General features: G+C 39.6%; 1 protein-coding gene across 1 annotated transcript; it reads right to left on the bottom strand.

Moving 5' to 3' along the window:
- Positions 1 to 23,432: 23,432 nt before the first annotated feature.
- On the bottom strand, positions 23,433 to 50,287 carry NUF2 (NUF2 component of NDC80 kinetochore complex). The gene is made up of 13 exons (XM_044916301.1): positions 50,165 to 50,287; positions 48,898 to 48,972; positions 47,799 to 47,875; positions 47,037 to 47,098; positions 42,451 to 42,548; positions 41,194 to 41,267; positions 39,757 to 39,853; positions 38,267 to 38,329; positions 35,571 to 35,708; positions 33,492 to 33,632; positions 32,178 to 32,353; positions 31,144 to 31,279; positions 23,433 to 23,827 (listed from the first exon to the last, which is right to left on the bottom strand). The coding sequence occupies exons 1-13, from the start codon at positions 50,285 to 50,287 to the stop codon at positions 23,693 to 23,695; spliced, it is 1,395 nt and encodes a 464-aa protein (XP_044772236.1). The 3' UTR covers positions 23,433 to 23,692.
- Between the last annotated feature and the right edge of the window lie 21,802 nt (positions 50,288 to 72,089).

Genomic DNA, 72,089 nt, shown 5'->3' with positions numbered 1-72,089 from the left:
ATTAAATTAAAACCAAAAAGTTAGAAAGGATTCATAACCCCAAAATCTGTTTGAAAGGACTATTTTTAAAAACTCAGCTTCCTGAAATCCTATTTAATGGGAAAAGAAGGAGAAAGTAAAAATATGAAAATCAGAAAACGAAAAAAAGACAAGAGATTTTGAAAATTAGGAAAGAACACAATCTGTGCCCTGTGGAGCCTTATTTGAAAACCTAGAGAAAACACATAATTTACTAATAAAATGTAAATGAATAAAAAAAGACCTGTGAAGAAATAATTTGAATAGTACCAGATGTCACAGAAGAATTTGGAAAATGATTAAATTCTATCCTTTATATTCAGTATTGTTTAAGGTATTTTAAACAATAAAAAAAATGGGAAGCTCTGTAATTTATTTTAAGGAGAGAGTATAACTTTAATACTAAAATCTGAAAAAATATTACAGAAATTAAGACCTGCATACATTGTTGTAACTTTTGGAATTTTGTGAAGAAATAACCCCATGAGCTTCCAGTCAGGAAAAAAAACAAACAACAAAAAACTATAACAACAACCAAAAAACATAAATACATAAAGCCAACAAACTGTTGACTACAGAGCGTGGGTGGGGGAAAGAACTTGGCATATTCGCAGAACAAATCAAGTCTGACAGAACAAATAAACCTATCTGGTTGGTAGGAACCAGATTGTAGGAGTTCACAGGCTTTGCTAAGGGTCTGGGATTTGGTCTAAAAGCAATGGGAAACCATTGGAGAGTATTAAGCAGGACTCCTCAGAGCCCTTAAAATACTAATACAAATTGTAATTCTCTAAGAAGATGCATTTCTTCAATTTATTTGATTACAAAAACTACTTTTTGTACAGTATCTCAATAGGGCTATTATTCTATAGAACATATTTTGGGAAATGCTACAATAGGGGAAAAAGTTATTAAGGAAAACATCTAAGTAGAAAAATAAGAAGGAAGCATATAAAAATAAAATAAGACTTTATAGATCAGTTGGGTCCATAAATATATATGGATTAAGTTTTATCATTAAAGGAAAAAATCCATATATTGGTTCCAACCCCCAAATCCAGTGTTGTTCTGTCTATAAAGATTAATCTAATACAGCTCCCAGAGGATACAGCCTCTCCACTCCTAATTATTTACCCAAAAGGAATGAGAACATATGTCCACACAACCACTTGTACATGAAAGTTCATAGCAACTTTATCTGTAATAGCAAAAACTGGAAATAACCCAGATGTCCATTAGGAGGTGAATCAATAAGCAAACTGTGATGTATCCATACAATAGAATATCACATAGCAATAAATAGGAATTAACTACTGACATATACAGAAACTTGGATGAATCTCAAAAATCAGTGTGCTGAATGAAAGAAGCTAAACACAAAACAGTATATACTGCATGATTTCATTAATAGAAAATTCTAGAAGATGCAAAATAATTTACAGTGTCAAAATAGAGATCAGTGGTTGCCTGGGGCTAGAGCAGAAGAGATGGAGGGCAAAGAGGCACAAGGAAGCTCTAGGGAAGGATAAAATGTCCCGTATCATGACTGGGATTGTGGTTTCTTGAGTACACACATTTGCCAAAATTCATCTAACTGTGTGCTTTAAGTGGGAACAGTTTATTTTATGTAAAGTTTATCTCATTAAAACTATTAAAAATTGAAGAGAAAAAAAAGATAACTCTAAAGCAGGGAGCGTAACTGTTTGGTTGCCACTGTGAACCTGGTACTTCATATATGCCCAGCACATGGTAGATGCTCAGTAAATAAGGAAACAATTGGTTAACACATATAGTGCATTTGTTTTAATGGATATATAGAAATTTATATCTTACAGAAGGAGAACACATATTTGTGCAGTTGGCCACAAAGAAAGTAGACTCCAAGACTCTCTTAAGAACAATGCCATGAAACTAGGAAATAACAAAAAGACACAGGCAAAGCTGTAACAATTTGAAAAAAGTTTGAACACTTATTTCAAAGAGGAAATAAATGAGAAAAAAGAAGGGGAACGAAAAGATACAAATTCAGAAGCAAGAAAGGTTTACAATTACTAAAATCCTTTTAAAAATATATAAATGATGTAATCTAACAATTTGAAAAATGTACCTGAAATGGACATATTTCCAGAAAAAACTAAATTATCAAAACAGTCCAGATGAGATAGGAATTTGAATAGACCAGTATTAGGAGAGGATATTGTGTACACTGTCAAAGATTAGAAAAGGTACAAGCAAGCACAAAATAGAACTTATAGCCCAATATCACTTACAAATTTAGATACAAAAATTCCACCTAAAACATTAAGAGTCATATAATGCATTAAAAATTATTCATGATCAAGTGGAGTTTGTTCCAAGGTTAAGTGGGAGGAAAGGTAATAAATGATATTAGTTATGTTATTTTTGTTAAGTGCATTAAAAAAAAGCTATTGTTCAGTGGCTTTTCACCTTAAATATGTTCGTGTTATTTAAAAGAGAAAAAACATTGAACAATGATTGTAAAAAAAAATATCTAATTCATAACAAAAATTCTAATTAAAATAGGATAGGATGAAAATTTATAAAAACAGTAAGAAGCATGAAACAGAAGTTCATAACAAATGTAAAATTATATGATGAGCCAGTGGATGTATTTCTCTAAAGCCAGAAATGAAAGAAATGCCTGCAGCCATCACCAGTATTCTGGAATTAATAGCTAATGAAATAAAATAAAAAAGATATATATTTTTTCAAGAGATTCAACTGAAATAAAAATAACTATTAGAACTACTGAAGAATTCAGCAAGTGGCTGGATACAAGATTAACATTAAATGACTTTCTCTGATACTAACAAATCAGCTGGAAACTGTAATTGAAAAAGATACCCTGTGCTTACACATCAGCAGAAAAAGTATAAAGTATCCAGAAATAAATACATAAGGAAATGTGTAGGATTAATGAAGAACAGAAGATTGTATCATATTTTTGTAATTCTGACATTTATGCTTAGTTCTTTTGGCATTTACTTTTATCCAAGGTACAAGGAAGGAATTTAGCTTCTATAGGTAAGTAGCCTCTGATATCTACACTGTCCATTTCCCATCATTTTGAAACATCATAGTGATCATCTAATACATTCATATATATTTGACCCTTTTTTCTAGGCTACTTATGCTATGCCACCAAGTTGATCTATTTACATATTTTTGAAACCTGATAATATAAATACTTTGAAGAGAAAATAATATTTGCTAGAGGATTCCAATCTACTGGTTAATAACCCCTCTTGTAAAACATAAATGAAAAATTACTGGATTGTCATTAAACAGACTTCAGAATTCTGGAGCCAGGTGGTTTTCCATTTGAGAAATCCTGTGTGCATTATTCTAAGAAAGTGGATTCTTTCACTGTCAGCATGCCCCCCCCCACTTCATCTTTGAAACCGTTATTAAATATAATGAGAAGTTGATCTTAACAGAAAGTTCCCACCTTCTCTGTTCACTGACCTAGTTTGGAGCCCAGCAAGTTGTTGCTCAGCTTTTAAAAAAAAGTGGTGATTCTCTCCGGGGGGGTTTAAAATACTGGCCAGGTGCTGCACATTCATACAAAGGCATGGCTCAGCATTTCCAGGTGATTCCAACCCTTCCCTAGGCTGAAGCTAGCAGTTCTGTCAGTCTGTCCCCAAGGTAGCTAGGGATCCCACCAGGAAAGAAAAGAGTCTTGCTTATTTAATTTTGATTTGCTTTAAAAAGCAAATACACACAAATTTTAGTACATGCCTATGAGGACTCATTTGTTAACCTGGTAACTATTTCATTGTGTAAATATATGTGGGCATTATCCTTCCTGTTCCCAAGGAGATTTAACTGTACCCACAGACAAAAACACAGGCGGATCAGAAAGACTCCCTTTTATGAATCTGATCAGAACTTTTTCTGTTTTGACCAAGGATTTCCAAAACCTTCCACAGAAATAACGGGTATAATCTGGCCTTCTGAAAAGTTACAAAGGTCAAAATTGGACCAACTTAGGGTGAATTTAAAAGCAGGGGAATCACATACAATTTTTAAATGGGCATGGTAAAATGAATCACCAGTTTAATGTATCATTATGTTAGCTTGATGTTCTCTGAAACATAGCTTTGGACCTTATTTTCTAAGTGACCAACGGATCAAGAAACTTGGACATAGGTCTTGTCTTCAGTAACTAAATTTAGTTTTTTTTTCCAGAACAATTTTTCAAGGAATAGTTGAATTGATCATTAACAGTTTTTGAGGCGTGGGGAAAGGAACCATCACTGTACTTTTGGCCAAATTCCTGTCATATGGAAGAGGGTTCAAAAGTATTGTGAATGACTTTCTACTTCAGGGGTTCAAGATCATAGGCTTTTGGGGGATGATGAAACCCGGTGATATTTATTTTCAATCATGATTATAGACCATGGATCTGGCATCAGTTGCTCCCTCATTCTGGGAAAACAAATTGACAAAGTAAAATAATCTAATGTAATGAGCCTGCTTACTGTATAACATCTGGTTGGGAAAGGGGGTATTCTAATATATGTAACAGCCCATCAGACAAAAATTTTGGCCATCAGGTTATCAGTGTTAATGTGAGAGCAAAGAATTGAGATTGACAAGTGTTTATGGGATGTATATCATGTCCAGGAACCATGTTAGGTGCAGGAGGTATAAGGCTATGATGCAACCATAAGAAGTTTTACAGTCAAGTGGGAAAGACAGATGAACCTGTAAAGAAAGAATCTCTATAATGTGGTAACAAACAAGTTAGGACAAAACAAAATAAAACAAAACAAAACAAGAAACACCTTGCAAAACTGTGATGAACAAAGTGAAGGAGTAGTATCCAAGGATAAAAACCAGACTCTAGAACCTGGGCCTCCTCTGTATAAACTTGAATTTCTCCAGGCCTCAGTTTTCCCATCTGTAAAAAGGGGAATACTACAATTTGCCTTGAAAGACTTTTTTTGTGAGGATTTAGATGAGATATTTTATGTGTAATGTTAGCTTCTTAGTAGTCATTAAATAAATAGTAGCTATTGCAATATATGCTGTTAATATAGGGGACATGCAAATCAATGCCCAGCTACCAAAAAAAACGAAAAACAAAAAACATGCAGGAAGAGCCCACTCACAAAAGAACAAAGTCAAATAGCTAATAAAAAAAAATATCATTCCAACTTCCCACATAAAAAAATAAAAAAGAATGAGATGCATTTCTTGACCACCAAATTGACAATTTATTTCAAAGTAACACTTGACTGCGGCAAGATTGGGGTAAAATAAGCTGTTTGGGGCAGCGCCAGTGACTTTGCACAGAGCTGTAATCTTTCTGCAAAGGAATTGGTCAATATGTATCCAAGGCCTTCAAAATGTTCATATGGCTTTTAGCCTGGTACTTCTACCTCTACTTTAAAGATGTCCATTATGCTGCTTTCTATTATAAAGATTTTTAAAAACAATCTAGATATAAAAAATAGGGAAATAGTAAGATTTCATTCTACATCCATAGAGTAGATTATCATATAGTGATAAACATAATGCTTGGCCAGAAATTTTCTATTATGATTATGATTAAAATGTTAAGGGGGAAGAAAGCTATAAATTTATTGTAATCGTGTAATCTCTACCATGTATATGTATCAGTAAGCTAATGCTGCATAACAAACAGCTCCTCAAAATTTAGTGACTTAAAATAACCATTTATTTAGCTCATAATTTTGCAGGCAATTCAGGCTGGGCTCACCTGGGCAATTCTTCTCATCTGGGTTAGCTGGTCAGTTGGGATCTGGCCGGTGTAGGACGGCCTCCACTGGCATAATTCATCCATTCTCCAAATGTCTTTTATTCTTCACCAGGCCAGCCTGGGGTTGTTCTCATGGTGTATTGAGGTTCCAAGAAAGAAAAGGGAAGGGTACAAGGCTCAGAACTGGCACATTATCACGTCTGCCATAGCCCACTTTCCATATAAGGTCACAAGTTCAACCCAGACAAAAGGGAGGGAAAGTCGACCCCCCCTCCTGATGGAAGGAGCCACAAAGACATATTGCAAATGACCAGAATACAGACAGAGGTGGAGAACTGAGGAAATGTTTTATAATTAACCTATCACCAAAAACATAGAAAAAGTTTTGAAAAGTAATACTAACAATATATTAACATTGTATTTCTGAGTGGTGGAATGACTGGTGATTTTTAGTTTTTTACAATTTTCCCTTTTCTGAAAGCAAACTTTGCTTTTAGAAGCAGATAGAAATTAATATGAGAAATGTATTATCTAGTGTACATGCCTCTAGCGCTGTAGACACATCAAAGCAAGTGTGGGATCACAGCCTCGGGTGGAGGTCAGAGCAGGCTTCTAGAGGGAGTGGCATTTGAGCTGGAGGTTGATGGAAGTATAAAGAGGATTTGGCCAAGCAAAGGAGGGAGGGACTTTGAAGGCAAGAGAATGGGTCAAGAAAAAAACCCTTCACGGGTGGGGGGAAAGAGTACCGAAATGAGCAGGGGTATCAGGTGGGAAGGTGGTACACGGAGGGGGCTTATTTTTTACTGTCTGGACACAAGCTATGAACATTTAAACCCAGTCCTTATAAACTCAGAGCTGGATCATTTTGAAAGGCAGTCCTCTTTTAAGGTTTCAAAAATATTAAATTATAGTCATGGGGACACTGGTGCTGAGGAAGAGAGTTTGCTTTCAGCTGAGATCAAAACTCCCAAAGAACAAGGGTGCAGAAGTAAAAAGGACGACAATCTATTTTCTCAGCAGTGCTGACCAACCCCCCAACCCCCTTCCCCTTTTGAAGTGTAGGGAATCTGGGCAACTGCCTGCTAAGGAAGCTTTTTAAAGCAGGATTAATCAGCACCTGCTGATTAAATTTTGGGCTATAAAATTGCAATATAGCTGTCACAGTTCTAGTGACAGTAGTCTATGTTATGTGTTTTCCAATGACGTGCTTAATTAAAATGAATGCTTAGATATTTAAATTCCTAGAGCCAATCAATCAGCTCGTTGTTTATGACTTCTCAAGGGACCCCCCTCATGGTCCCAGTGTAATGTGGGCTATGGCCCCGCCACTGAGAGACTTCACCTGTTCCGAAAATCGAGTTCACAGCCTCATCAGTGCCTGACTTACCAAAGGAGAAAAAAAATGCAACAAAACACAGCAAACTGCCACAGTAGCAGAGATAGGAATGGAAGGTCATGTGTGGAAATCCAGTCGCCACCTTGACAGACGCGACCTCACGCAGGAGGCTGTCAATTCTTTTCCCTTCTTAAGAAGCCCAAGGAATGTAATGTGTGTGTGTTGCCTGTGACAGCTTTTACCTTAGTAAAAGCTCAGGGAAGTTTCTTTACTTCCCTAACTTTCCGTAGCTTTCTGTGATGGTGAGTAGAGACAACCGGGAGAAACGTTATTCTTCTTGTAATGATGAATGAATTTTAATTAGGATTGCTACATTTAGCAAATAAAAACTACAGGATGCCCAATTACATTTGAATTTCAGATACACTACAAATATAAATGTAAGACATACTTATACTAAAAAAATTACTTGTAGTGTATCTGAAATTCAAATGTAATTGGGCATCCTGTATTTCATGTGCCAACCCCGATGTTAAGTGTTTGCTGGGAGGGCAAAGGCCCTTCTTCAGAGAAACAGCGGGACTCTGAATGGGCACAGGAGAACCCAGACGGGAGGCCAGGTGTCTGAGTCAGCACAACTATGGTGGAACTCCTGGTCTCCCCGAGCCGCCGCTGGATTCTCTTTCCTCACAATACCTTGGTGCGCTTTGGTCGGGGAAGTCATTTTGTGGATTTCATTATCTTCCAAATGGCTCCACCGAATTTTATGTAGCTTACCCAGAGAGAAATAAGCTTCTTTAAGCACAATTACCTAATTTGCTGTGTTGAGAGCCAAAAGTTTGACTGTTGGAGTCACTGTAGCAGCTACCCAGTCCAAATGTGCAAGGATATTGGAGTTTAGGAAAAAATGAAGACTTTATAAAAACCCTAAAGTATGAACTGCAAATGAACGTATTCACTTGGAGGGATCTGACCATCCGAGGAAGGACTCCCTGTACATCAGCTAGAGCAGCTATAAAATAGGACTTGGACACTCCTCTTCAATTCCTTCCTCATTAAGAAATTAGAAAAATGGGGCACCTTGGTGGCTCAGTCGGTTAAGCGTCTGCCTTCGGCTCAGGTCATGATCCCAGGGTCCTGGGATAGAGCCCCGCATCGGGCTCTCTGCTCAGCGGGAGCCTGCTTCTCCCTCTCCCTGCCACTTCCCCGACTTGTATTGTCTCTCTCTCTTTGTGTCAAATAAATAAAATCTTTAAAAAAAAGAAATTAGAAAAAAAATGCCCTTCAGCTTGATGTGGCCAAGAAAAAAAACAACAACATAGAAAACCCTCTGTTTTAGAGACAGCCAAATTCCTCTCCCATGTAGCCCTAATTTAGGAGATTCCGCCATATTATTATTATATTACCCTCTGTCCTCACCCCCACACTGGTCTCTCCGGAGTGATGCTTCCAAATAGCAAGGTCCTCATGGCGCTGTGAAGATTTTTCTTAGTATCTGTCTGCAGTTGGGCATTGTTTGTTCTCAGCTCCAAGTCCTGAGTGTTTTCCAAGAGTACTGCAAAGGATGTTTGCTCCTTCCAATACACTCTGCCAAACGTGCGCTAATTACTTACCACCCTAGGAATAGTTTCTCTGTGTGCTTGGTGCTGCAGCTCAGCGTTCTGCCCCATGGGATCACCTGCATGCTGCGGTGACAGAGGATGTTTGTCCCCCGTCTTGGGAGAAAGTGCCGTTGCTATTTGGGGTCCGATCTGAAAATAAATGCCCCACAGGGCAGAGACATTGATTTTGTTCATGCATTCTTCCACAAATTATTCCTGAGCACCGATTATGTGCCAGGCACTACACAAGGCTGTGGGAATAGAAATGAAAAAAAAAAAAATTCCCCCTATAGTCTAATGCAGAAAGCAGATATTTATTAATAATTTCAATAATGTTGAGTGTTTTGATAGGAGAAGTATGGTATATGTGAGGATGCCACAGGGGGCTTCATCTCAGGTTTTTTTCTCTTTTTTTTGTCTTGTGCAACTGGGTAGCTGGTGGTACCATTTGCTAAAAAGGGGAGAAGAAAATGATGAATTATATTTTGGATGTGTTGGAATGGGGCCCCTATAGTACATCTAAATGGGGCTGCTCAGAGGAAAGGCACATGCATGGGTCTGGGCTCAGAAGAAAGGTCTGTGTTGGACATGTAACTATCATGGAAGAGCAGACAACAAAGCTGAGGGAGAGAGTAGACCACAGATGGAGGACCTCAGACAGAGCCCTGAGGAGGGCCAGCTTCAGGCGCTCAGGGGCATGACGGTTTTCCATGTTCGATATTAAGCATGCTGGACATCCTTGAACCATGTCTCCTAGAAGTTGCTGAAAGGCCTGGCACAGCTCAGGATGATTTTCATTTTGCAAAATTTATTATATATCTAGCATGATAAAGGTCCTTTGTGAAGCACGGTGAAACACATGAAATATACCTCTTGATGAGAATTGCGTATAGGAGGCCAGGGACCTGACGAGGATGCCATGGGGGCCAAGGATGTGGAGTGACTCCCCCCACCCCCGTATTGGTAATAACAACAATAATGAGTCATGGAGTGTCTATACTCCAGACACGGTGCTGGATGTTGGAGATCAAACAGTGAATGAGCCCAAAAGCTCACAGATGGGGGTGGAATTTCTCATGTAGGAAAGTAATAGCAAACCACTGTGACACGCAAAGAGACAGGAAAGGATTTTGTGGGACATAGAAGAGGGAGGGGGTAGTAGTGGTCTGGAACACCAAGGAGAGGAGATGATGCACTTGAGCCGTGGTTGCGGCCAAATGCCTAATGCTAGCACGGAGACAGGTCGTACCAAGTAATGGTAATAACCCTTATTAGGACTCACAAAGATAAAGCCTTTAAAACTCTTGATGGTTCATAAAATGCTTGTGAGCTGGTGGGTATTTTTAACCTATTTTCAAACATTACAAAAATAAAAGCCTTCTATGGCAAAATAATTGAATTAAACATCATTCTTACCTGGTCCACATCAGGAGACTGATTGGGAATTAAAGTAGGAAAGCCAGAGGCTGCTATCAGGAACTGTTGGCAATTTACTTCTTGTGTGTGGGCTACACATGGGATATCACACTTCTCTGACCCTAAGTTCCTTCTTTGGTAATCTGGGGTGGGGAGGGGTGTATGATACACTCTCCACATGATGAGGATGGATATCATGATGTCCCCAAATCAGACCACGCACTCAGGAGATGGCCCAGGATGTCCTAAGTCTTCTAGCTAGACCTGGTAACACTGATAGATACTTCCAGATGTATCTTCAGGACAGGCATCACATTTGAAGGACCTGGGTGTTGCATCCTGAGATATCCCTTGATCCATTCAATTAGCAACATTATCTGTGCCACCCGTGAGTAAACTTACTGAATAGAAAGTATACTTACTGTAGAAGATAGAATGACCAAAACCACAGTACTGGGGGAGCAAGTCAGAATCTCCACCTGACTAATGTGGGTTAAGAAAAACAATATACAGAACAGGACCCGAATTGCCTGAAGTTGGGATTAATTAGCAGAGATGATCCAGAATCGGGTGATAAGTTTGAAACTGCTCCAGAGTAAGAGCTGTTTCTAATCCTAACAATGTAATAGTATTTAGAGTTCATAACAATTTTGGCTGAAACCATCGTTTTAATGCTCAATATGTCCTCCACATTAATTTTTCAGTCTAGACTTCCCAAATAAATCAGAGCATTTGTTGATTAACTTCACATTAATTTTTAGTTATTTTTGCTGTGTTGATGTCCTGCTCAAGTCAATGGTTTTAGTCACAAAGACTAGGCATAGGGAAGGAGATAATGCCAGTTTTTGTTTTTGTTTTTTGTTTTTTTTTGAGCACACTGAAAGGGTGACAAGGACCAGCCAGTGGGTCGAGGTGCCTGGCAGTGAGCCAAGGGGAAGAATTTGAGACCAAAAGTTGTGGCGTTAGGTGACAAGCAGGCATTTGGGACCCAAGGGCTGGACCCTGCTCTCAAAGCCCTATCCAAGCGTCCATCACAGCAACTGCCCTGGTCCAGACGGGAATCTTTTTGATTTTTAGGCTGAAGGTGCTCGGATCCAATGGTTCTGTCCTGGGGAGTGAACGTGGGGTGCAGAGGTGTCTAGGTAGTCTTCCTCACTCTCCAGCCCGTCAGGAAGATCTTCAGGGAGCAGTGGAAATCATGCAGGAAGATTTCATTTCCCCTGAGCACTGGGCTGATTTTCTCCTCCAGCTGCCTTCTCACGAGCCAGGAATTCAGATAAACGGTGGTGTACTTCCTTTTTATTATTATTGTTATGTTAATCTCCATACATTACATCATTAGTTTTTGATGTAGTGTTCCATGATTTATTGTTTGTGCATAACACCTAGTGCTCCATGCAGAACGTGCCCTCTTTAATACCCATCACCAGGCTGGGGTGCCTGGGTAGCTCAGTCGTTAAGCGTCTGCCTTCAGCTCAGGTCATGATCCCAGGGTCCTGGGATCGAGCCCTGCATCGGGCTCCCTGCTCTGCGGGGAGCCTGCTTCTCCCTATCCCGTTCCCCCTGCTTGTGTTCCTGCTCTTGCTGTCTCTCTGTCAAATAAGTAAATTAAAAATCTTTTAAAAAAAAATACCCATCACCAGGCTAACCCATCCTCCCACCCCCCTCCCCTCTAGAACCCTGTAACAGGTCAATAATGTAAACCTCCAACAGCCGCACGGAACATTGTATCCAGTGTAAAAATGAAACTGAGCATTTCACAACACTCTGTTCTCCTTTAAGAAAGGTATTTATCTTTCAGAAATATGTAATGTTGCTACATTGTGAATAATAGTGGACCTCCATGTACCATCCTCTAACTGAAGAAAGAAAGCATTAGCAATCCAACCGAAGACTTTACTCTAGCCCTCCGGGAGGACAAGGCGCCTCACCATTCTCCAGTAACCACTAACCTGAAAGTGATTGAAATTTAAAATGGAAAGAGGGGCACCTGCCCCTGGGAGGCTTGGACGTGGTCGGAGAACTTCCAAGGCAGCTGTAGCTCTGGGACATGGTTTTCCAGGAGCCCAGGCCCCCTGAAGGCTGATGGGATTCCCTCCCACCACCGCACAAATCCCTGTTGCCAAGGAATGCCAAGGAACTTTAAAACTCTGCAGCAAGCAAGTAGGGTTTAGTACATTTTTAAAAAAATTCAAATTCATTACCATAAAAATAAGCCTCTTCTCTGTCACAGCTTGCAATTCTCTCTGACATTCAATTGACTGATCAGCAGACCTGTGCTTTATAGTAGGAGACTTTCTGCATTCTTCTTTGATCTGATTTCCCCCTATTTAATAGACAATTATAGGCTCTTTAAATCCCAAAGGTTCAGAGACAGCAAATAATTACTAGTAGCAATTTTAGAATAAAGTCAATCTAAATGAGTTCAGTTAAATTATGCAATACTAAGTAGTGGCGTTTTTTATTTTAAATAAGGACAGCAAATCCAAACCCCAAACAATCGTTATACTGCCTCAAATTCCTCCTGACAGCTGCCTGTTAAACTTCTGACCTGTTTGTAAAAATCTGCACACCATCTACCAAAAGGATATACACATGATTGCAAACTTCTGTTCTAAGGACATTAAATAAATTATTTCTTTAAGATCATACGGCAAATCTATAATTAATTAAACCCACCATGATATTACGGCAAAATAATTTAGCTTTTCTAAAAAGGTAAATGTAATTTGCCGATCCGGTATTTGGAAGAAAGCTTTGCCCAAAATCAATTCCTTTAGTTTCTAGAGAATAGAAACTGGAGGCAATCTCATTTTAATTATATCTCTTTATTGCTAACAAAGGAATGATTTATGCAATTAAATTAACTGGCTAGAAAATTATTCTCAGCTGGGCTGTCCTAATTCTTTGCTTTCTGAATTGCAGGCTCTCACACTTTCCTACGTAGATTAATTTTCCTGATATGCAAACAATGCTTCTGTGTTCATCTTGTCCTTTTTTTTTTTTTAATTCAAAAGTACCCTTTTCTTCTTGCCAACGACATGAGTAATATTTGTTGAACTGCTGGGCTTTGACTAGTATTTTTTTTAATGTTAAAAATATGAAAAAGATCTTTTCTTTCCAATCTCATTATTACAGAACAGAGCGAGGTTTGAGGGTTTCTTATCTGCGGTCCTGGAACCGCAGCAAAGACACGGAAAAATTGCAGAAATGTCAAAGGCTGCAAAATCCGAAAGTGGTTTCAGCAGCCCCAGAAGCTGTAAATTAGCAAATGCTTTCAGGACCATCGTTCTTCATTGCTTCCCTCTGTCCCTTGGCCCCCAGCCCCCATCCTTGGCCCCCTCTCTCTGCCCCAATTATTTCCTAAAGTGCAACCAGGTAAATAACGTGCTATACTATCAGCAGCCCCTAAGTCCACGCTTATGGAGTGACCTTCGTGCACAGCACTGACTGTGGTGCGGGGTGGGGGGGTGGGGGGGAAGGCAGGGGAGGGTGATGACAAAGGAATTCAAAGACACTTTCTCTGTTCCTAAGTGGTTGGTGACCCTGGAGGCAATTTTTGGTAGGAATTTTTTTTAAATAATATCCATTTCTGTATTGATGGGTTAAAGATAGAATGATGGTATCATCATGGGCCTACATTAATTTAGATTATTTTTATTTTATTTTTTTAAAGATTTTATTTATTTGAGAGAGAGAGAGAGAGAGAGAGCACAAGCGGAGGGAGGGCCAGAGGGAAAGGGAGACGCAGACTCCCTGCTGAGCTGGGAGCCTCCTGCAGGGGCTCCATCCCAGGACCCTGAGATTGTGACCTGAGCCAAAGGCAGATGCTTAACCCACTGAGCCACCCAGGCACCCCTAGGTTATTTTAAAATATTCTGTATATTTTGTTATTGAACTTTTAAAATAGGATGAGGTAAGGAGTTGTGACATATATAGGCTGGTAATGTTAGGAAAATGACAGAAGAGATTAGGTGCACTTTTTCTTTTGAAGCCGTAAGTATGTCATTATCACATGCTTCCCACTACATCACCTTTATCTGCTGAACCAAGGGTTACAACCTTCCTCTGTAAAGGGCCACATAATGGAGTTCAAGCTTGTCTTGCTCGCTGCATAATAGGCCAATAAGTTAAGAGGCAAGGTCAAGTTGGGGTAAGGACAGTGACCTTACTGGGAAAGCCAGCAAACCGGGAAGATGGTAGACCATTGTCCCAAAGATCATCTCCTCTGGGCATGAAATTTGAGCTTCTCCTATGTCAGGAAAAGGGGGACGCAGGAGGGGGTTGGTGTCAAAAGGTGACTGATCTCTGTGGATACCTGAGGAAGGTTGTGATTTCTTTGTCCTTGGTCAGTTGATCTTTGCATATGGGAATATGGTCATGTCGTTCCCATAAATCTTAGACATACTTAGTCATTTCTGCACCCACTTCCTTAACTCCTCAAGCAAGGTAGTTGTGGGTAAAAAGTCGTTTTTGCAAATCTCAGCTGTAACATGCCAATGTGCAGCCTAAACTTCCACTTAGGAAGTTTCTAAGCTCTAGGTCACAGCAGCAAGGGAAATAGAAGCAATATGGAGTCAGACATGCTAAGTTTCTCCCTGGTACACCCAGACATTAAGTATTTTTGGGCCTGTGGGCCATGTGGTCTCTGTCCCCACTACTGAATTCTGCCATTGTAAGAAGAAGGCAGCCGTAGACAATCTATAAGCAGTAAGTGTGACTGTGCTCTAATATAACTTTATTTCCAAAAGCAGGGAGCGGTCTGGTCTGGCTCATGCGCTGTGGTTTACCAACCCCTGGACTACTTCCTAATTGCTGCTTTTCACTTTGTCTGAGGGCAGAGCCCTATCCATTTCAAAACCCCAAATCAAAAGTATTTACTAGGCCCCAACCCGTACAAGGCACAATGAATGACAGTTGGCCTTCAAGAACTCCACAATCTGGTGGATGAAGTATTTTTAATGGATTTAATGGGTGTAATGGATTAAAAAATTACAATTCAGTGGAATAAGTACTACAGTGCAAGTTTTTAAAAATCCTATGGGGGAAAAGAAAATGAAAAGACAAGCCACAAATGGAATAAGACATTTGTAAACTGACAAAGGCTGGTACCCAGAATTAAAAATACATATATTCTTGAAAGCAGTAAGGGAAAAAAAATAGGTATCCAAACATTCACCCCAATGACCAACATTAAGACTTCTGATTATACCTAGTGTGAAAAAGGTAGGAAATCTTTAGAAGGCACAAATGTCACTGGCACTAAGATAAAATGGCAAGCCACTTTGGAGAGTCCATCATTCTACCCCTTGATATATATCCCAGAAATGTCACTATGTGGATAGAAAGGTAAACAAATTTTCATAGTGCATAGCACATCTATAATAGCAAAAAAAAAAAAAAAAAAAAAAAGGAAATGCTCTAAATGTCCTTTTATGGGAGTATGTGATATAACCATGCAGTGAAATGCTACACAGAAGTAAAAATGAAACAAGAGATATCCATATAAATATAGACATAGCTCACAAATAAAATGCTGATTTGGTCCAAGAATACTTGAGTACCCACTATGTGTTGGGCACATAGTTCTAGGTGCTATGGATATACCAGTGAACAAAACAAAGCCATCACTTGTAATTTGTTCCCAGTAAGTAAAAAAAAAGCAAGTTGCAGAAGAACATATAAAGCATGCCATTCAGCATTATGCCCACGTATTGTTAGTGATGCTTCATATAAGCAGTAAAAGTATAAAGAAATTCATGGAAATAATAAACTACAATTTCAGGATAATGGTTACTTGAGAGCAGTGAGGGAGTTGGTCATCGTGGGGCTATGGAAAGGGCTTTAATTGCATTCGTGTTTTCTCTTTTAAGTTAGGGGATGGTACAGGGATGTTTATTAATATTTGCCATGTAGTAGCCTTGTATATTTCTGAAATATAATACCTTTCTTTTAGGAAAACAGTAATGTCTTCACATTCAATCATTACATAAAGATTTCAATTATTAAGTATTACAACCAAATATTTTAAACACTAAAGAGTCTGCTTGATATTCTGAATATCCAGAATAGATTCAACTAGCTCTTGAGAAATTAACATTATAGAGTTTTCATTACATTCAAACTAGTGATGTGGTTTGGTAGCATTATCAATTAAAACATAGCCTGTTGTTTCAGGGTTTCTGGGCTAGGATCCCATGTCAGATGTTTATAATTCCTTAGTAGAAATTCCCTTGTAACCAGGGGAAAAAAAAAAAAAAAAAGATGGCAGCCTTCAGGGAAGTAGAAAATGAGGAGTAATTTTATCTGCAAGAGTCAGGGAAAACTTCTCAGTGGGTACTCCAAATCTGACCTGGATTCCTAGCCCTGTTCCATTTATAGCAGTGCTGCCTACCCATGCATGCCAATGATCTACTTCAAAGACTTCGAGGGGACATTTCTCCTAGGGTTGATGGAGGCAGAACTGACTTCGTGGGCCTGTTTTACTCTGAAATCACATTTGGAAAGTAAGTCAACTATTTGGGACATGCTTGGTAACTGTCAAATCACTGGGACTAGGGTAGGATGGGCTGGTCTTGAGTTTCAAAGAAAACTTGAAGTGAACCAAGATGCATATGGGGCATGGGGTTGGTGGCAATCCCAGAGGGCCACAATAGAAACAGAAGTTGGAAAAGAGCTGTATTTGTATTTCTTATAAGGGAACCCCAAGTAGGGAGCCAAACCATGCTTCCCAGAATCTACAGATCTAACTCTCTGGAATCACATCTGGCTGTAGAGCTCATCCTGCAGGCTCCAAAATTCTGGAAATGTGGCTAATAGGTATCTGATTGTTTTTGTTAAAAGTTAAAAAAGTCAGATCCTATATGGAAGAAAATATTTTTTTCAAATAACTAACTAAATATTTAATATTTTTATATTTTTAGTTGCAGATATAGAGAAATCATAGTTGCACAGAGTCCTAGAACACCACCAACTTTCTTGGTACATCGCTGCATGGTTAAAAGTCACAGCACGAGGGAGAAGCTCTAACTAAAACTCCAATGTTTACATTTTTTTCCCCTTTCCATTTGCTTAACAAAAGAGGGGAGCTGGGATGTGTTGCCAGGGCTGGGGGGACTCTAGAAAAGAGGAGCTTTCTTCCTTGAACGCCTAGATCCCACAGATGGACAGGTGTGAAGGAGTGCAGTGTACCCCCAGGCGTATGCTTTGTAGGGTGGGAGGGCACATGGGGCTCTGACCTGGCTTCCCCACCCACCTTTCTGGGCAGTTGGAAAAAGAATCTTCACTCATAGGAACTTTGGCAGTTTCCCTTCCCCTGAACATAAAACTTAAGCAAAAAAAAGTCACCCCTCTCTGCGTTGGCAGAGGATGGGCTAGCTCTCTCCAGGAGAATCTGGGGCCTGCTGACCTAATGTGTTACACAGCCATGGATTACTAATACAAGGATTGGAGCAAAAGGAAGACTGGCAACATTTGGATGGAAAGAAAGTCTTTAAGAGTTGACAATGTCAGGGCGCCTGGGTGGCTCAGTCGGTTAAGTGTCTGACTCTTGATTTTGGCTCAGGTTATGATCTCAGGGTCATGAGATCGAGCCCCACTTCAGGCTCCATGCTCAGTGCAGAGTCTGCTTGAGATTCTCTCTCTCCTTCTGCCCTTCTTCCGACTCCTGCTCTCTTCCTCTCTCTGAAATAAATAAATAAAATCTTAAAAAAAAAAAAAAAAGAGTTGACAATGTCCATGGATACTTCTGGAGAGCAGAAATTATGCTTTCACTTGTTTCTATGCAGTCCAATTGGACCTGGAATAAGGTGGACTCTTGGTAGATGTCGCTTGAATTATTGAGTGAAGGTTGGGGGGCTAAATTTTGTGAAAGTAAAGAGAGTCCAACCACAGACAGGAGCATGGGGTGACTAGGGCTTCAGGGATAAGACATGTCTAGGCAGACTAACCATTCTGGCTTGCCCAGGACACAGGGGTTTCCTGAAGGTGGAACATGAGTGCTAAAATTACAACAGTGAGAGCCCCATTAGAGGAACCTTCCAGGGAAAGCAGGGAATTCATGGAAAACCTAATGAGGAGCAGTCTATTATCCCCTTGAAGACAGTGAAGTTTCTTCACCAAATATTATTTCACTTCCTTTATGTGCTACGTTCTAACGATGAAAACATGAATTCTGGCCTCTGGAGGAGAACTGATATAAAGTTGCCTTGGTGACAATGGACAGCTTTGCCCTCCTGGAAAAATGCAGCTGATTTCTGAGAACTTTTAGGAAGATATTAACGTTCCCATAGCATTTTTTTTCCTTCAAATCTCGTCGAAAGGATGGCTTTAAGCATCTCAGTAGTTTCTGAATCCTCTCTCTCCTCTGCCTGGCGACAGACCCCATAGCCATAAATGAACGTTGGTGTGGGTAGTGGGTAGTCAGAGTCCCGAGTACAGCAGGACTTATTTTTCTGCTCCGATTTTATTTCTTTCAAACTGTAAAAGCTGACCTCGCACGGCTACAGCTAGTTTTATCACCTCAACTTCTTGAGCTTTACCAGTAACAATAGCCACTTACAAAGAGTGCTAAGTAGTTCACATTTATTATCTGATTTACTCCTCACAGCAACTTAAAGACACTATAATCCCTGATTCACACTTGAGAAACCGAAGGCTCAGGGCCATTCCAGGATGCGCGCCAGTTTGCTCGGCTGGTCAGTTGTAAACATGGATTTCGAAGGTCTTTCCTAAACCTGCGTCCTGAACCACTGTGCGAAATGCCTCGTCTTCGTGATGGCCCGGCCGCTGCACCAAGCATTCCACGTACGTCATCTCAGCCTCGAAGGGCAAAGAACCCGGCAGTATGAAGACGGAACCAATGATGAGAGGCTGTTAATTTCATATTCCAAGTGCGGTCTGTGGTCCAGCCACACCAGTATCACCTATGAGCTTTTTAGAAATGCAGGTTATCGGGTCTCACCCAGACGGACCGAGTGAGTATCTTCATTTTAACAAGAGCTCTCAGTGACTTGAACACATAGGAGATCTGTAAAAACCCTAACCCGGCTATGGGTGGATTCCCCTACAGCAGTGGTTCTCTAACTGGGATCCTGAACCAGCAACATCAGCTTCCCCTGGGAACTTGACTGAAAGGCACATTCCAGAGCCCCACCCCAGCCCTTCTGAATCAGAAACTCTGGAGCGGTAAGCTGGTGGAGCGTCCAGGTGATTCAAGTGCGGTCTGAGACCTGCTAATGCCTTCCTTACCGCTGCTCAACCTGGAAAGAAGAGCCAGCAGCGACACCCTGTGGAGCCAAGGGAAGTTTGCACCTTTTCTATGAATGTACCTGCTGCTTTTCCCTGGTAAGGTCAAACTGTCGTGATCTTTGTGCTTTGCACTAAAAATACAAAGCTAATGTCTTTCCCCATGAACTGTTTACTTTGAGGTCTTGTGCCCATTGTGATCAAGCAGACTAGATCCTTTAATTCAGCGAACATTTACTCATTCATCACCAAGTAAGTGTAAAAGATTGCAGTCGAAGTAGTGCAGAAGGTAGAAAGCATATCAGATTGGTCCCCGGAGCAGTGTAGTAACAGTTATATTTATAACAGCACCTGCTACCCCTGGAATATTTACTATGTGGCAGGATCTTTGCTAATTGTTTTCCCAAACTCCCTCAGTCCTTACAAGCTAGAGATGTAGTTACTATTGCCATTTTATAATAAAGAAAGTAATGTGAGGGCTGATTCTGATGCCAAGGCTCTTAATCACGTAGCAGCACTTCTTAAAGTGATCCCTGAGGATCAGTGTTGTAAGAGTCACTTAGTGTGCTTGTTTCAAGTGTAGGTTCCCAGAGACCCACCACATCAAGGCATGTGTGACAGGCACCCCAGGCAAATGTTACACTCCCACAGTCTGAGGACTGCTGCGCTACACTGAACTCCCTCCATCGCAACATTGTCCTTCAAAGAGGACAATGGACTGTTCCCGAAATGGTGAGGTGAGCAGCAAAGATTCGTAGAGCAGTGGGGAAGAGATGACCAAAGGGGACCTCCAAAGGGAGATCTATGAGGTGGCAGTATGAATGGATTAGAGGAGGATGCAGTGGTAGAGACTGATTTTATCATCTTATCAGAAAAAACTTGTCCCCCAGAGTCCTCAATGCCAGTCCTCGAGCTTCTTTTCCTTCCTAAGTGACTTGCTAATAGTTGTATGGGGTTTCTCAAATTCTTATCTCGGGAAAATTCAGTTTTAAGAGTTGCATGAAATCTGAGCTGGAAATCCAGCACCAAGCACTAAGAGGATGATTTAGATAAAATAATCTTAAAAAGATAATAAAATAGGGTCAGAAATCGGAGCTTTGTGTTGAGTCATCCTTGTAAGCAGACTTTTAAATAATTTTAAGTTACTGTTTAGAACCTATTTTGACTCTAAATAGATTGTCTCCGGGTTCCTTCTGACGCTTTTTTCGAGTTGTAACTATCACTTTAAATTTTTCAGCTTTCCAATCTTAAAATCAAGTTACTCCGGCATTGGTCATGCAAGCTATGTTATGCCCCCTGGTGGCAATATGGGTAGGAAGATGAGAAGCCAGTCTCAATCAAAGGGAGAGAGCCAACTTAATTGAAGTCGGTGGCGGGCCCTGAATTTGAAATGGAATTTCATATAAAACTTTTCTGGTCTTACTAAAAATAGGAAACATCCCGTTAAGCTAAAATCAGATGTATTAACTTCAGCCTGCAAGGTACGTATTTCAATTTCCCTTGCTTTGTCATAAAATGGATTAGCTCCTTGAAATATGCCAGTTAAATTTGAAATTAAATATTTGCTCTACATATAGCTAAGTAGCTGGACTCATAAAAGATGCCTAGAGTCTAAATATGGGCAGAATTTCCTTCGAGATCAGGCCTCAGCCTATCACATAAACATACTGCTCTTTCCTTCCTTCAGAGCAGTCGTTGTTCTGTTAATACATTTTAAAATGCTACACAGCCCAAGGAAGTCAAGTATATTCAAGGAGGCTTTGGGAAAAAATTTCAGATTTTGTAATGTAGTCTTCAGTTGAAACAGCCATAGGTTTTAATGTGGATTATACTCGGGGCTTCTTGAAGGTGGATTTTTTATCTGTCTGGGAAGGGAGAGTGAAGCTAGCAAACTAGTGGTTTGGTGTGAAAAAAATGCATGGAAGATACAAGTTTCTTGCTGGATTTAGATAAACCTGACCTCAATGGACAAATTATTCGGTCACGGGAGAGAAAAACGGCAGCTCCTTAAGGAAACAGAGTAAGTGACTACCAGGTGCCTGGCTCTATGCTATCCTAGAAGTATGGGAGAGAGAGAGAGAGAGAGAGAGAGAGAAAACAACAGAGAGAGACACACACAGCCTCAAGAAACAGTAAGTCTAGCAAGTGAAGATGTGTGAAAAATTAGTGATATAAATGAATGAAAATTGTAACAGACATAAAGGAAAACCTGACAAAGTTTAAAAGGGCATTTCAGCTGTAGTTTGGATTGAGACTTGAAAAATGAGTATTTTCCAGTTGAACATACAAAGGAAAAACAGAAACTAAAGGAGGAAACAGGTGTAAACGCATGCAGGTGTGATGTGCCCGGGATCGCTCCAGGATAAAGCTCTGACGAGAAGCAGCAAGAGACAAGGCAGGAATCTGGATTAAGATGGGTCTTAAAACTCAGGCACAGTTACTTTGTCCTTGAGAGGTTCCATGAGGTTCTCAGTTCATGAAGCCCTTTCTGTTTAGGAAATTCTTCCACTGTGCCCCTTGGCCAAAAAAAAAAAACAATGAACACTTAACAGGTCCATTATTAAGTAGTTAGATTAAAACAACTTCTTGGGCCTTTTTGTCCTAACAATGTGTGTTTAGGAAGAATAACACAAAAACTGAAAGTATTTTTATTCTACTCTTAAATAACCAATTATTAATTGGATGTGTGTACCTACTGGGCAGTGCCCAAGTTCTCAAACTTTGCAGTCAGATTGGACATCACCACCCTCATTTCTTATTCCATAAGAATGTGATGCTTATTATCACAGCAAAGGCCAGAAACCCATTTCATCAAGATGTTATCATTGAAAGGAACTTTGAAACTGAGCTACCTTGGGCTAGCAGTTTGCAGTGGTGTCGAATAGAAAGTCACCATCTCTATGCTTCCCTTGCAAATTTCAACTATTCCATGGTTCCCCTGTGAGGTCACCATCACACCCCAGCAGCAGTTTGAAAATCCAAAAAAACTGCAAATCAATGACATAATCTAACTTGCAAGTTTAGAATGCCCTGATGCCTTTGGGGGTAGGGGTGGGTAGAGACCAGGAGCCTGGTGAGGTGGTCATCACAAGCTTCTCAGGTAGGAAAGGACAATGCAAACTGCAGCACGGGGGAAGACATGAGAAGAAGCAAAGTTGGGTACATTGATCCTCTGTTCTTGCTAACTAAATGTTATAAAAAAGGAGTGAGGTGCACAAGAGGGAAAACGGAGGGGTTCCAACTATGTGTAGTTAGCGATACCATTTAGGAGAACATGTGTTAAGTATTTTGATAATCTTATTTGAATCTCATTGGTTCCCCTTGCAATCCTGTCTTTTATTTCATGCACGAAAAACATTATTTTGAGTGGGTCCATTAGGCTCGGCCAGAATGCCAAAAGGTTAAAAACATCTACTGACTATTGGACATGCAAGTGTGAAATTCAGGAGAAATAAGCAAAATGTAATTAAATGTACATAATGCAGTAAAAGTTGCATGGATGTCTCGATTGTGATTGGAGCTGTGGGTGTAGATACAAGTTTTCAAACAGGAGTAAGAGGCTGAGGATCAAGGGCAGAAGCCCACACTCAAACTTTCTTTCAAATGATTACATTAGAAAGTGTGGTATAGGGGGAACATTCCAGGCTCCAGCACCATACAGAGCACAGCCCAAATTCTGGCTCAGCTGTTTAATCTCAGGACCCTCATGGTTACTTCACCCATAAAGCAGTAATAAAAATATGCACCCAGGGGCGCCTGGGTGGCTTAGTTGTTAAGTGTCTGCCTTCAGCTCAGGTCGTGATCCCACGGTCCTGGGATCGAGCCCCGCATTGGGCTCCCTGCTCAGCAGGGAGTCTGCTTCTCCTTCTGCCTCTCCCTCTGCTCCCTCTCTCACTGTGTCTCTCTCTGTCAAATAAATAAATAAAATCTTAAAAAAAAAAAAAAAATGCATCCAGAGTTGCCCAAGTGAGGATCAAATGAGATCCCAACCACAATGATCAGAAATACTACACCCCCGGATGTCCACAAACAAAGCACCAACAGCCGGGAAAACAATAGAAAAATTACATCTTTCAAATGCACCTATTTTGGTTTTATTCCAACTACTTTCAAGGGGCAGAGACATGAATCACTACACAAGTTATTTGAATTATAAGTTAATAAACGTTTACGTTAAATGCATTATCTTACAAAGTAACAACCTATGAGAGGATATAGAACATTATGTGTTGCTTCTGATACTTCTGTTGACTTCAATTTAACTGTTCTCTTTCCAAAGGTAAAATGAAGGCAGTGAGCTGTTTACAGGAAGCCAAGTGACTGTGTCCATCAGGTCGACGTTCTGAACATCCTCTTCTTCAGTTCACCTGTCTTCTGCTCTAACTGAGCACCAGCGTCCTCTGTGGCCTTTTCAATGCCTTCATGGTATTTCTCCAAAGCAGCTTTCAAACTCAGAAATATTTCCTAAGCGGAAAATGAAATGGAGTAAGAATTATCCCGTGCATCAACCTAAACTGATAAGAGTTACAAGAATTCTAACCATCTCGTTAATATTTATTAATAACATTTTAAAGCCTAAATGATCTCATGCGCACACCCATGCACACACACATGGACCTACTCGTTTTAAAAAATTCCTTCTTTAGGCGGAACAGACACATCAAAGAGGTCTGCTGCTTAGAAAGAACAGAGCAGAGAGACATGTAACAAAGACTTGGATTTGAAGATATGAAGAATGTATTTGTAATTGTTAAGGAAAAGCTTTTACTTTGGAGCTTTTCATCTCCAGGCAAGTCCCTGGGTTACTCGGGACAACTAGACCCTCTGTGTCTGGCTCCAATCACCAATGAAAGATAGGTCAACAGATTTTTTTTTTTTTAAAGATTTTTTACTTATTTATCTGAGAGAGAGAATGGGAGACAGCGTGAGAGGGGAAGGGTCAGAGGGAGAAGCAGACCCCCCACTGAGCAGGGAGCCCGATGTGGGACTCGATCCCGGGACTCCAGAATCATGACCTGAGCCGAAGGCAGTTGCTTAACCAACTGAGCCACCCAGGCGCCCAGGTCAACAGATTTCATAAGTCATCTGTACGACTGAAAAATACACATGTTAGAGACACTTTAATAAACTTATCAGGTAATTCTACTATAAGCAATAATAAGTTTTCATATAAACCTATGTGGATGTGCTAAGAATTAAGAAAAAAATGAGAGAACAATGTTTATAGATGGGATAAAATAATAAAAGAAGCCAGTTGGCCTGCAAACACTCACACTCATCCAGTGCAATTTTGATCCTTGTATTATTCATTTTTCTTGAACAAAACAATTCTCAAATCCAGACACAAGAAGTGGTATTCTAAGTTGATGGTTTTTCATCACTGAAATAAAACAGCAGTTCTCTTCCAGTGGGAGGAAGAAGTAGTAAATGGGTACAGATGTTCTCAATTTTAATCATCCCTGCCATTAAATTTTTCTTAAACCTATAGTTTGGTACTACTTACCTTAGTTTAAATTTTAGTGTAGATACTATCTGATTTTGAACAAACTATACGGATTATAATTTAATATATTACAATTCATAGTGTTTCATAAAAGAATGAAACTATTTCCAGACTCTGTCATCTATGCAAATTTGAGAACTATTGCTCAAGATTCAGTGAATATAAACAGATGCTTAAGGCTAAACACTTTCCAAAAATCCAAACACAGATATTTATTAAATCCTAATACAAAAATAGAAGAGTCTATTTAGATTTCTAAGATCTAATTGGGCATCAAATTACTACAACTATGATGGAATACGAATCATTAAGAAAATAAACATTTTTGAAAGCTTTATTTCTTCAATCTTAGAGGAAAAACAAGGTGAAATTAGTTGCTAGCTTGTGTAAACACCATTAAAAAAAAAAAAAAACTCAGCACATTCAGCAGCTATAGATCAATTTAACTTCCTAGTTCCATAGGAGTGTATATTTATTCTTACTAAAAAGGAAGCTGAATAAATTTGGTAGAAAGACAGTACTCATAAGAAACTATTAAGACTAAGTGTGGTTAAATAAAGATACACAATCTAAATATCTGAACCAACCACTTCAACACACCTAAAGAAACCATTTCCTTCCAAGAACAAAGATACTCTCATGGAGGAACCAAACCCCGCAGGTTGAGCCACGATATATGACATGTTAAAGCCCATTCCAGGGGTGCCTGGGTGGCTCGGGGTGGGGGTTGAGCATCCGACTCTTGATCTCAGCTCAGGTCTTGATCTCAGGGTCATGAGTTCGAGCCCCATGTTGGGCTCCACGCCGGATATGGAGCCTACTTAAAAAAAAAAAAAAAAAAAAAAAGCCCACTCCAGGGCACATCAACAGAAGGCAGCAAGCACACATTTGAAGTAACAAGGCAACCCTCAGAGGATGTTAATGGCAACAAGCACAGCCCTCACAAATGCTATTTCAGTTTCCAATTAAATTCTGTATCCAAGTGGAACTTTAGATTATTTAGATTTATTATATTATATTATAAACTTTAGATTATTAATCCACATCTAATCCACAAAATAACTTTAGATTATTAATCCACATCTAATCCACAAAATAAGTACATCTTACAGTGATGACTTCACTAAGGTGAAATATTTTTAAATTCAGTCTGGTTCTGTGGTGTCTCTGTGGTAACCACCAGGTGCCTGTGGCTAGAAAACTGACATTTAAATACCTCCGGGCTCCTCAGCTGCTGCCCAGACACAGGGACCCAGTGGCTACTGTACGGAACAGGACAGAAGAGCATCCCCATCACTGCAGAAAGTTCTACTGGCCGGCACTGGTCCAGGGAACTGTCTCACTTTTACATCAGATAAATTGCAGAGGACAGTTGACCCTTGAGCAACATGGGTTTGAACTGCACGGGTCCACTTATACACAGATTTTTATACAGTATGGGATTATAAATGTATTTTCTCTTCCTCATGATTTTCTTCCTAACATTTTCTTTTCTCTGGCCTACATAATGTAAGAATACAGTACACAATATATATAGCATACAGAACACGTGTTAATTGGCTGTTTATCTTACCAGTAGGCTATTAGTCAACAGCAGGCTATTAGTAGTTAAGGTTTTAGCAAGTAAGAAGTTACATGTGGATTTTCAACTGCATGCAGTTGGCACCCTGAGTCCCTGGGTTGTTCAAGGTTCAATTGTATATAATATACATGGGGTTTCACAGCCAATCATTACCCAACAAGTACATATTTAATTGTAACACATAACCAACAAGTACATTTCATCAACAAAATACATTATTGAGTACCTTGTAGAAGTAGCACTGTGCATAAGTACACTAGAAAATGCAGATGTGCTTTCTACCCTGAAGGAACATATAATCCAGACCAGACTGGACACCAAGCGCTTACAGGATGGCTAAGTTTTATACTATATTTTAAATATTTTAAATTTTAAATATTATTTCATTATAATTAATTTAAATGTAAATATAAATAGCCATATGTTGCCAGTAGCTACCCCACTGGACAGCACAAATCCAGATTATCTAGAATCAACTAAAAGCATTATAGTAGTATTTGAGAGAGAGAGATCGAAGATATGTCACAGGAATCAGAGACTATACTTTCTAGTAAATTGTAAATAACTGAAATGATTAGCTGAGAGAGAGAGATCGAAGATATGTCACAGGAATCAGAGACTATACTTTCTAGTAAATTGTAAATAACTGAAATGATTAGCTTAGATCTAAAGCTTTAAAAGCTCTAGAAGGCAGGAATCATGTCTTCCTTATTCACTACTGACTCCAAGTCAGGTGGCGCCCCTGGCGCCCAGAAGATGCACAGGCCATAGGTGAACAAGGGACTGAGTGAATGCACCACAGGGAAACCGGGAGCTTCCGTTTTAAGCAGGAAAGTATAGCAACAGGGATAGTTTAGCAGGATAAATTTGGCAGTACTTAGTATTCAGGGTAGATCTGATGCAGAGAATCTCAAGTCAAGGAAGAAATTTAGCAGGTTTTTGCCACAATCCATGAGCATTACAAAATTAGGTGACAGAAGCAGAACAGAAAGGGGTTGTGATGAACAGTATCAATGACATTTAAAAAAATCTGAACACTAACCAGGTGCTTGTCTGGATGTCAGGATTATCTACAGAAAGTCCAAAATTTCAACTCCTTGCGATGGAAAAATGATGATGCCATCAAAGCATAAGAAGAAATTTGTGAAGAAATGGAGTAAAAGGGAAAGAGAGAGAGGCAGAGGGGAAGGAGAGAGACAGTGAGGAGGAGAGATGCTGGAAGCTGCTAGAAATCATTCTATAAATGTTATTCTTGTTGTGATGAGCGAGCCCACTGAAAACATCCGGAGGCAGCTCCACTAAGGAGCAGGGATGGGGTGACTGGACAGAACAGGACACCGGTTTAGAAACCGATCTAAATAAAGGTGTTAACTGAAAGCAGCAGAGATAAGGATCTCTGGGAAAGAATATTTAATGAAAAAAGGGATGTGAAGATCATTACGATCTCAGAGAAACTGCACCCAGAACAAATGGGCAACTGTAGCCTGTCTTTTCCTTCTCATGGAGGGTGATTATGAAGGAAGCTAAAAGGAGCTCTTTGGAAAAATGCATCATGATTCGCCATAGGATTTAGACTCTCCCATGCTGCTCAGGACACATGGGTATCACAATGCAGACTGGGAAAAGCTACAACTTAGCAACTTCAACAACTGTATCCAAAGTTCTGCTCAGTGGCTCTATGCCACTCTGAAGGAAGAAATATCTACTGTAGCAAAGGGCCCAATTCTACTCAACATTTTTATTTTGGAGAATATGCATGTTGATCAAATGTGCAGGTGGTGCTAAGCCATGAAATAAATGTGAATGATACAAAGATTTAAAATGACCTTGATACTTTGACATCTGCATAGAAGTAAATAGATGGAAGCCTTAACGAAATACTAGTAAAATTCTGACTTAAAAGTCCCATGAAATGGTTGCATTCATGTACGGGGAAGCAATTTAACTAGGCAGAACTACATGCGGAACGGATAGGGGTCATTTAATTGATCAGCAGCTCCATATGAGCTAAGGGCGAGATGCTGCTGCTAAAAATCCAAGCCAGTATTACACTTCAGTAACAGAAGCATTGTGCTTTGGGACTGGTCCCAGCATTATCTGGAAGGCTATGTTTAGTCCTGGGTCCTACATGTTACACAGAATAATGACAAACAGGAAACAGAGGGGAGAAGACAGTAAACAGGATAGTAATGAATCTGAAAATTAAGCTATATAAAGAATGGCTGGAAAACTGGGGCTCATTAACCCAGATGAGAAGGCTGGAGGAACCCATGATCATTATCCTCAAATGTCTGAAGTGATATTAAGCAGAGGATGATACAGATTTGTTCCAGAGAGATCTTGGTTCACTTGAGTACAGAAATTATATTTTAAATTCGAATTAACATTTTAACCACTAAAGCGGTCCTAGCAGAACAGCCTGGGTGGTTGAGCTCGATGATATTGAAAACAATGAAGCAGAACCTATCAATGGTTCTGAAAAGTCACAGTAAAAAATTCCAGTTCATGAACCCCGTTGCTGATGATTCTAATTCAGGACATTTGGGGGGGGGGGTTGTTTGTTCATTTTTGAATTCTAATACGCAGCTGGTTTTAAGAAACACCATGCCAGATGACCATCCAAGTTTACAAATATTGATAAAAAACTACTACATATAAGGTGCCATTCCAGGCATGCTTTGACAGGACATACTAAGGTAGAAAATACATGATTGCTACTGTTGAGAAACAACATGTTCTTGGCGAGACAGACACTAAACACAGTGACGTGAGGCCGGAAGGGGCACCTTTACGACTGATGGGCTGGAAGTGCTGAGGCACATAGTAGCTGGTTCGCTAACTGGGCCTGACCATGTGATAACAAATAAATATTCACTGATTGGGGCGCCTGGGTGGCTCAGTCGTTGGGCGTCTGCCTTTGGCTCAGGTCATGGTCCCAGGGTCCTGGGATCGAGCCCCGCATCGGGCTCCCTGCTCCACAGGAAGCCTGTTTCTCCCTCTCCCACTCCCCCTGCTTGTGTTCCCTCTCTCGCTGTCTCTGTCAAAAAATAAAATCTTAAAAAAATATATATATATTCACTGATTGATCGCCCTGATTAAGAAGTAGGATTAAATATCTCCTACGATCTTTCTAACCTGCATTCTAGAGAGAAACAGAGAGCTGGGCGTTGGTGAATATCTTGTTCAGGGGCAGGAGAAAGAGAAGCAGTTGAAATGTGGAAAGAAAGGGAAGAACACAGAAAGTCAGGACAGCAGACTGGGCCGACCACAGTAGGGAAGATGGCCATTCTCTTTTCTTTTCCTTCGTTCCGACCGTCCTTCCTTCCTCCCTTCCCAGCAACCTTGAGACAGCACTTGGAGTACGTCTACGCATGCTTCCATGTGCACGGGTAGCGATGCCATCTTTCAAGAGGATACAGGTTCCTGAGAACGGGTGAGGGGATTGTCTGCAGTGGCTTTTAGTTTTAGGACTCCTTGCAAATTGGATGTGGGTGGTGGAAGGTAGAGACAGCAAGTATTTAAATATTTCTCAGGTATCAGAGTTTTAGGAAACCTGGATCCAATATGTCAATAAAGTGAAGGTGAAAAAGAATGAGGGGAAAAAAGAAAGAGGCCATGGGATTTTACACGATAAAAAGTTGTTTTTAGTGATTTCTAGTAGAGCATTTTGGGGCAATCTGGAAGATACAGGTCAAATTTCAAAAGTTAAGAGAAAATGAGGTATAATACATGTATCAGGAGTAAACGACTTCTTGGAGACACTGGCAGTTAAGAAAAGGACAGAAAGAGGTAAACAGTTAATGTGTGGCGCTGTACTGACATTTTGGAAGGACAAAAATGTAGACGATGTCTGTCCTCATTAAACTTAGAACTGTTTATGAAACGATAAAATAAATACACTGAAACAAGCCAAGAATAGAAGCAGCAAGTAACGTTAGGCAATTATGATCAAGATATCATGAAAATTCTCATCACATAGGGACCACCCTCAGCTATTCTGTTTCAGGTAATAGCTCAAACACATTTAACACTGATGGTGAGAAATATTTTTTTTTTAATATTTTATTTATTTATTTGTCAGAGAGAGGGAACACAAGCAGGGAGAGTGGGAGAGGGAGAAGCAGGCTCTGATCCCAGGACCCTGGATCATGACCTGAGCCGAAGGCAGACACTTAACCGACTGAGCCACTCAGGAACCCCTAGAAATACTTCTGAGACCCTTTTATAAGGACGGAAAAATGCAGAAACTTTTTAAAGGACATTACTTAAAATCACTATCCAAGTTCATCTATCAAAAAAGTTCAGAATGAGCACTGGGTATTATATAGGACTGCTGAATCACTGACCTCTACCTCTGAAACCAGTAATACATTATACATTAATTGAATTTAAGTTAAAAAATAAATTAATTTAAAAAAAAATTTCAGAACCTTTATGGAGCATGCACTCTTAAAGCAGAGCACGAATGCTCGGCTAGGTCAGGGGAAAGGACATGGGGGGAAAAAATGTACGAAGGAGGCATAAATCCAAACAAACAGTGGTAATGGAAAAGGGGCCGTAAATGGAATCAGAACCAAGGAACTGGGGATCAATCTCTACTTCAGAGAGCCAGCAATATCCTGAACGTGAGGGTGGCAGAGTCGCCACAGTGAGCTGGTGAGACCATTAAAAAGGCACCTGTGGGCACCCACTCACCTGAGACTTCAGCCTCTCCCTCTCAGTGGCATCTTTCAGTTGCTGAATTCCGAATTTGATTTTCTGGATTTCTTGATTAATTGTGGTTACTCGCTCGTAGACAGCTCCTCTTTTTTCCTGAACTTTATTGCAATCTCTAAAGGAAAACAGCTAAATTTTAATTCCGCTCAAGCATCTGAAAAGGAAAACATGAAACTCTAATTTTGATTCCAAAGAGATCACGTATATTTGACAAACCTAAACCGCTTCTCGGGACATACAAGCAAAGAGCTGCAAACCCCAGAGGGTGCTGGAGCCGAGGGCTGTTATTTACGCCAGAGACTAAGGTGACTGCCCCAGCTGTGCTCACATACGTACTACTGGGAGGAACGTGACTCGGGACAACTTTTCTGCAAGGCAGTTTGGCAGCAAATGCAAAATCCGCCTGTTCTGCCCTTTGTCTTCATCCGCATGAGGAAGAACAAAGGAAATTTTCACCACGTGCAGACTGAAACAAGGACATCTCATAGACGTATCTGGGGGTGTATTCTAAAAATATATTCTGAGAACTGACAGGAAGAAGGCTCTACCACGGGAACACCCCAGCATGCTGGCTAACGGCCATAAAACCCTTAGTGAAATATTACTTCTTATCTGGATTTTAAAAATAAATAAATAAATAGGACCTCTTCTCAAAACATGGATGCTACAATGCCGGAGCCCAGCTGGACCATAAGATGGACCAGGTGACTCATCTGATGTAGCCCTAGCCCACTCCTCTGAGTGCACTGAAATGGGCAGGGGCACCGAACCCTTTTGGAGAATCCTGCAAAGGATGTGGAAGCGTGATATCTGGAAAGGGAAAAAACTAGGACCTAAAACAGCTCTAAATCTAGACCCAGCATTATAAAATTCATAATTAATTCATCTTTTTTTATTCACCCAAAGGTGGAATACCCTGTTGAAATTATAGGAGTTTCGGGATCTTAGGGGGAAAAATGGACTAGCTTTTCCCAATTATTTTCTAACACATTAAACTGAAAACAAGTTCGTACTCAATCACTGTGCGTTTGTACTGCTTGACATCCTCGTGCTTCTTATTTATTTTGAATTGCGCCGTGGCGAGTTTTTCCTTCTTCACAATCATTAGTCTTTTGAAGGAATTTTCTTCCGTCTTCAATTTCTTCAACTCTGACTCATCACTCTCAATTTGGTCCTCCAAGTTCAGGCTCTATAGTCGACAGGAAGTACTTAAAGTCGAGTCAACCAATTAGGATTTATAAACAAAACAAACATCTATTTCCTGGGATGAGCTATAAGAAGATACAATTTGAAGATGAGATAAAACTGTTTCAGGCCTAAAGCTGAGCAGAAGGCGGCAAAGTGTTGGGAGGGGACCACAGCAAGGCACTGGGGACGCTGGGAAGGAACAGGACCCTGGGCAGGGCTACATGAAGGGGGTTTGGGTCTGTATTAAAGTAGGAGGAATAAAGAGAAAAGGGGAAACCCTAGAACCATTAAAAGCAGTGAACCTCAACCTTCTTTTGCTGACTCTGGATGGCAGACAAGGGAGTGTATGGTTGGGATAGAATACCTCAGGTCACCTCGCCTTCTAACCCCTACTTCCCTCAAAAAAAAGAAATCCTTTATCAAATGCAGTGTTAGTGATCCTGGGGACAGCGTGTCTTACTATGATCAAGTTAAGAAGTAAAAAAGGATTTTCAAGCTTCTAGCCTGGGAAAATTAATGTTGGCATTCACTCTCCATCTTCAGGGCAGGCACTAAGGGCATAAACTTAAATCGCAGGTACGATGTGAGACCGTAAGTTGGGACTTTGGGCTTACTGGTGAGATCATTTCCAACTGTTAGAACAGGTTTAAAATTCCATTACTTTCCTCCAAAATATACACAGCAACGTGCCATGTTAATTAATCATTTCATCTGAAGGCTAACAGAGGTCTTACCACTGCTGTGTTTAAGAAGAAAACTGTTGTATTGCTCAGCGAACACTGCCACATCTATTATACTCTAGAATGATCCTGCCTTTCTTTAGGAAAAATAGTAACACAAAGTAAAAGCAAAGCCAAGGAGGGGGCGCCTGGGTGGCTCAGTTGGTTGGGCCACTGCCTTCGGCTCAGGTCGTGATCCTGGAGTCCCGGGATCGGGTCCCGCATCGGGCTCCCTGCTCGGCGGGGAGTCTGCTTCTCCCTCTGACCTTCCTCCCTCTCATGCTCTCTGTCTCTCATTCTCTCTTTCTCAAAAAAAAAAAAAAAAATTTTAAAAAAAAAAAAAAAAAAAAAAAAGCAAAGCCAAGGAACTATAGTAAACTATTCCATAATAAAAACATTAAAATTCCACACAATACAAACCTCTTTTAAGATGCTGGTTAATTTTTCCCTGTTATCTGCCAGGTCCTGTATTTTCTTCTGATATAACTGTACCTCCAGCTGACATGAAGGCAAGCAGTCAACGGAGTCTCTATAGATTTCATACTTTTCCATCACTTCTTGCTTTCAAAGAAAGAAAACATAAAAACCAGTTTGATAGTCTCCTTTATGAAACTGCAGTACTGTCAATTTGTTTGCTCTTAAATAATTTCTGCACTTAATACTGAAAGCTTAAGAGCAGAGAACAATTAAGTTTCTAGGTCAGTAAGAAAGCGCTGTTACTGACATGTGTCTAAGTACATATAATTATGCTTCTTAATTGCCAAATATCCTTACACAAAGGAAAACTGCCACAATTTTACTAAATCACTCACTGAAGTACCTTCCAAAGGTTATTCATGATGATTTGAAAAGAGTTTGCGTCTGCTAATATTCAAACTGCTCCTAATTACTCCTGGGCAAATTGTATTACCAATTATGATCTTCCTATTCATCTGTATAATAACTATTTCTACAGCTGATTCTTTTTAAAAGATTAATTCCTCTTCTAAAATTAGAAAATGAACATGTAACAATACGGACTTACTTTTCTTCTCCCCACTAGCCTATCCCTCCAACCACCTTAACCAATTGGATTTTGTCTTCAGTGAAATGCTTAATCATATCATTACTCATTTTTGTTGTCTTTTTTCTTACCAATCTGTAACCACTCTGCATCTTTGCATGTTATGGATATAAGCCCTTTACCTCTCATATGCATTATAAACATGATCCATAGGTCTCCTTTTCTCTAACTTAATTAAAAAAAAAAAAAAATCTATCCCGGTTCAAGATTATACAAATGTTCTCCTAAAATTTCTAAAATTGTTGAAGTTTTAGTCCACATAGAATTTATTTTTGTAAATGGTGCAAGGTATAGACCCAGCTCCCTTTTCTTCTATGTGAACAACCAACTGAACCAGAACTGTTTTTTATTAAATAAACCACACTTTTCTCATAAATACTCAGATCTAGTTTTTGGCTCTCATTTCTGTTCTCGTAATCATTGTCTATTCCCAGGTGATAATTCTTAATTATCAGGAATGACTAGAATAGCAAATTCAGAGGTAAACCAGAAACGTTCTGTTAATTGATGGTTTAAAAGCTCTGCCCCACAAAGGATGCTAACTTGTCTGCCCCCTTCTACTTCTGTCACACCGTGCCTCCATCCATCTCCCACAACAACCCATCATCTTGTTAAACATAAATTACATCATGTTCCAACATCCCCCTTTAAACTAATCAGTGGTGTACCCTTGCCCCTAAAGTAAAATCCAGCTCCCTGATTTTCCTATGGTCACCTCATGCCACTCCCCTTCTTATGCATGAGGCTTTGTTCCTGGAACATACCTCGCTTCCTTCTACCTCAAAGAATTTGCATATGCTGTTCCCTCTGCCTCCAATGGTCTTCCATGTACAAATTTAGTAGGATAACCACGGTTTATTCTTCAGATGTCAGCATCAATTTCTACTTCCTTCCCCTCTCCACCCCAGATTTCCAAAATTTAAATTAGGCTACCCTCATTATTTCAAAGAACCCTATACTATTTTTTGTTTGTCTTTTTGGTGTTTCTTAAAAAAATATTTTTAGAGCAGTGTTAGGTTCACAGCAGAACTGCGCAGAAGGTACAGGGATTTCCCATGTACTTCCTACCCCAACATGTGCACACCCTATACGTATTCATAATATATAACCTGTAATTATATCACTGATTATAAACTTAATACTTTTCTCCATCATATAAAGTAAGTCTCAGGAGGACAGAGAATTTCTGTTCTGCTCACACAGGGTAAAGTCTCAAAACTTTGTTGCATCATTGAACAAATGTCTTGAAATTATACTTCTTTTCCCTACACCTACTTTAGAGGAGAGCAACATATCAGAGACAAGGGCAAAAAGCTTAAGAGGAAAAGAAGTGTAGATAAACTGGAAATCACAAAATGAACCCACAATTAAACAAAAGTTGCTAAAAAGAAAAAAATATATAGAAAAGCATTAAAATAAAAAAAAAGGAAATTCACCCTGGAATTTTTAAGTTTCTGGACTGTATCTTTCATTTTTTCTTTATAATTCTTTAGCTTCTCTGGAGAATCCACAATTTTTGTTTTCAAACTCTCTTGTACTTCTTTCAAAGAAACTACTGACAATTTTAGTTCATTCTGTTGAGAAAACATATTTATATATTAGATACAGTAATAAAATTGTTAACTTACCATTACAATAATGGAAAAGAACAAAGAAATTGGGTCTGGGCTCTTTGTAGTGGGGGAACAATTAAATTATGATCACCTGCTTATTTGCTCCCTTTTGTCTATGGGCCAAAGACCAAGCCCCTAAAAGCAGGACATTCAAGGTCCTTCACTGTGTACTTCTCCTGTCCTTGCAAGGTCCCCTGCTGCCAGTGCCCCACCATACCTACAGCCTGCTAATACCAGTCCTAGGTTTGAACATATGCAAGTGATGTCTCTTTGATCAGTACGGTCCTCCTGAATACCATCATCCCACCCCTATACCGCCTCTGAGTTTCATTAATCCTTGGAAATCCTGCTCCCACTTCCCCTGCATTCCTTCTATAAACAGTACAATCATTGTACATGCAATGCTATAATTATGTACTTAATCTGTGTGGCTGAATTTGACTGAGCAGCTTGGGGTTGTGAGAAGTTATCTTTGTTCTCCCAGAACACAGACAAAGCCATAGCACTGAGCAGGCGCTCAATACATGCCTGCTGAATTAAAACAAATTTCCTTCCTCTCCTGAATTTCAAACCATTTGTGGAATTGAGGTGAAGGGCATCGGAGATTTTTGTGAAAACTTTTCTGCAAGTCTAAAATTATATAAAGATAAAAAATATTCATATGAACACCCTCCCCAAGTATTAGTTGATAAATTATGTTTACATTGTTTTGAGATACTCTCTATGTATCGATATAGGAAGATCTCCAAGAAATATTAAGTGAAAGAAACAATTATAGATCAACAAACAACATAGGCCCATTTCTAGGAACACTGAATAATGAAACGGCAATAGATAACTGTATGTGTCTACGTAAGCGCATGCAACGTCATGGAAAGGAATGGGAAGGAGCAACCTGTAGGGGAAACAGGCCCAGAGAAGAGGGCCTTCTGTGTCTGACTCTCTGTCTCTCTCACACACACACACACACACACAGAGGCATGTCATTTGAGTATTTTATAACAGGAATGTATTACTGGATGGCTTCTGTAATTTGTCTACAAATTACTTTCAACTAAAAAGAACCACAAATGATCTTACATTTTGATCAACTCAGAGCCCAAAATTGAATGTTTGACACCATATGTCTGTTATTCTAGCAAACGGTCACACTGTCTACTCTACTCTCGCATGCTCTACAAAACCAGAGCCCAACCTCCTTATGACTGACGTTGACTTTTCATCGCATTTCTTCCCTTTATAAGAAGCCTAAACCCGATACTATAATTACAAAACGATTTTGTTTTAAGATAGATTTAAATGGGACAGAAAAAAATGAATAATAAAATAACCAGGCAATACTACTCAGAAGAAAGCACTTGCTAATAAAAAGAGTGACAGAAAAATATAGAATCTATTACACCAAAGTAAATTTCAGGTGGTTCTATATAGCGTGTTAATAGAGAAGCCATAAAAGTACAATGAGACAACCTGGGATTAAAAACATGAGAAATGGGACAGGGTTTTCTATGTATAGAACTAAGCCCACAAACCATAAAGGCAATGTCTATAAATTTACATTAAAAACATAAGCCTTCTAATGGAAAAAAATCACCAATTTAAAAGACAAGTTAATAGCCCTAACTCATAAAGTTTCTTTAAAAAAAAACGAAAGAAGCCAGGAACACACATAGTTTACAAAATAAGACATAACAACAAACCATTGAAGAGGATGTCAAAATCACTAAGAATCAAAAAAATCAAAATGAAAATGAGGTGTTTTTTTCCTATAAAAGCGACAAAGACAGAGAAAGCAAACTAAAAACCTCCCATTTTGGCAAGACAGTAGGGAAAAGAACACTTTCATATTCTATTGGTAGGAATGCAAATGGGTATCTTTTTAGAAGCCAGTTTGGCAAGGTGGGTCAGTTTTAAATGTGCATTCCCTTTAACCCAGAAATCCTACAAGTAGGAATCTGGTCTAAGATGAAAAGCAGCCTGGTACACAGATCTCGGTGTGTGAGTACGTGAGTGGGTGTGCAGCATACACACACTGCTGTCTAGTAGCAGAAACATTAGAAGCCAGTGAATGTCCACCAACAGGACACCAGAAGGATCTACATCAGTGTGACGTACAACCATAAGCAGCCGTTAAGATAATGAGGCTCTACGGTGGCCTGGTAAGTATTCATACTCTTTTGTTCAGTGAAAAAAGGCAGGTTTGTGGCATGAAGAGTCTCACAGCTCTGAGGTAACATTACACATGGCTCTCCGCATAGAGAAATATCGTCTATGCACGCATCAGACTGTGTGGTGAGCCACTGGGTGATTTTCACTCTCCTCACACATTTCCATGTTTCCATTTAAAAAAAAAAAAAAAAAAAGGTAGTCAGCTATTATATTTAAACTGAAAAAAGTTAAACTAGTTTCATTTTAAGGAAAAAGGGAGAAACATTTACTGTAACAATGCACACAGTTAAAATACTCCTCCATACAAAATATCCAAACCTTAAATGCTGGCTATATGCAAAGACACTTACCAAACGCTTGGTTTTCTCTGAAATATCAGACTTCTTTTGGGAATTTCCGTCCTGGAGCACTATCTAAGGAAAAACGCCAATAAACTGTTTTCTGTGATGATTCAAAACAGATTTAAATTTAGCCACTCAGTGCGTTCTCATAAAATAAAGGTAAGGAAGGAGAGAAGTTAAATGGATTAGACCAGATATTCTCAAACTTCCTCTGTTTACGATGCCCCCAGGCCAGAAGAAATACCTAACGGTTTCTTTACTAAGTAGGAGAGTCCAAATAACTGCATAAGTATTTACATCCTAAGAACTTAGTAGCCCTTTGAAAAAATTATGCATACCAATTGGAAAAAAATAATGTCTATTTTATTCTTAAATAGCCACAACTACTTCCAAATTGGATGTGTGTACCTATTGGACCCTGCACAAATTCACACACGTTGGAATCAGATTGGACACAGACATTCTCATTTCCTGTTTTGTGAGGTTGTTCACGTAGTATTGGTTTTTCACCACGACAAATGCCAGAACCCAGGCTCACAAAGATATGAATGGAAGGCAATGTGCCTTGAGCTAGGAGTTCAAGCAGGGTACAAGAGGTGCTAACAATCACTGTTTCCCATAAAATTTTAAAATATCCCAAAGCCCCTGAAGTCCAGGGTGCCTCCGTACAGTCTGGGAACAGCAAGTTTAGAAAAAGGCAAATCCTAAAAAATTCTAGTCAACAAGAATTGACTAGAACACAAATTGATAACCATGGTTGACAGAAGTATATATCCATTATAAGGAGCACAAATGGGCACAGCAATATACCCTAGATCTTTTGTAACTGAAAGTAACGTGCTCTTACGTCCTCCACAGCCAAAAGAAAAAAAAAACAAAGTTGTTTTTAATTTATGTGAACTGTGAAAATAAAATGAAACCTCGCTCACATGGAGTCGGGAGGCCAGGAGGGGGAGCTCTCACCCCCCATGAAGCCGTGTTAACTCCAAGAAGCCTCATCAGCTAGGCCCCCCACCAGGGCAAGAGGTCCACTGAGTCTCTACAGGAAAGCCTCTTCCCCTGCAACTCCCCGAATGAGAAACCATCACCACCCTCGTGCTAGATTAGTCTTTTCTGAGCCCAAGAAAGGTGGTTCTCTTAGCGTTCTCAAAGTTCCTGCATAGCAATTACTTTGCCGTGCTTTCTGCTTTTATTCCCTAGCTGTGAGCAAAAACAAAACCAAAGTGCCCAAAAAGAAGAATTTTTTGTCATATAATGAATCAAACTCTGTGTTTAGACTCTTGCTTTTCTTCCAAGGACTCTGATTCCAAACAACCCCTCCCAACCTCCTCCTTCTTCTCCATAAAATAACATTTCTCTCCTTTGTTTGTTGGACGAGCCTATGGTTTTTGCTGCAGTTTACTTGTACCAAATTGCAATTCTCTGCTATTCCCAAATAAACCCATTTTTGCTGATAAGATAACTGGCTGTTTAATTTTTAAGGTCAACACAGCTGATACCGTTTTTTGACGAAACTCTTGATTCAGTGACTGCTGCAGCTCCTGAATATCATCTGAAAGCTGTTTGAACTCTGCTTGTTCTTCAACTGGAACAGAACTAAACACAGCAAAATAGATGAAAATAACATATATCAAGTTCTTAACTTTGCAAGGCCAAAATAGTCTCTGTCCTCAAATGACTCAAATGGAAAAAAACAAAACAAAACAAAAAAACTATCTGCTTTCGTGTTTCTGAATTCTCATCCTTCCATGTGACAGAGATTTAAAATAGATGACCTGGACTCTACAACACAGAAAATAAAGATCAGATGGGCTCCTCAGCCTTCCACCACCGAACCTGCGTATGGACTCATCTGCATTCGTACCTGCCTTTTCTAACTCAGCTCCTAATACAAGAAGCGCAACATTCCCTTCCCTGTTCAGTGCCGGCTCCTGCCTGGCTCCTCTCCTCGCCTCCCTCCCCTGGATCATCCATTCCCTTTGCTCTGCCTGTCCTTCCTAACAGCACCTGCCCATGTAAAAGTCTCTGCCATGTGCACCATTCTCAACTTCTGCTTTTGAGACATGGTACAGAATTATGGTTTTAATGATCATTTCCCTGACTGCTAGTGAGTTTAATAATCTTCACATAGTTAATTAGCTATTTGTATTTATTCCTCTGTAAATCCCCTGTTCTTGGCCTTTGCCCATTTTCCTATTATCCTTTTGCCCTTGGTTTGTAGGAGTTCTTCGTATTTTAGGAATATTACACAGGTTTTCTTACTAGGGACGGTGCTGCTCTGCTGGGTAGGCTGCAGATACCCGCCCCCAGTTTGTCATTTATCTCTTAACTTAGTTTGCACTAAATTTACCTGTGAAATTTTAGTATCTGCCTCCTATTCGCAGTCTTTGCAGCCTATTGCTGTCTCTAAGACAGTCTATACCAGGGCAGGTTAGGAAAGCTCTCCTGTGAAACAAAGAAACTCAAAGCCATCAAGAAATGAGAAGGGATAGGAAATCTTTCTGCTCAAAATCGATCTATCTGGCCAAGAACTCTAACTCCCGAATGACTCTCCAATGTGACCGATGAGGCAAAACAAAACAAAGCTCTCTTAACAGAATTAACTGGCTTTAAGGAAGAAAGAGAGTCCACTTAGTTACTACTCACCTATACAAGATAAATACTTCCAGACATAATTTAGGAGGCAAGTTAATAGCTTTAAACATCTCAGGCTAATTCACTAACAAGAATAAGGTAAAAGAATATATTATGTACTAAGAGTTAGAAAGGAGGAGAACGAGTTTTTCTTTTTTTGGAACAGGTAAACTTAAATAGTCTGCTATTTAGTGAGGAAGGTGAAGGAGACTTGAGGTAGACTGCAGGGTTGTCAAATACTACTCATGATTCATTCTGCATCTTGAAATTACATTTATTTTATTTGTAAATCTCCTACTTACTCAAGTCTCTCCAATTTCATTAACGCTTCCTGGTGAGCAGTATTTAACTGGTGCATTTTGTCCAGAGATGATTTCTATTAAAGCAATTTTCATATTAGTGCTTTTCAACACAAACAGTGATGTGTTTAAAAAAAAAACATCTACCGGTACACACTGCAAAATGCTTACTCCTCAGCTTTCACTATCAGAAATAAGACATTTTTAAGAGAGAACAGGCATTCATGATGAGTGAATTAGGAATTTACTTATTCACGCATAAATGCTGAGTTCTTACCATAGTCAGGCACTGTGCTAAGTGCCAAGAATAATACCCAAGAAGAAGTAGTTATAGTTGGGACTTAAGTAGCTCATTCTCCTTGAAGGGTCAGATACACGCATGTAAGTCTACAAACAACTTGCTACAGGACTAAAAATAATGACATCCAGCCCAACCTGGGTAATGGCTGGGGAGGAGCATCACAGGGCGCTTTGTAAAAATGTCTGAGCTATGTCTTAAAAAATGAGGAGAAATCAGCCAAGCAAAATTGTATGTTTCTGTGTGTATATTAGCAAATCTACGTGAAGTTTTGGAGAGTGTGTGATGTTTGGGAAGTATAAGCTTGACATGATTTGTGCAAGGAAGCTTCTATCTATACAGCTCAGTGTTGCTGGAGCTGAAGTTCTAATTATCTGGTGTTACTCTGGCACTTTTCTAAGAATATGATAACCCAAAACTGAGGACAGATGGAAACAAATCACATGAATGACCCATAATCTTTCCAAATTCTCTAAATTGTTGATGAAATGAGTTTCCATCTGTTAAAGTGATTTACTTGGACTGGATCTTATAATGCACTGTTGGGCAAGCATGATAAAACATCATTTTAGGCCATTTTTTAGAAAGCAAACATAAACCTCAAATATCTCAATTAAATAAAGAACACTGCACTATCTATTAAACTCCAAAGGAAAAAAATGTGAATTCGTCACTATTTCTCTTCCCTTACATTTCCTAATATAGGAAAAGGAGCCTCAGCTGTAAGATTAGAACAAAAAACCCAGCCTTTCCCTAATGTTATCCAATAGTGAAGAAAATCTCATTCTGATACATGCTTTCCAGTAATGAAAATCTGCAACTTACATAAATATTAAAATAAATTTGATTCTAACAGCCATCTGACAATTAGGTATCTGTGACAACTATTTCAAAACAGATCAGCACTTTATAAGTGATATTACTGATCTGCTACGTGACTCAAAAATATGTTTAAATCTTACATATTGCCAAAGAAATTCCATATATGTCTCACGGCATGCTTCTCTGAAGTGAATGAAGTTGATAATGCCACTTAAAAACCGACTTGTCCGTTTTGCCTCTAAAATAGAAAGCAAGACTCCTTAAGTAAATCTTTGAAACAAATGTAAAAATAAAAATTCATTCTCTCCCACAATATACTCTGCTCATAGCACATAGAATAAAACTACATGCATGCTATAATGAACCAAAGCGCAAAAAATGTGCTCTAATATAAAGATCAGAATTATCTTTGCATTAATAACTTAAAAAAAAAAAGTAAATCATTTTTGGTCAAGAGAGAATAGTAAGGAACAGATTTACTCTCCCATTTTAAACTAGAAAACCAGATAAAATATACAAGGCAACCAATTTTAGACACCAGACAACAGGCAATACAGGACAGCCATCCCTAAGAGAAACAAATGAGGTGAACCCTATTAATGCACCAGCCCAGTACTTGGGCGTTTTCAGGCTGTACTGCAAGGCGGGAGAACACAAACAACTCGCGGGTTTTGCTGAGTCACAAAGATCAAGTTTCGAGTTTGGAGAGGTCAAGGCAACTAGAATTTATGAGTTCTAGAGGCCTTGGCCTTTCCCAACTAAACTCTATCTTCCTGACAGCCTCTATAAATATATTCTATAAATATATTCTGTTTGTTCAGGAAGACAGAGCAATGCATCAGCATTAAAAGAGAAGGGGAAGATTTTTTAAAAAGACCCAAATCAAACTTTTGTACTTAAAAAATAAAATATCTGCAAAAATAAATACACTAGGTGGGATTAATAGCAGATCGACCCGACAGATGAATGCATTAGGGACAATGAAGACACAACAATAAAAGCTATCTAAAAGGCCAGAGAGAAAAAATGGATAAAACACCTATGTGCTGAGGGACAACATCAAGGTAGCATAACAAATGTGTAATTGGAGTCCCACAAAAGAGACTGGCAGAAAAAACTTGTATAAAATATCTAAATATTTTCTAAATTTGATGGACACTATAGACATAGTCAAGGAGATGAGTGAGTCTTAGTGGGAGTGGGCAGGGGGAGAGGAACACAACAACAAACGGAAAGAAAATCCCCCAAAAGCACATTATAATAAAACTGCTAAAAACCTGTGATAAGGAGAAAGTCTTACAAGCAACTAGACTGGGGGAGAACCAAAAGAAAATAAGTCCAGGCTAAGTAAGCAAGTGGTTTGGATTATTAACTTTTATGTAGGAATCGTTGCTGATGCCTTAGGGGCTTGGCGCTGAGCACCCTAGCAGATGGGGGACTCTAGGAAGGCTGCATCCTTAGTGAAGAGGTAGATTGGGGCAAGAAAAATCTCTCATGCCAGTGAGGGAAATGACAAAGCTCCTAGTGTCTCCTAGCCTTGTCTCTGGGGAGCAAAGGATCTCTGAGAATTCCAAAGCTTGAACCTACTGCCATAAGGATTTTTAGTTTGAATTAAACTGTATATGTGGTCCAAGAACTCCGAAATTTGGAATTAAAAAGTGATCTTTAGCCAATGATAACCCAGGAACAACTGCCAAAAGCAGAAAGTATCCCCAGGAGGGATGTGGCCTCAACCCCAGCAGCAGAAGACCACAGGACGACTCTGCTGAAGACAAGCTTAGATTTATAATCCAAAGGCAGGTGTGCATATGCACACACACACGCGGAAGACACATCTGTCATCAGTTTGTGGTATGCAGCTAAAGCAGGACGAAAGGAAAATTTATAGCACTAAACACGTATATCAGGAAAGAAGAAAGGTCTCAAATTAACGTCCTCACCTTCTACCTTAAAAAAAAAAATACGGGAAAAAAAACAGCAAATCCAAACTACGTATGGAAAAAAAGAAGGAATAACAATAAGTACAGAAACCAATAGAACAAAAACATAAATAAAATACAGAAAAATCAATGAAACCAAAAGCTGGTTTTTTGAAAAGATAAACAAAATTGATAAGCCTCTGGCCAGACTGGTCCAGGAAAACGACAAGAGTGAAAAATGACAAATGTCAGAATGAGAGAGGGGACATCACTACTGACCCCAAAGACTGTTAAAAATGATACAGGAAAATTATGAACAACTTTATGTTAATAAATTTTCCAGCTTAAATGAAGTGGATAAATTCCCTGAAAAGGGGAAACACCAAAGCTCACTCAGGGGCGTTGGCAATAAACCACCAGCATTTGATATTATCAGTGTTCTGGATTTGTGCTATTCTAATAGGTATGTGGTGGTTGGTCAATTGATTTTTGACAAGAAGTGCCAAGGTAATTCAATGGGAAAAGAATAATCTTTTCTGGGGCACCTGGGTGGCTCAGTCGTTAAGCGTCTGCCTTCGGCTCAGGTCATGATCCCAGGGTCTGGGATCGAGCCCTGCGTTGGGCTCCCTGCTCAGCAGGAAGCCTGCTTCTCCCTCTCCCACTCCCCTGCTTGTGTTCCCTCTCTCGCTGTCTCTCTCTGTCTGTCAAATAAATAAATCTTTAAAAACAAAGAAGAATCTTTTCAATAAGTGGTGCTGAAATAATTTGATAACTATATGCAAAAAAGAAAAAACCTGAACTTTGACCCTGACCTTACATCATGTATAAAAATTCAAGCATTAAATAACAAAAGCTAGAACCATAATATGCTTGGAGTGCCTGGGTGGCTCAGTCAGTTAAGCGTTCAACACTTGATTTTGGCTCAGGTCATGATCTCAGGGCTCTGAGATCTAACCCACAGAACCCCGAGGAGGAGATTCTCCCTCCCTCCCTCTCTTTCCCCCTTCACATGCACACTCTGGCTCTCTCTCTCTTTCTCTCATAAATAAATAACTAATAAATAAAACTATAATGTGCTTAAAATATACGAGTAAAATCTTAGCATCTCTGAAACCAAAATTTCTTAATAGTACACACAAAAAAATGGTTTTATGAATCATTTTTATGAAAAAAAATTGATAAATTAGAATCTTCAAAATGGAAATATATTTTGCTCTTCAAAAGACAGTTATAATACTAAAAAGTCAAGTAATGGATTGGGAGAAAATATTTGCATAATACATATCTGATAAGCTATGTGTTTTTATAATATCTGAAGAAGACTTACAATTCAATAATAAGACAAACAATTAAAAAAAAAAAAAAAAAAGACAGGGGCGCCTGGCTGCCTCAGTTGGTGGAACATGTGACTCTTAATCTCGGGATTGTGGGTTTGAGCCCCACATTGGGTGCAGAGATTACGTAAAAAAATTATTCAAAAAGACACTCCACCGAAGAAGATATATGGACAGCAAATAAGCATATGAAAATATGCTGCTATTAGTCATTAGGGAAATGAAAATTAAAACCATGAGATACAGCTATATAGTCACTAGAAGGGCTAAGATTAAAAATTTCCAATATCAAGTCCAGGGGAGGAAATGAAGCAATTGAAACTACAGATGCTGTTGATGGTTATGATGCCGCCACATTAGAAAACAGTTCGGCAGTTTCTTAAAACTTTAAGTGTGTACTTAACACCTGAACCAGCATTTCTACTGCTAGGTGTTTACCCAGAGAAATGAAAACACATGACCTTACGAAGACTTGTAACCTACGTTCAGAGCAGCCTTGCTGATAATGGCCCAAAACTGTAAACATCCAAATGTCTATCAGCTGGTCACTGGGTAAATATATTGCAGTTTATATTTACAATAGACTACTATTCCAAAATAAAAAGAAACAAAGAACTAATAAATGTAACTAACATGGATGAATCTCAAAAGCATTCTGCTAAGTTAAAGACACCAGACACAAAAGAATACAGACTATTATTTCATTTATATCAAATATCAGACAAGTCAAGAAACTACAGTGACAGAAAGCAAATCAGTGGTTGCCAGGGAAGAGGGGTCGGTCAGAAGTAATCAACTTCAAGGGGACCCGAGGCAACTTTTGTAGGGCTACCGAAATTTCCATACATGATCATGGCGGTGGTTATACAACTATGTACCTTTGTTAAAATTCTAGTTATACATTTAAAATTGGTGAATTTTTATTTTGTGTAAATTACAGACCAATAACAAAACAAAAAGGTAGAAAAGAAAGAGGAAAAAAACATTTTTAAATAGCACATTGAATCTCTTGCAACATAAAATAATTCGATGCATAAATATCAGAGTCAAATGAATTAAGGGACATTTAAATAAAGTTAAGAGAAATTGACATGTTAATATAACATCAAGACTATTCTTATCAGTGCTAAAAGATATTTTCTTCATAGTAAAAAGTAATTGCTACATTTGAGAAAATTGGTGTGATGAATCCACTATGCAGTACCACAGCTTGTATATTACTCATATCCGTGTTTTCAAATTTACAGGATATCTTTTAAATGTAAGGAGTTAAGAAAAATGGATCAGAAAAACAGCTTTCCTATGGACCTACAAAGGAAAACAATTCCAGTAAAAGGATATAAAAAAATTCATCCTTAAAAATGGGATAAACTTTCTAAAACCAATTATCTGTAGTTTTTATTTTTACACTTATTGACAGAGAAGTAAAATATTAAAGTCAGACATTAAAAATTGTTTTAAATTCTCACTTACTTGGATATAGAATATCAGCAATCTCAAAGTCATTCACCCGACAGATGGGCAGAAATGAATCCCTTAAAGATGAAGTGGAGAAAGAATATTTTAAGTTATATATAAACCATACAATATAAACATTTTATTTTCCAAGAGATTTCTGGATATGTTTCTCAATGTCCAAAGACCAAGTCAGAAGTCAACTACCACGCATAATCCTGTAGCACAGAAATCTATGTTTTCTGTACACTACACAAGTATTCAAGCAATACCAAGGTAAAGTTATAAATTCTAATAAACAACACACACTTTTGGAGGTACTAGGACTCTTTAAAAACTCAAAACCTCCAAACAATTTTAGATTCACAACATCTTAAAACCCCACTGAAAGCAGAATTGATAGTGCCACAGAGGGAAGCAGTTAGTTCTATTTGAAGAAGTCTACAATTTTCAATGTACTGATGGAGTGGAGAGGGAGATGATAGAAATTCTCCAAGAAAATCCTGTCATTAAGAAAGCTTAATGCAGGCGCCTGGGTGGCTCAGTTGGTTAAGCAGCTGCCTTCGGCTCAGGCCATGATCCTGGAATCCCAGAATCGAGTCCTGCATCCGGCTCCCTGCTTGGCGGGGGTCTGCTTCTCCCTCTGAGCTCTCCCCTCTCATGCTCTCTCCTCTCTCACACACAAATAATAAAATCTCAAAAAAAAAAAAAAAAAAGAAAGCTTAAGGTAATGAAAAAATAAATGTATGTAGTCTCAGAAAATAAAACCACTTTACTCACAGATGAATAAATAAATTGCTGACCGGTAAGAAGCCTTCCATGATATGTGGATACATGACTTCTGAGTTCACTGGCATCTAAATGTAATATATCACAAAATCTAAGTTACACATTGATTAGACAAAATGAGAAAAGTCTTCAACCTCAAAATAACTTTTTTTTTTTAAGTAGGCTCCATACCCAATGTGGGGCTTGAATTCATGACCCCTAGGTCAAGAGTCATACGCTCCATTGAGCCAACCTCGTGCCCCCTGTTAATCATAAATTAAGATCAAAATAACCTTATTATCATTAAATGTTTAAAACTTAGTAAACAATAACGATCCTGGCACAAAACTAGAGTTGTTACTAATAATGCTAGGTTCACAGCAGGTCCTCAGTAAAGATTTTTTAAATGAATGAATGAAGGGATCAAGTCAGCATTTACTAAATCAGGAGCTATGCTCAGCATTTTACATGTATTCTTCTTTAATTTTCATAACTACCCTAAAACAGTGTGCTATCCCTATTGTATACACAAAGAAAGTAAGCCTTAGCAAGGTTTCATAGCAAATATGTGGCAAAGCCTTTGATTTTTAAACAATATGTAATCATATTGGTGAGATTCTAAAGATAGTACATTTTTAGTAAAACTTCAGATCATGCCCTGAGGATTTAACAGCAACAACAAAATTAAGAAAAATGACTTTTCCTACTAGCAATACCTAATTTGCTAAAAGCTCAGATGCCTTATTTCAATTGTTTTCAATCTTAGTGTACATCACATACTCTAATTTGGGAGTCTTTTCTCAGAAGAGAGAGTATGTGTGAAGACTGTGCTGTTGCTCATTAGCCTCTGAAGACAAACCTGTAAATCTGTGAATAACTACACAGCACCAATAATTTCTGTCATTTAAGTCTTTTACTACTGTTGTCTTACTAAAGCTATCAATATAAGCCACTATTATACCTAAGATTCTTTTGCCAGTGACATTAATTTTATATAAACCTTTGATTTTGTTAAAAATAAAGTCAAGAGCTTCCTATCCTGAAACCAGTATGCAATATGAACAAGGGAAATGCAGCAAAAGAAAGTAATTTTGCCTCATCTTAAACCCACCATGTAAAAATGCTCCAGTCGAATTCCATATACTATTTGTAAGGCTCTCATGTAGATCATGTGCAAGACTTCAGGCTACAACAGAAAAACAACTTTTAATACTCTGATGCATGACTCGACAGCTGAATCACCATCATCTGATATTGTAGACAATGGATGCAAAGAGAAGAGTAACAAAGTTACTCTATTTCTCTTGAAATATTTCTTAATTTTTCCAAATCTTAAAACACATATATACTTATCAGTTTGCTCAGATATAATAAGTGGTCAATAAGATCAGTTGTTCAAGCTTATATACAGAATCCAATCCAAGCAATCCATCCACATTAGGGAAGACGGGTTAGTCTTTCAAAATAGACTGCAGGCATGGGGCAAACATAATGGCACGCTGAGGGTGTTTTTTTTTTTTTTTTTTTTTTTAAAAACCATGGGCAAACTTTTTTCACACTTCAGATGTTAAGGTTTCCTGAGAGGTTAAAGTTTAAGTGAACACTATTATCCTGGGGGTATAAATTTAATAGAGTAGCATGGAATTTTCAAAAGTTTTATCTTTTAATTCAGCAGCTACCAAATACTGGCCTGTAGAACCTGTTCTGACCCATATACAAGTTCATTCATTCTGAGATTATTCCTTCCATTTTAAAGAATTACAAAGGGACTGAGATCAAGAAGTTTGAGTTCTACATCACTAAACCAGGTTTTATTATGTTATTACTTCAAGACCAATGCAGGAAAATGGAAGGAGACTTTGGGATTTTCTATGACACATAAATAGTTCATTTTTGCATTTAATAACTAAAGAAATAAGAACAAAGCCTGTCAAAACAAGTCAATCCCCCCCTTGGGGCATAATGCAAGAAAATTAATCCGTAAGTTTCCAAAGAGAATTGTTTCTAAGCACTTTTTATGGTTGGAAACCACTTGCAATAGGTTCCTTCAAGCCCTACCAATAAATGATACACTCAGACCACCACTACAATAATAAAAAAAATTTAATATACTTTAATAAGTCTATGATTTAGAAGTGTTTTTTTTTAAGGAAACAACCATATTAAGGAATTGAATTCCTAATGGAAATGTAGATGTCACCTCACATATAAACTTAACATTATTTTAAAATTACACTTGGTGAGAGATTGCTTCTGGATTAAAATGATTGGCCCACATCAAGTAGTAGGGTACATGCCCTTTTGCAAATACTATAGGCCAAGTAGTTTCATTTCTTTTTAAATACCATCAACCACATGGAAACACAATCACATTGTACCTTTGGATTTGGATAAAGATCATTCTTGGAGAGGTTTTTACCATCAGCTCCTGTTAAGATTTTGTTGCGAATATGAATCACAATCTCAGCCACATTATATCTGGGGAAAGACAAAGTTTCCATCTTGGGAATCTCCTAGTCTGAAGGAAGAAAAAGCAAAGATCAGAAACATGGACAACTAGCTGTTCTCTGTATCTGGAAGCTGATAAATATAAGCAAAATTAACAAGCTAACGTTGAACTATTCATAGCAGTGTTAACTATCATCAAACATCCTAGTAAGATAACACAAATTACATACATATGTATATCCTAGATTGTAAATGTGTATATACATGTATGTATTCTGAAATATCTTTTATTCTGAAATGGTTTTCTTTCTCTAATTTCCTAATGCTCTTCTCTTTCATATGGGAAAGAGGACTTTGCTTGAATATACGTGAAAATCCCTGTTTTTTCTTTGTTAAATTTGGGGGACTTAGGGTTTAACAAGATTGGTCTTGAGAATTAATCCTCCAGGCAAGATATATAGGCAACAGTATCAGCAGAAGCTATATATAAACAGTATCAACATAAGGATAATAAAACTGTACTCTGATCTAATATCCTATTTGATGTACACATAGTGAGATGGGCAATAAGATTTAAGATGCACGTAGGAAGAGAGAGGGGAAAAAATACAGTAAAAATAGAATGCTGTAATTGGTAGGAATTCCAATCACCAGATAGATAACTTAAAACAACAACAACCACTTTCCCCTAATGTCCTCAGTTGTGAGATACTCCCACCTGTGTCCCCCTACAGCAGTCGTCGTCACAATTTTGCACCCCTCCTGCGGGGGGATATCTGGGTATGTGTGGCGACATCTTTGGCTGTCAGGACTGGAATGGGGGTGCTACTGGAATCTAGTGGTTCGAGGCTCATGCTGCTAAACAACCTACAATGCACAGGATAGCGCTCCCACCTCCACTGCAGCAAAGAATTATTCAGCCCAAAAGTCAGTAACGCTGAGGTTAAGAAATCATGTCCTAGAGCCTTGCCTTTAACTGTTGTAATACCTGCCACAGTGAGGTTTCTAGAACTCTGACACTACATTCTGAGCCCCCGTAAGCTGACACCTTTGCATTTTCTTCTTATTTCTAGCCGTGCCCGGCAGGATAGCAGTAGCAACAGCAGGAGCACCAGCCATTGCAGCCACCGCCTCTGCATCTCAGTTGACAATATCGGATTTATTACATACAGATCACCTGTTCTGTGAGGAAGTAGCATAATTCAAGAGCCCCAGTGTGAATATACTCAACGTTGCAAACAAACTGAAATGACCCACAATTCCGGAAATCCATTTCTTTAGGTGCCTAATATTTCTTAGAATATTATAGTTAAAAGAAGCTTCGGCAACTTGCCTAACCTCTGATAAATGTAGAAAGCCATTCTGAAAGATGACCGACAAACAACTTGGCACTTCTGCGTGAACACGTGCAAACATCACAAAGTTCACTAACTCTCAAGGCAACTTTTTTCCACTTCAGTATGGCTTTAATAATTAAATAACTCTTCCTCACACTGTGTAGAAATCTGTTTATTGTAATCTTTACCCACTGGTCCTATTTCCAGTCAACGCAACTACAAAGAAAGTATTAATTTCTGTTTACATGACACCACTTTTGAAAATGTGAAGAAAGTTATCACATTTCTGCTTAGCCATCTCTTCTCTAAGGTTAAGTATAATTTAAGTAGAACCACTGCTTATATGACATTATTTTAGAAACTTTACCATTCTACTCAATTTCCTCTACAACAATTTTGTCCATGTCTTCTTAAAATGTAATGCTCAAAGTGAACACAATACTCCAGGTACGGTTTGCCTAGGGCAGAATATTAATATAGTAGACATTGGCCACGCTAATCTAGTCTACAACTGTAGCACTTACTGACTCTGTCTCTGTTTCTCTCTCTCACACACACACTCACACAATCAACTAAAACTCACAGAACTTCTTCAATGTGACCCATTGATATCAAGCCAGGACTTCTCCATGTTTTTCTTAACATAATTATTTGAACCTTAAGCAAGGATTTGCACTTCCCATTATTGAATTTTATAATTTTATACTTTCATTCCATAGTCAGCATCTTTCTGACTCCAGATCCTGACGCCTCACATATTAAATGTCCTTTTCAGCATAAATACACATTCCACATTTTCATCTAAGTCATAGATTTAAAAACCACTGATAGAAATACTTGGCCAAAAGATTGTAGAAAAAGTCACTTTTCTAAAACAAGCTACATCTGGATCAAAGATTATCACAGTAGGGGTGCAGCTGGTTAAGCAACGGACTCCTGGTTTCGGCTCCAGTGATAATCTCAGGTTGTGAGATGAAGCCCCAGGTCAGGCTCTGCGCTCAGCATGGAGTCTGCATGGGATTCCCTTTCCCTCTTCCCCTCCCATTCGCGCTCGCTCTCTCTCCCAAATAAATAAATAAATCTTAAAAAAAAAAAAAAAGATTATAAGAGAGAAAGAGTAGGTGTAAAATACCTTCATAATCATTACCGCACATCCTTCTCTAATGTGTCTTGCACACTCTATCAGATTAATCCTTATAAACACCGAATGCATCATGTATCTTTACAAAAATACTTCAATTACCCTACCCACCACATCAAATTCAATTTTTTCTGTTGGTTTCTAAAACACTCCAATATTTAATAAATCAATGAATTTTCTGTTTCAAGTTAGTCTCCTCCAAGATGTTTCCCAAACTCCCAATGCTTCTTTTTGGAATCATCTCCCATATCCAATTTCTATCTTTCTTTGATAGTACAATTTCAATTCCAATTCATCTTTGGGAGGTGGGGAAAAAGGCCTTCCAACTGAACAGTATGAGGTCTCTAGTGGGATAAAGCATATAAACAACCTAATAACATGTAGAGTGACCCTCAGACCGTCTAGCAAATAGCAGGTATTAACTGCTAATTATCCCTCTGATTTCTTTATATTTGCAACACTGAGAAGCTGAACAGAGTAGATGTTGAGAGAATATCTGTTAAATCATACACACTTCGTTTTACTAAAACTAGTTCATGAAAGCAAAATTCCAGGAAGCAAAGACTAAACAAAAACCACCTCAATAAATTAAGTAAAAAGTTTCCTGAACTCATTCAGGGAAAATGAACGTGCTATGCATGCATAGTGCCATATATTCACCGCTCTTTTCCTTTGATTCTTAGATTAAGTATGATATCTTTGCTCTGGCTAAGCGATGTGTGAGCAACGGAGATCTGTAGAAAGTTGACGAGCGTCTCAAACCTACTGCCTTCTAAATAAATGGGTTAAAAAAATATAAATACAAGCTTCAACTGGCCAGCTTCAGCCCAAGTTTCTTCTCACACAGTCTACGTGGCAACAAACACTCATCATTTCGCAGGAACTAAGCTCAGGTTGTTTCTGGGACCAACACCAAGTTAAAAGAACCCTATCTCCCGGGGGCTGGCTTCTCCAGCCTCCTCCCCAGCGTTACGCGCAACGAAAACACTGCCAGGCCCGGCGTCCAGGCTCCTGCCCGCGCCTCCGGAGGGACGGCGCACTCAGGCTCCCGTCCTCCCGTGTTTGGTCGCGTTCACTTACCGCTGCAGCCAGCCGCCCGCAGGAGGGCGAAGAGCTCCGGAACTGCTGCAAGCGAAGTTTGAAGTCAACAGACATCAGCCGTCAACGGTTGTGTCTTTTCAAACTTGCCGCCTCCTACTGGAAGTCCCGCCCCCTCCACCCAGCCCACTTCCTGCGCGGCCGCGGCGCCGGGTGCCGGTAAGGCTCAACAGACCCGAGGCGGGTGGGGCTTGTGCGGCGAGAGAAGGCGCCGGGCTCTAGGCAGAACTGTTTTTTGCGGCGTTGGCGTCTGGTCGGACCTGGATTCCACAGGAAGTGGGAGCGCGGCGGTTTGCCGGAAGGGCTTGGAGTTCCGGGAACGGGGTTGCTGCAGAGTTCCTCCACATCGTGGAGGGCTCCCCAGGCCCGAGGTTGAGAGCAAAAGCGAATGGACAGTTTCTAGAGACTTGAGCTAAGTTCAAAGTGAGAAGGGAGAGAGGGTGTGGGGCTTTCCGTGGGGCAGCGTAAGTCCTAGAGTCCCAGAGTGATGATACTAATACCGATATTTTGACATCGAGTATGAACGCACGGCTTTTGTTTTAGGCTTCATTAAAAGGGGAAGGAAGAGGGGGCGAGTAGATACTGTCATCAAATGAGGGATCTAAGTCAGAGAGACCATGCAGCTGGCCAAGGACGCTCACAGTGTTCACAAGTAGCACAACCAGGATCCAGACACAAATCCCCTGATTCTGCGTTGGTAAACACGACTCCGAGAGGTGAAAGGTACCCAACGGTTCATCCGGCCAGAGCCTTTCACTTTTACAGGCAGGCAAACGGGGGCTTGGAAGTGATTTGTTCCCTACTGTGCAGTAAGCGGCACTGTCCAGAGTAGAAGCCACTGTCCTGATTGTAGCTTTTCCCTCCCTCCGGGCATCTCTCCACAGTAGCCAGCAAGGCAGGTGCTTCCCGACACGGACTGTTCCCCAAACGTGCACGTGCCCCAGTGAAGGGCGCTTAGTACATGATCGCAAGTCAGCGTCCTGCAGCGCAAGACACGAACGAACTAGTGTCGGTGGAGAAGCCGTGAAGTTTAATTTGGGTTTTGGGCACTAGAGGCCATAATGGGACCTACATCTGACTGCAGGATGGAGTATTAGTTGGTGAGGGTTCTATGTTGGATGGGGAGTCTGGACTGAATAAAGTGAAACATCATGCTAGAAATACTGTGTTGGAAGTAGACAAACGCTGGTGCTTTTTTGTGCATATTGGTAGAGAAGTCTATACCCATTCTAACAAAAATACATTTCATATTAAATAGTTTAGGGCTTCTCTTGCCCTAAGTCCATGTTCTTAGGTCAATCTCTAAGTCAGAATAGTAAAACTCAAAAGTAGGTTAGGAAAGTAGAATTTTAAAGATCTCAGGGAGTCAGGAAAGGAGAGAAAAAAGACCTTTCATTGGCACTTAGCCAAATCAACTTCATTACTTGTGCATACTTATCCTCCACTGGAGCACATCTCCTTAGAGGCAGGGAAAGGGGGGACACCTAAGGGTGGAGGGCACAGCTCTGGAATCAGTAGCTGGATTTAAATCTCCAGTCACACTACTTACTGCCTATGTGGACTCAGGCAAGTTGCTTAACCTAAGCTGCTTTCCACTTATGCAAAATGGAGAAATAGTCCTCTTTGATTTATAGGTTGTCATGAAGATTAAATGAATTTGTTCATGTAAAGTGCCTGGCAGAATTGTGAGCACTCAATAAGTATTAGCTGTTATTTTGATTATTATTTGTATGAGGTCCCTATGCACATGGTAAGCGCTCAACAAATGTCTGAACTGTTGAGAGTTCAGACAAGAAAAGAGTGATCTATATGTAGGCCAAGAATAGAATGGACCCAATGGGAAGAAAAATAAGACAATTCTATAATATAATGGTTTAGTTGGGGGATAATTTTACCATTGATATGGCAATCTGATAGTTAAAAGTATGAAAGAACTAATGGATATTTATTGAAATTATCTCAGCTATAAGGGTAAGCGTGACTTTAAAAATTCAGTTGCCTATTACAGGGCAGTGTGAGGTAGAGGGCGGAATGGCAGAAATTTCAACTTAGACTTTCTAGAGTTTTAATCATCATCCATGAAGACACTAACTGCAGCAGAAAATTGAACCTAGTATTCTTTATGACTGTGGCATCTAATTTTTCTGCACCTGTATACCCTCACATGCTCTGTATTTGCCTTCTATTTCATTTTCCCTGTCAGTCCTCAGTCCATTGCCTCCCTTCCCAGCCTGGACCACGGGGTTTATCAGCATCCAAACTTCCTGTGTCCAAGGCCTCTGACCCAGGTGCCTGTCAAAACTGTGACCCTGAATGCATCCCATAAATCCCCAGCGTGGTGCCCTGGAGGAAACAGTACATAGGGGCGTATGACACATTTGTGGTCTCCAGCTTCATCTCACCTCCTGCTTCTTGACAATCCATTAATTTATCATCCATCACTTTCCTGTCTTAGAGCTTTCAGTGCCTTACAAACTATCCCTTCCCAGCCTCAACTCCCGTCTTTATTAGAAGGTGCCCAGTGTAGTCTGAAAGGTGTTTTTCAAGCACGTAACACACATTCACATGCATCTGCAGTTTTTATGCCTGTTCCTGATCTCATTTTAATTTCATGTTCCCTTTCTAGATTGCACTTTAGAGGCTGGATGACAGACCTGTCAGGACTGAGCAGACCTTTGAGTGACATGATGCGGATGCTCAGTGAGACAATGACAGCCTGCAGCTGGGACTTTACCTTTAATGCAGGTGGTGCTCTGTGGTAGCTTGTGCTTTGGGTTAAAACAAATCTCTTTTTAAAGTGATGGGTTCCAGGGGCACCTGGGTGGTCATTAAGCGTCTGCCTTCAGCTCAGGTCATGATCCCAGGATCTGGGATCAATTCCCGCGTCAGGCTCCCTGCTCAGTGGGAAGCCTGCTGCTCCCTCTCCCACTCCCCCTGCTTGTGTTCCCTCTCTTGCTGTGTCTCTCTCTGTCAAATAAATAAAATCTTTAAAAAAAAATAAATAAAGTGATGGGTTCCAAATTGTTGTTTCTGCTTTGTTTTTAGCAGATCAGTAAGGCTGAAAAGTTGATTCACTTGATCTAGGGTGGTAGAAATAGGTGAAAATACGAAGATGGATTTTACTCCCTATTTGCCATCAGGCACCCATGCATTGGAACAGAGATTCCCTACGGGACACACATGTTTCCAGTAGCCTTGTTTCCAGTTAACTGAGAAAATTCAAGCCATCATGCAACATACACCTTAACGTCCTGCTTCCTCATGCCCCTCCCTGCCACGTGTACCTCCCTCTTATTTCAGAAGATGAAATATACCTCCCTGGCCTGTGCTGCAGATCATGCTTCTCTTTCTTTCTAAACCTCTCAGCTGCATTTGCTACCACTGATCAAACCTTCCTTGAAACCTAACTCCCTTTGCTTCGCTCCTCTCTCTTCTATCTACCTCATACTTCTTAGCTGGCTTTTTCTCTCCCTGCCCTTTAAAGAATGTAAGTTCCAACATTATTATTATTATTATTATTATTATTATTATTATTATTTTGTAAATTTGTCTTTATTTTCTCCTTGGGAGTATCATTCACTCATTGTTTTAATCTGTTTGCTCATGAAGCCTAAAACAACTGCTGTTCCTGATTTCTCCCTTGAGATTCAGGCTTTTACTTCTATTGCTTCACAAGCTCCTTGGGACCTTTCTGGGTGTAGTCTGAAACCAGGCCCATAGTTGGAGGGCAGGGAGAGGCGAAAGAAAGAGGTAGGCCACTCCAGATGGTAGGTAGCAGGTTGAATAAGCAAAGGAACTTGCATACAAGACTTGTCTTGGGTGACCACAAGAGCAGATCTCTGCACTTGCCTGCCAAATCTTGAAAGTTTATATAGAATCCATAATGGGGTTCAGTCACTGTATACAATCCAGATGTGTCTCAGCACATCACTCTCTCAAGCCTGTGTCCTTGGAGCAGCCTCTGGGCACAGAGAAGGCAAGCTGGACACACATTCCAAGGACAGGAGAGGGAGTGAGGAGCCTCCAGTTGCTGGTGTCCAGCTCACAGGTCAACCAGCGGTCATGTCCTTTTGGTGACTCCAATAATTTCCTAGCCTTCTAGATAGAGCGACTTGGGAGGGTGCATGAGCCATTCCAACTTTAATTTGTCCCTTTCATTTCCACTATCTCAGTGCTGTCTCTAGCCTTATCACCCCTGCCCACACCCCCAAATTCGTCTTGTAAGTAGCAGCCAGAATGATCAGTCCCAAATGTAAATCTGAACGTTTCACTTGTCTGCTTAGATTTCTTCCATCCATCTTTCTTATCACCTCCAAGATAAAGTCTAACTCCATAGCCTGGCATGCTAGGACCTCCATGATCTTGTCACTTTATGTTTCCAACCTCACCTCCCATCACACCCACTTCCCGTTCATGAGGCTGTTTTATACTTTGAGACCTTATTTTGTTGACTGTCTGGGCTATCCTGATTTTCTTTGCCTGACTCTTACCTATCCTTACTTATTTTTCAGAGAGTATTTCAAGAAGTTTTTACCTATTCCATAGTCTGAATTAGTTGACTTTCCTCCTGGCTTTCTTGGCAATCATCTTTTCATTCAGAAAACTTTATTGAGCCCCTAATTTTGTGCCAGACAATGAACTACGTACTAGAACATAATAGTGAACAAAAAAATGTGGTAGAAACCAATCTAACAATTGACCTGACATCTTGTATTCTCATAGAGAAGGGAGGCAGGTAATAAAAATAAATTTTTAAAAAATGCAGTTCAGCCTGATTGGCTCCATGCTTGAGAATATCTAGGAATTGGCTAGGTTAAACGGGGTTGGGGGGACAAGTGCAGCAGATGGAGGTACCTTCCTAAAGGTAATAGAAAGCTTGAAGGGTTTTGACATGATTAGGTTTATATTTTAGATGATGATTCTGGCTAGTGTGAGAAAGTGGAATTCAAGAGTGGCAAGGAAACCAGTTCAAGAGGAAGGGAAACCAACTGGGACATCATTGTAGTAATCCAGAGGAAACAAGATGGCGGCCCATACTACGGTGTTGCCAGTGTGATGGAAATCGATCCCAGAGGACTTTAAGTAGACATGGTGGAACTTGATAACTGATTGAACGAGGAGGGCAGAAGTAAGAGAAAGCAAGGATAGAGTCTTGTAAACAGGTTTTGGTGAAAACAGGAACTACCATATTTTCTATCATATATTCATAGCCTAGCACAAGTCCTTAGATGTTGTAGATGCTCAATAAATGTCTATTTCGTGAGAGTTTTCTGACTCCCAGATAAATGGGGTGTCATTCTTTATTTATAGTGGGAAACTCATTTTGGGTGGTGAGCAGTTGTTGAGTTTTAGACATGTCAAGCTCAAGACGCCTATGGGAGATACACATGAAAATGTCCAGATCCATGGCATTTGGAAGAGATCAGTGGATTCTTTGTATACTTAAAAAAAATAAAAGTTTTGTTATATTGAAATGATCTGTTTTATGTCTGTCTCAACTACTACACAGAGCTGGTTCTTAATGACTTGATTCCTGAGCACCTAACACTACGTCTGGCACAAACTGAGCACCCAGTTAATGTTTGCTGTTGGAATGAACTACTCCTTTTTAAAAATGGTTCATCTAACAGGGAGAAATCAGTCATAGTAGTAGCCTCTGAAGAGGAAAATGGGGAGGGGGTGGGTCAGAGTAAAAGGAGATTTTGATTGTATATACTTTGGGTCTTTATGCTCTCCCCCTCAATGTGCTTTTATTTCTTAAGAAAAAATAAAAAGATGACCAAAAAAGTGTTCTATTCAACTTTTGTGGACTTTAAACCAAAAACCACACTCTGACTGTGGTCTGATTGGTGTAAGGTAGGATAGTAATGCTGTCTGAAATCGTGACAGCATTTTTGACCACATCACATTGACTGATTCACAGATTTGTTGGTTGTATCATTGATGCCATTATTCAACTCACCTAATATTATTAATAATATTCATTTCTCAAAAATGACTAACCATGAGTAGCAGGCTGAAGTAAAATTATGAACACACATTTCATATGAAGGTCCAGTTAGTTAGCCCACAGTGTAATATTAGTTTCAGGGTTAGAATTCAGTAATTCATTACTTACACACAACACCCAGGGCTCATCACATCTAGCCCATCCCCTTTGAAGCTACGTATGAGAGATGCAGATAACACCTAATGCAAAGAAGTGTCATAGTTTTATGCTTGCCTAACATTTTGTAAGAGAGAAAACAATTTGTCATCTAACATCTATTGCTTGGCAACATTACAAGTTATATCTAATATGCAAAACCCTTTATCACAAGTGTTGGAATATCCTTTGCACATTTTAACCATAGTTAATTATGAATGAATAAGTAAAAATGTATAATGCTTTTATAGATTTTTGAATTACTATTTTAGTTTGGGGCTATATATCTACTGGAAAATGCACCAATATTTAAAGAAAATAGCAAATTCTAGTAACATTTCTGTATGCACAGCATGTTCACTGGGTGGCATGCTTGTATTAACGCTACCCTTATGCCCCTTGAAAGTCAACAGAAGTAGAGTGATAAACATCGAACACAATGTTCTAGGTAGAAAAAATTAGATTCTAAATTTATTGGCTTTAAAATACATGTTTAGAGTTCAGGCTTAAGAAAAACAGCATTGAAGTCAAAGTAGCCATCTGCTCTGATTATCTTTTAATCATTCCAGACCTATTGATCTACTTCATTCCTCAGCTGTGTTCATCTTTGTTAGTGGATTTGGAAACTGAGCTCTACATTTGCAATGGTTTAAATATTATTTTTGTTATGGGCTCAAATGGAATTTTTAGTGTGAAGCCATAAAATACATGTCCTTTGCTCATTTTTGATGAGCTCTACACCAGATCCAAGGGAGAAAATACATGGTGTGTTATACTTGAACCCCTCTAGTATCCTCCCCCCAACCTTTCACACCAACACCTTCTTTTAACACAGTTAATTTAGAGCAGCTTAGGGATTAATTGGACATTGATAAAAATATTTGTCCAATGTGACTTTTTTTTTCAAATATAATCTTCATGCCCTGAGTATTTCCAGTGTTGGCATTATAATATCCTGTTAGTGTTTCCAGTTATTTCAAGGCAGTTCATGAGAGTCACAAGAAAAAATATTAATGTTAATCAATTTAAGTAACAATACAGATGAACAGAGCGGGGAAAAAAGGAGAGGCATACCTGAAAAGAGACTCTCAACGGCAGGGAACAAAATGAGGATCGATGGAGGGAAGTGGGTGGGGGATGGGCTAGATGTGATGAGCCCTGGGTGTTGTGTGTAAGTAATGAATTACTGAATTCTAACCCTGAAACTAATATTACACTGTGGGCTAACTAACTGGACTTTCAATAAAAACTTGAAAAAAATTGAAGAATAATAACGTTAAAATTAATCATTCATAACAAATTTTGGAAAAGAAAGTTACACTGAAACCAATAATGACAGATAGCACAAATCAGAAAACTCTGGGGATAAATAGCTTTTGTCACAGTTCTAGCGTTATGTTGTCATTCCTATATGCCCCTTTATGTTACTGACTTCTATTATCTAGAGTTAGTCTAATAAACAGGCTGTTTAATGAACCCTGAGAGGGAAATCACTTCTAAGTTCCCAACATCTTTTCATAGACCCTAATTCTGTTTTCTCCCAAGAAAGAGACTGCATGTTTTATCAAAAAAATTTCAGTGTAATACTAAGTAATAGTATCTAATTTCATCCCTGGTATTTGAAAAAAGTTCAGGTCAATTTCCACCCACTACTTATTAAGCAGACTCAAACAGGTAAACAGTGTTTGGCCATATAAATTCAAAATTAATACTGAATATTGCTCCTAGGATAGCCCACTATGATATATTCCATTTATATATCTTTTGCTTGTAGTGCTTTAATAATAAGAACTCACATTTATAAAAGATGTCCCAGGTACCAGTTCCTCTGCATGCATTCCCTCTTTTTTTTTATTTTACATTTTATTATGTTATGTTAATCACCATACATTACATCATTAGTTTTTGATGTAGTGTTCCATGATTCCTTGCATATAACACCCAGTGCTCCATTCAGTACGTGCCCTCTTTAATACCCATCATCAGGCTAACCCATCCCCCCACACCCCTCCCCTCTAGAACCCTCTCAGTTTGTTTCTCAGAGTCCATAGTCTCTCATGGTTCGTCTCCCCCTCCGATTTACACCCCTTCATTTTTCCCTTCCTACTATCTTTTTTTTAACATATAATGTATTATTTGTTTCAGAGGTGCAGGTCTGTGATTCAACAGTCTTACATAGTTCACAGTGCTCACCATAGCACATACCCTCCCCAGTGTCTATCACCCAGCCACCCCATCCCTCCCACCCCCCACCACTCCAGTAACACTCAGTTTCTTTCCTGAGATTAAGAATTCCTCATATCAGTGAGGTCATATGATATATGTCTTTCTCTGATTGACTTATTTCGCTCAGCATAATACCCTCCAGTTCCAGACACATCATTGCAAATGGCAAGATTTCATTCCTTTTGATGGCTGCATAATATTCCATTGTATATATATACCACATCTTCTTTATCCATTCATCTGTCGGTGGACATCTTGGCTCTTTCCACAGTTTGGCTATTGTGGACATTGCTGCTATAAACATTGAGGTGCACGTACCCCTTCGGATCCCTACATTTGTATCTTTGAGGTAAATACCCAGTAGTGCAATTGCTGGGTCATAGGGCAGCTATATTTTCAACTTTTTGAGGAACCTCCATACTGTTTTCCAGAGTGGCTGCACCAGCTTGCATTCCCACCAACAGTGTAGGAGAGTTCCCTTTTCTCCACATCCTCGCCAACATCTGTCATCTCCTGACTTGTTAATTTTAGCCATTCTGACTGGTGTGAGGTGGTATCTCATTGAGGTTTTGATTTGGATTTCCCTGATGCCGAGCGATGTTGAGCATGTTTTCATGTGTCTGTTGGCCATTGGGATGTCTTCTTTGGAAAAATGTGTGTTCATGTCTTCTGCCCATTTCTTGATTGGATTCTTTGTTCTTTGGGTGTTGAGTTTGATAAGTTCTTTATAGATTTTGGATACTAGCCCTTTATCTGATATGTCATTTGCAAATATCTTCTCCCATTCTGTCGGTTGTCTTTTGGTTTTGTTGACTGTTTCTTTTGCTGTGCAAAAGCTTTTTATCTCGATGAAGTCCCAATAGTTCATTTTTGCCCTTGCGTCCCTTGCCTTTGGCAATGTTTCTAGGAGGAAGTTGCTGCGGCTAAGGTCGAAGAGGTTGCTGTCTGTGTTCTCCTTTAAGATTTTGATGGACTCCTGACTCACATTTAGGTCTTTCAACCATTTGGAGTCTATTTTTGTGTGTGGTGTAAGGAAATGGTCCAGTTTCATTCTTCTGCATGTGGCTGTCCCATTTTCCCAACATCATTTGTTGAAGAGACTGTCTTTTTTCCATTGGACTTCTTTCCTGCTTTGTCAAAGATTAGTTGACCATAGAGTTGAGGGTCCATATCTGGGCTCTCTATTCTGTTCCACTGATCTATGTATCTGTTTTTGTGCCAGTACCATACTGTCTTGATGATGACAGCTTTGTAATAGAGCTGGAAGTCCGGAATTGTGATGCCACTGGCTTTGCTTTTCTTCTTCAACATTCCTCTGGCTATTTGGGGTCCTTTCTGGTTGCATACAAATTTTAGGATTATTTGTTCCATTTCTTTGAAAAAAGTGGATGGTATTTTGATAGGGATTGCACTGAATGTGTAGATTGCTCTAGGTAGCATTGACATCTTCACAATATTTGTTCTTCCAATCCATGAGCATGGAACGTTTTTCCATTTCTTTGTGTTTTCCTCAATTTCTTTCATGAGTATTTTATAGTTTTCTGAGTACAGATCCTTTGCCTCTTTGGTTAGATTTATTCCCAGGTATCTTATGGTTTTGGGTGCAATTGTAAATGGGATTGACTCCTTAATTTCTCTTTCTTCTGTCTTGCTGTTGGTTTATAGGAATGCCACTGATTTCTGTGCATTGATTTTATATCCTGCCACTTTACTTAACTCCTGTATGAGTTCTAGCAGTTTTGGGGTGGAGTCAAAGAAAATCAAACAATTATAAGAACATATTATGACCAACTATATGCCAGCAAATTAGATAATCTGGAAGAAATGGATGCATTCCTAGGGATGTATCAACTACCAAAACTGAACCAGGAAGAAATAGAAGACCTGAACAGACCTATAACCACTAAGGATGTTGAAGCGGTAATCAAAAATCTCCCAACAAATAAAAGCCCAGGGCCAGATGGCTTCCCATGGGAATTCTACCAAACATTTCAAGAAGAATTAATACCTATTCTTCTGAAACTGTTCCAAAAAATAGAAATGGAAGGAAAACTTCCAAACTAATTTTATGAGGCCACAATTACCTTGATCCCCAAACCAGACAAAGACCCCGTCTAAAAGGAGAACTACAGACCAATATCCTTGATGAACATGGATGCAAAAATTCTCACCAAAATACTAGCCAATAGGATCCTACAGTACATTAAAAGGATTATTCACCACAACCAAGTGGGATTTATCCCTGGGCTGCAAGGTTGGTTCAACATCTACAAATCAATCAATGTGATACAATGCATTAACAAAAGAAAGAACAAGAACCATATGATCCTCTAGATGCAGAAAAAGCATTTGACAAAGTACAGCATCCTTTCTTGATCAAAACTCTTCAGAGTATAGGCATAGAGAGTACATACCTCAATATCATAAAAGCCATCTATGAAAAACCTACAGTGAATATCATTCTCAATGGGGAAAAGCTGAGAGCTTTCCCCCTAAGGTCAGGAATGCGGCATGGATGTCCACTATCACCACTGCTATTCAACATAGTAGTAGAAGTCCTAGCCACAGCAATCAGACAACAAAAAGAAATAAAAGGCATCCGAATCAGCAAAGAAGAAGTCAAACTCTCACTCTTTGCAGATGATATGATACTTTATATGGAAAACCCAAAAGCATTCCCTCTTTAATGTTAACATCTGCATGAAGTAGTCTCTATGCCCATTTTCGGATGAAAAACCAGAAGTATAAATCACCAAAGAAACTTTAACAATTTACCAATAGTCATGTAGCTAGAAAAGCAGGGAGCCAAAAGTTGAACCCAAGTAATCTAATGGTAGAAGACCTGCACTTTGCTACTCCACCGCACTACCTAATTAACTCCTACAGCACAGCAGTAGGATCAGTGCTGAGTTCTGTAGCCTGTGCAGCAGACCCCTTCTCTTCATGTTCCACAGCCTGTATCCCTGGGTTCTTGTATCAAGACCTGTATCCCTAGATACCTTCTACCCTTTCCCACTTCTCCGCAATACACACAAAAAAAACCAATGAGAGAGACCTATGGGACATTGTGTGGCTCCTTTGGGAAGGATTTAGTTGATGGATCCTTTGACCTAACTACTTTGCTTCCTTGTGTTGTTCTAGGGATCAAGACCCTCTGAAGGCTTTGGGGTGGGTTGGCAGCCTCACAAGATTTTAGGCCTTCAGATATGTCCTAAGTAGATATTCTCTCATACCTAACCCTCTTCTTCCACAATTTGGCAGCTTCAAAGTCTCTCCCAACCCCTATTTCTCTAGGACCTACCATCACTCCAAAGAGAGTAAAGTCCCAGGCACTCCCAGTTTCTTCCTTTGTCTTAAAAGGAAATCTCACTACTTTTGCCATTTGTTGATTGTCACTTGCTTCTGGTTCTGCTCATTGACATGCTCTCCTCTGGAGGTTTTTCTCCTGGGGTTAATATTAACTAAAACAAAACACATTTAATACTTTATCCCACTCCAAGAATTAATTTCCTTAAGGAAACCACTATTTGCTCTTCATGAGAAATTCGTAATCATAATGTTTACATAATTTTGACCTTATTTCATAGGAATAAACCAACTGTCTTATGCTAAGAGATTTCCTACCCTGACTGACAAGGAATTATTTATCTTGAAATGACTTTCTTTCTCCCCTAACCACAGCAAGGGTGTAGTTGTGTGGGGGAATGAGGACATTCTATTTTACCCTCTCACGTTTTCATTTTAAGCTTGAAGACAGAAAGCAGAGTGGCAAACCACCTGGCTAGAACTAAGCTTCTAACCCCAGGATAAACCAGACTCGACAAGCATTGAAAAGATTTTGTATAGACTATAAATGTACTGGCCACCACTTTTTCAGCAGGAATTCATTGAAAACTTGTATGTGTCTGACACTATATTCTCAGAACCAAAAATTAGGACATATTACCAGTGAAAAACAATGTTTTAACTTTCTATTCTTTTCCAGGCAGGTAAAAAGAAAAGACTCTGTTTCTCCTCTCAACATTCTATTGCAGTTCCAGTCACCAAATGTGTGGGATATTCCCCCACACTGACCAATTCTCCAATGCCAGCTGGGTGTCCTACAATTCAGTTCAGTTCTGACACTATCTACCATGTGTTAGCATCAGATTCCACAAGTTAAGAACCCAGCCCACAAGACTGCCCTACTTCAGATACCAATCACAAGTCCAAGGTTTGACACCTGTGCTTTTGATCAATAGCTATAAATTGGAGTTTCCATGACCCCTTTGTCAGGTTCAATTATTTGTTAAAATGGCTCAAAAAACCCAGGGTAACACATTTACCCATTTATTATGTAATAAAAGATATGATAATAGATACAGATGAGCAGTCAGATAAAGAGACACACAGAGTGAGGTCTGGGAGGGTCCTGAGTGCAGGAGTTTCTGTCCCCATGAGGTTGGGGTGCCACCTCCTGATACGTGAATGTGTTCACTGACCAGAAGCTCTCTGAACCCCGTCGTATTGGAATTTTTACGGAGGCTCTATCCCATAGGCATGATTGATCATTAACTCAATTTCCATCCCGTCTCCCTGCCCTGAGAATGGGGGAAGGGATGAAGAGTTCTAAGCTTCTAATCATGGCTTGGTCTTTCTGATGATCAGCCCCATTCTGAAGCCATCAAGAGCCCACCCAGAGTCACCTCTTTAGAACAAAAGATACTCCTGTCACCCAAGAAATTCCAAGGAATTTAGGAGCCCTGTGTCAGGAACTAGGGTCAAAAATCAAATATTAGAACAAAAGATACTCCTAGTGTTCTCATTGCTTAGGATATTACAAGGGTTTTGGAAGTTCTGTGCCAGGAACCGGGGGTGGAGAGGGTATGGAGAGGAAGACAGAGACCATATATTTTGCCTATTATTTCAGTTTCCTTCTTAGTGAAATAGAGGCTTTTTCTAGATAGGAAAAAAAAAAGACAAAGATTCTTATTTTTATTTCACAAATAATATTGCAAAGACTTTATTAAGTTCCCCAACTATTTACCACTTTGCCAATGTAGAATTATGTTAGGGAAAACAATTTCATTTCAGGGGAAAGAATAAAGGATATACTAGAATTAATTTTTCCTGGATGATGACATGTCTTTGGCTCAGAAAGGGGATGAGGTAAAGAGAGGAAGCAGGGGCTGGAGAGGTAAGGGCGGGCAGACCACACGTTGGGCATCCTGGCCACAGAATCCCAGTAGCTCTGCCCTCCGCTTTAGTCTTGCCTCCTATAGGTGTTGCTCCCAAATGGGAGGTGAGTGTTCTTGGTATATGAGTTCAGAAATTAAGAGATTAAGAAAAAGGAGTTATGTATTAGGGCTGCCATAACTAGTGCAACAAACAGGGTGGCTACAACACCAGAAATCCATTGTCTCACACCATCTGGAGACCAAAAGTCCAAGATCAAGGTGTCAGCAGAGTTGATTCCTTCTCAGGCTGTGAAGAAGAATCTGTTCTGTGCCTCTCCCCAACTGCTGGTGGTTTGCTGGCAGTCTCTGATTCTCCTTGGCTTGTAGATGTACCACCCCAACCTCTGCCTTTATTTTCACATGACATTCTTTGTGTATGTGTGTCTGTGTCCAAATTTCCCATTCTTTTATGGATACCAGTAATATAGGAGTAAGGGCCAATCTAATGATCTCATTTAACTTGATTATGTTCAGAAAGACCCTGTTTTCAAATAAGGTCACATTCTGAGGTTTTGTGGATGTGGACTTTAATATACCTCTTTTGGAGAACACAATTTAACCCATAAAACATGGTTCACAAAATCATGAACTAAATGCCTTCCTGTGCAGGGCCTATAAATAGCCTAAGGGCTCAAGCCAGGATAAATGTGCCAGCTACCCTCCAAGTATAATACAGTTCCTGGATTTACACTTTTTAAAACTGAGTACTAATTACTTATTATTTTTATATCACTAGTGCCCTTTGAAAAGTGCAACATGCAGAATCTGTGTGATTCATTTTATTTTTCTTAGAAACCACGCTCTTAAAAAGCACTGTCTGGGTAACTTCAGAACGAACAAACAGAAACTTAATTGAATTGGTGACACTTTGGATATCTCTCATGGAGAAAAAAATAAGGTTTTATGCAACCGAGCATGGAGGATTGTCTTAAATTTCCCCAGAACTGACAGTGTCTGTGAATTCTAAACTAGGCACTTGGTGAATACACAGAGATAAAATTGAGAGAAGCATAACAAAGTATGGGTTTAGAAACAACTTCAGAAGGGTGCCCAAGCCCCAAGCTGCTGATAACAAGCTGGTTTGCTAACAGTGGAAGAGTTTGCTTTCAGTTGTGTAGCCCGCTTTCAATGAGCTATGTTACAGAGCCCCCATCAGTTCCCCAGGGGGATGTGGACCAGCACCAGGGGGCGCCACTTCCGGTGACTCAGTTGTGGAGCATCCCTCAGAGCTGACCAGCTGAGGACCAGTGACCCCACTTAAGGGAAGCTGCTTGAGAGGATGGTCAAGGGGCAAATGCAACAAGAGAATCCCGGATAACGATGGAGGTGCCAACCAATGGGAGAGTCTGTCTTCCCCCTAGCTGATCTATAGAACCTGCTGCCCACCATAGAGCTCCCACTGGAAACAGTAGAGTGCTGTTGAGAGAACCCTTAGGAGCCCTTAGGAACACTTTGGAACACTTAGGAACACTTGACAAGGAATCCAGAGGAAGAGCGTGTTTGTAACATGGTGGAAAGTGCCTATTTCTTATGTAGATATTATGAATACAGAAAGTACCCTGCTGTGGCCTGTACCTGCAGGGCTCAAAGGCACTGAAGTAAATACTTGGGAAGAAAACCCATGATATGATATCTGAGGCTCCAAATGAAAGGATACAGTGGTTGGGTCAGGGGCAGGATCTCTAGAGCAGCTCAGGCAGCCATAGGACCAAGGGAGGGAGCCCTCAACCCCTCAAAAAATATTGCAGCAGGGCTGGAGTTAGTCTAGCCTGAGGACAATTGAACACCTCTCCAAGAAACTAAGCGCTCCTTCCTTGCAGAGAACCCCACATCAACAGAAGCCACTAGCAAAGGACAGAGCCATTCCAAGTCAGGGGGATTCCAGAAATGCCTCATACCTTGGTCCAGGATAGAGTTGGTTTCGTAAGATGAACTCTTGTCCCTCCTCCCTGCCTTCAATTTCAAAGAAAATGGGCCTAGAAAGAAGAGATGGGGTTAGAGGTAGAGCTTCACCTTCTCCCCTCCTGTTTTGAACTGGTAAATCTATGTTTTAATGATTGAAAGTGGCCAGAAAGTTATGGAATCTGCCCAACATGCGATTAAAGAAACAAAAGAGAGAGATTCAAAATAGCATAGTTGGAGGCAATAATTAGAAGAAACAAAACAGTTTAGGATTGATAGTGCTCAGCATTGTAAACACTCCTGAGCCAGTAATGATCCTATTCTTAGCAGGAATCTCCAGGCCTGACTGCTAGACATAATTGAAGACACTTGTTAGAACATGAGACCAAAATAAGCCTTCTTTTGTGGCTGTTTTCAGTGTTTGAGCTTCTAATCATTAAAGAGCCACTATCCTGGCTGTTCTATACCTAGGGATCCCATTTCCATAAATGTATCAAAATATTTATTTAACAAATATATATTGATTGCCTATTATTAGGTGGACATTATATTAGATGTGGGCAGTGTAAGTGTACAGAAGGTATTGTCCCTGTCCTTGAAGAGGTCAGTGTGTGTGTGTGTGTGTGTGTGTGTGTGTGTGCATGTGCACGTTTATGAACAGCTAATTATACCTCAACCAGAGAAGAAAGATAGCAGAGGGTTGATAGAAATGTGGTGATAGTCCCCGGGAGGAAGCAGTTAATCTCCAGGGGAAATCAATAGAGTCTTCACACAAAGCATGACATTTGAGTTGGTTCTGGGAGGAAGGGCCCATTAAGCCCACTAAATGCATGTCAGCATTTAACACTGTGTTCAGATGAGTTTGTCAGGTTGTTTTTCCACCTGGCAGTTAGATGAGAGCAGGAAGGCTCCGATGGAGGAAGGAGTGCCGGAGTGAGAAGGAGGCCGATGAGGACAGGAGCCCGGTGGGCTGGGCTGAGTCTCCAAAGGGCAGGGAGAGAGGGAGGAGAGGTGCTGCCAGAGTGGGAGGGGAGCTGAAGTTGGGGCTTCAATCACTTTACTGAGGTTCATCCCAGTTCTATTGATATCTGTCAGGGGTCTTTTTATAATTGTATTCCATTTAGCAGTCAGCTTTAGCCCGTGACCAAACAGACAGGACAGTTCCTGATTCTTAAGACTTTATAATTTGGAACAACATGCAAATGTGTAGAGACACATAAAGATCAGTAAAACAGGGGCTGAAACAGTTGTAAATGGAAACCCCCAAACAAGCCACTGAGCACGTACAGAAGTGAGGTTCCATTTCTCTCCACCCTTAGTGATCTCTGAAGCTTCAGTGATCTATTTTATTTTTATTTTTTAAAGTTCCTGTTTCCATGACGTGTACACTAGAACATCAGCTAGTTGCGTGATTTGGAGCAAGTCTCGGAGAGATCCCATTTTTAAAAACAATCCTAAAACTAGAAGGTCAGGCTCAATTACCATCATGATCCTTTTCAAAGCTGTCTATCATTTATGACTCTTTGAGGTTAGTTCAGTAAGTGCTAAGAATACCACAGTCAGACTTGGAAACACTAGGATGAAATCCATTCATTTAAAAACAATGTGTTGAGTACCTATTAATAAGGTTACCAGGTAAAATGCAGGCTACCTACTCACATCTGAATTTCAGACAAGGAATGAGGACTTTTTTAAAATACAAGTATGTTCCATGAAATAGTGTACATATTCAAATATTATACTTAAAAAATATACTTGATTTGAAATTCAAATTTAACTACATGTCCTTTTTAAATATATAGTTTTTCTAAATCTAACATCCTTACAAGGAAAAGCTAGGTTCTGTGGAAAACAGTGAATCGGTATATTCTGCCCCAGCTCTAAAGGGTGATAAGACTCAAATATAAGTAATCATATTACAATGTGAAAAATGATAAGTTTATGCAAAATATACAGAGAGAAGGCTATGAAAGTTCATGAGATGGAGAAATTGCTTCCAGCCATGAGAAGTAAGGGAAGCCTCTGAGGAAGCCTGGGCAAAATGGCAGGAGTGAGGCTTGTGAACATGAAAGGGGGAGGGAGAAGGGTCTTCCTGGGAGAGTTGGCGGTTCTAGAAAAGTCTTGTAGGTGGGAAATCACAGAATAAGAGAGGACAGTAGTCGCTTGGTGCACCTGAGCCCTGCATGCATGAAGGGAAATCATGGCAGAAGGGATTGGAATGGTAGGTTGGAACCTGGCCAGAGGTAGGAGGGATGGAGGCTGGAAATCTGAAGAGGCTAAGGGGTTGTACTTGGTGCTTGTGATTTTTGATCCAGGGGACACCAAACACCAAGAAGAGAGAGAATGTGAAGGATCATCCCCAACTAATCACCTCCAAGAAAACATGGCCCCTTCATGTCATTTCTGTTCATAAAAGAAAATACCTATCTTAATAAACATAGTAAGTGGAGAAGAAACATGATAAAATGGGGAAAAACACAAGCTTTGGTTGAAAACACTGTGAGTTCAAATCCACATTCCCCCTCTGGATGATCTTATTTCCTGTCTCTGAAGCGTGGTTTCTTTATCTATAAACGGGACTACCAACGCTCTTGCCATGTTTGCACCTTATGAGTAAGTACCAACATCTACCTGGAAGACAGGAGGAGCCCACTAAATACTAACTGCCGAGTGAGCTATTATTTCACTTACTACTTATTCCCCTTCTACCCTCAAGTGTCTTATTTTATTGTAACATGTGAAGATCGTTAAATAGAAAACTTCCTTTCAAAATATTCATTTTTTTCTCTT

Source organism: Neomonachus schauinslandi, chromosome 6 (assembly GCF_002201575.2).
Source record: "Neomonachus schauinslandi chromosome 6, ASM220157v2, whole genome shotgun sequence".
NCBI classification, from domain to species: Eukaryota; Metazoa; Chordata; class Mammalia; order Carnivora; family Phocidae; genus Neomonachus; species Neomonachus schauinslandi.
Note: the sequence above shows the minus strand (reverse complement) of the source record. Positions and strands in the feature narration are given on the sequence as shown.

What these genes read in the sequence shown, in the direction of transcription:
- NUF2 (XM_044916301.1), bottom strand. Translation starts at nt 50,287, where the DNA reads ATGGAAACTTTGTCTTTCCCCAGATATAATGTGGCTGAGATTGTGATT. An exon ending in AGCAATTTATTTATTCATCT is followed by an intron (nt 47,099 to 47,798) that starts GTGAGTAAAGTG and finishes TTCATCTTTAAG; the next exon opens with GGATTCATTTCTGCCCATCT. An exon ending in ATGAAATTGGAGAGACTTGA is followed by an intron (nt 39,854 to 41,193) that starts GTAAGTAGGAGA and finishes TGCTGTGTTTAG; the next exon opens with TTCTGTTCCAGTTGAAGAAC.